Genomic DNA, 71,365 nt, shown 5'->3' with positions numbered 1-71,365 from the left:
GTCCAGCGTTGACTTTCTGTCTAATCACTTTGTCAGTGCGTTGCAGCATGACGCTCTTCATGAAGTTTCCTTGTCTACTTCAGTTTACAGGTTTTATTTCATCAGTATAATTACTTCCAAGACTACAATTTTCAGTTACACCTTTTTACAATTTTTACCTTTAGAAAGTTTTGTGCCTCCTGCAGATACCAGTACGATAAGCTCTGTAGACCGTAGCTAACATGTCTGTGACCTAGCCTCTGCCGTTACCATGAAGTCATAATTTTAGTATTGTCTGTGTTAGTAATGTTTTCATAACAGTTTTATTTTTAGCAAATCTCATTTTGCGTGCATTTTTGTTTTTCATTTAAAGGAAAGAACGTTTGGTGTATGTGGGTATCAGTATTGAAAACATCATTCCTCCACAAGTAAGTTTCTGGGTTATAGTATTTTTGGAGAAGAGACTACCATAATTGTTCTAAAACTTAACCCACTTTATGTAATGTGAATAGTTTTAAATATATAGTATACCTGTTTAATTAAAAGTGGAAATTTAGGACCTTGAAGAAATCACTCATATTTTCACTCATGATTAAAATTAAATATATGCTGGGCTGCTTGTCTGGCTCAGTTGGTAGAGCATGCAACTCTTGATCTCAGGGTCGTAAGTTTGAGCCTACTAAAGAAAATAACAATGATAATAAAATAAAATTGCATATATGCTGATAGCCCTAAAATGTAATATCACATTCAAATCAGATTTATATAGCTCACCCCTAGGGGTTTTATGTTCTGGGGTGTTTTTTTTTTTTAACCTTGTATTATACTGGGTAGTTTTTAGCTTCTTTATGTGCTGTTTATGTAAAGTGACAAAAGAATTGTTCAGGGAGATTGGGTTTTTAATTCTGCGCTTTGGGCATTGGTTATTAGAAACTTCAATATTTGTTCTTAACAGTTGGTTTCTTTGAAGGAATATTGTTTTACATTTATCAGTCTGATTGCTAATTAAGGATTTCTCATGAGTGAAAGTACACGTAACATAGTTTTCATTTGAAATGAAGAAATGTTCCTGGTTTCGTACAGTTTCATTCAGGCTTAATTAAATCACATGCTTAAGTAACCTGTCTTGATTAGTTACTTTCCTTCATCATCATGCTTCTTTCTTTTTCTAAATCCATTATTTCATTGATTCAGCATATCTTCTGAATATCTTCTATATGTTAAATTTAATTATTTGTTAAAAAATTTCTCATTGGAGAAACTTCATCATGATTGTTTTAAAAGAGGTAATTATAAACTCACAGAAACGTAAGAATTTTAATACGGAAGGGCTTCATCCTTTGATCACCAGTATTCTTTTTAAATCTCTCTACTTAGTGTTGCCATATTCATTCAGTTTTAGGGGGTGGGATCACCTCACTTTTTCACATCTTTCACATGTCCTGCCTAGCCAGACATTAGAAAACTATTAATTCCAAGAAGCTTTTTTTTCGTCCTAATAACCTGTATATTCATTATCATATTTTTAAACCAGGAGCCAGATTTTTCTGAAGATCATGAAGAAAAGAAAAAAGATTCGAAAAAATCCAAAGCAAACTTACTTGAAAGGAGATCAACAAGAACACGGAAATGTATAAGTTATAGGTATGAAATAATGTGGAAATGGTTACAATAAAAGAATGTAAAATATTTTTTAAATTATACAATATGACCCAAAAGTATATGCTTTTCCCTTCCTAATGATCATTAGTGGTTATATATTTTTATATATATGTGTGTGAGTGTGTGAGTGTGTGTGTGTGTGTATATATATATATATATATATATGTATGTATGTATATATTTATTTATTTATTTACTATCTTTAGATTCATGCAGTTTTAGAGCAGCCAGCATGATCTTTTTCAAAACGTAATTTGCTCATGTCATCCTCTTCTGCTTAATATACTTTGTCAGATTTCTGTAGCTCTTGGGATAAGGATCGATGCCTCTAACAAGGCCCCTACAGGCAGCACAGTCTGCTCTGTACTCAGCTTTTCAGCTGCGTCTCAACCACATTTTCCCTCACTCTGTCATTATCAGCCATAGTCTTCTTTCAGCTCCTTTGCACATGCTGTTTACTCTACCTAGAATTTCCCTCCTGTTTTCACCTTGTTAACCTTCTCTTGATCAAATCTATTATATGCCCTCATAGCAACCAGTTCTTCTCTTTGAAAGCATTTGTCATGGTTGTAATAATTGTGATTTTAATTATTGAATTAATATTTCTCCCCCCTCAACGGGACTATCAGCATGAAGGTAAGGACCACATCTGTTTTACACATTCTTCTGCCCTTTGCGGCTAGCATAATGCCAGCAAATAGTAAGTGCTCCAAAAATGTCTATTGAAAGAATCTGCCACCAGAAATACGAGAGAGGGAGAGGGAGAGAGAGAGAGAGATTTTTCCAAGGTCACTCTGTTAGTAGCTAAACCTACACTAAAATCTTATCTTCTGAATGTCTGGTGTTCTTTCCACTAAACCACTTGTCTTACTCAAATAATAAGTAAGTTATATTTTAATTATTTTAGATCATTATTTGACCTGTGGTCTTAGACAACACCAAAACAGTCTTTAACTTAAATAATTAGATGAGGGGGTGCCTGGGTGGCTCATTCGTTAAGTGTCTGCCTTTGGCTCAGGTCATGCTCCCAGGGTCCTGGGATTGAGCTCCACATTGGGCTCCCTGCTCGGTGGAAGCCTGCTTTTCCCTTTGCCCTCCCCCCGCTTGTGTTCCCTCTCTCGCTGTCTCTCTCTCTGTCAAATAAATAAATCTTTAAATAAATAAATAAAGGTGAAATACAAAGTTGATTTTATAGAAGTTTGTGCTTGCTTCTTGTTTATGAACTTTCATCAGTAATCATGGAAGGGTTTCCATGTGTAGTTTGCTGCTGTCATTAATGGTTAAAACTGTAAAGTGCAGTAAGATTAGTAAGAGTAATATCCTTAATACGTGCAAGAACGGTATCCATCTTATTCTTTAAAAAAAAAAACAACTGAAAAATAAAGTACCATTTTATATAAAATCATCATAACTAATGAAATCAGAGCCTGCTGATGGAAAGCGCAAGTGTCAAGTCACTTCTGCCGTAATACAACATACGTATTTCTAAAAATTGCCGTGCTGTGTAAAATCACACAATATAAGCCACAGGGATTGTGGGAAATATCGGGGTAGGGCCACACTCAAAAATTTCATTAGTGACTATTTGTTTTTAAAGATATGAATGTAAAAAAAACAGTAACATTTGACACATGTTAAATGGTTAACAACTAATATAAATACTACACTAACTACGACATTGTATGTTGAAAAATCCCTGAAGTTTGTCTGTAGGAGTGGTTGTGAGGTGGGTCGCGATTTGTAAGTCGTTGTGTGGTGGTAGGAGGAGGGTTATTCGAAATCAACCGGGAAGTTGTAGATGCAGGCGGCTCCAGCTTAGAGCACAATGAGGAGCGGAGGTTGCTGGCGGATGTTTGAGGTGTGTATAGTACGCATCGTGTGTATGCCTGTGTTCTGGGCGCCGTTTTCTACATTTACCTAGTGTTTCTCATGAGTAAGATTACTGAAAGCAAGTATAAAATACACATTATGCTTGAATTATTTCCTAATATGTCAGTCCTGTTCTAACAATGTACAGTTTCAGAACCAGCCTTACAGTAGAACCGTATTATCTTTCAACCTTGATGTTAGTTGTGGTTGTTAAAAGAAGGAGAGATTTACTGTCAGCATTTCATCCTGGATGTATACCCAGAAGTGGGATTGCTGGGTCTTATGGTACTTGTCTTTTTGTGTTTTTTTGAGGAACTGCCATGATGTTTTCCATGGCAGTTGCACCATTTTGCTGTCCCCCAGCAGCATATAGTTTCCAGGTTTTCCCCATCCTTGCCAACACTTGTTGGCTTTGGAGGATTTATGGTGACCACCGTAGCGGTGTGACCACCGTGGCGGATGTGAGGCAGTATCTTGTGGGTTCGATTTGCATTTCTCCAATGGCTGTTGATGATGAGCATCTTTTCACGTGCTTGCCGGGTGTTTATATGTCTCTTGTCATTTTTTCTTTATTTCTGCTTCTTAATACTTTTTAAAAGAAATTTAGCTGAGAGACATTAAGAGAGTCCTTCATATGCTTTCCCTAATAAGTTTTACTCCTCATATTTAAGCTCTAAATACACCTAGAATTTAATTTGTACATGGGTGCAATGGGATTATTGTGAGTATAAAGTGTAAAGCACTTAGTAAAGTATTACCACAGAAAGAGGACAAAAAAGAATTTCATCACCATTATCATTTAATAATTATTTATCAAATTCTTATTTCTCCTAACAGAGAGGATGACATCAAAGTTGACTAGAGGGAGCATTGGTTTGCGGTACAGAAAATAAGATTATAGTCCTCACCATACCATGTATTACCCATGTAATTTGGAATGGTCCATTTCCCTAGGTCTTGGTTGATGGCGGATTAATGCAGATGATCCCTTCAGCTCTTAATTTATATAACAGTAATATAGAAATTTATGGTAAGATGTATTGTCTGATTCATTTATTTATACCTCATCTAGTTCCCAAAAAGATTTAAGGAAGGCATGTAATCTTACTATAGGGAGCAACTTTTTAAGCATAGCACCAAACATAGAAACAGTAATGGAGGGGCACCTGGGTGGCTTAGTCGTTAAGCGTCTGCCTTCAGCTCAGGGTGTGATCCCGGCGTTCTGGAATCCAGCCCCACATCAGGCTCCTCTGCTGGGAGCCTGCTTCTTCCTCTCCCACTCCTCCTGCTTGTGTTCCCTCTCTCACTGGCTGTCTCTCTCTGTCAAATAAATAAAATCTTAAAAAAAAAAAAAAAAGAAACAGTAATGGAAAGGAGATTTGATTACATAAAATTTAAGAAAGACTCAGAAGCACTTCTGAAAGAAGATAATTTCTTGTAAAGAAATTTTGCAAAGGAGTTAGAACTCAAAAGGGATGCCTTACAAGTTTTAAAAAATTACAGTGAGTTATTTTAATTAGTTTTAATATAGATCGCCACACGTGGCTAGTAATTGCCATATTTTGCATAGTTTTAGACAAGTCACTTTATCCTTTTGGTCCTCTCAGGCCTAAAGTGAAAGGAGTTTTGTATGTGAAGAAATCTTGGGGCGCCTGGATGGCACAGCGGTTAAGCGTCTGCCTTCGGCTCAGGGCGTGATCCCGGCGTTGTGGGATCGGGCCCCACATCAGGCTCTTCCGCTGGGAGCCTGCTTCTTCCTCTCCCACTCCCCCTGCTTGTGTTCCTCTCTCGCCGGCTGTCTCTATATCTGTCGAATAAATAAAATCTTTAAAAAAAAAAAAAAAGAAATCTTGGGGATCATCTAGACTTGTCTTCTTTAAATTGGGGGCAATGGCCCTTGTGAGAAAAAGTACTTTTACCTAGTTCTAAAATTCTGACCATCTGTATGTGGATTTTGATAATAACAGTAATATAATCTCCGATGACAATAATAGTGTAGTTCTCACACTTCCTGTTATTTCTGGAACATGTATTCAACTTACTTTGCTGCGTGATTTCTGTGTGGTTAGAGGTTGGCAAACTATGGCCTGCAGAGCAAATCCCAGCTCACCTCCAGTTTATGCAGACATAGCCCATGACCTAGGAATGGTTTTTATACTTATAAATGATCGAAAAAAGCATCAAAAGAAGAAAATCTTAGGACGGTTACATGAAATTCAGATCCCAGTGGCCATAGATAAAGCTCTGTTGGAACTTGGTTATCTACGGTGGCTTTTGCGGCACAGCGGCAGGGTGGAGTGGCTGCGACAGTGACGGTACAGCCTACAAAGCCTAAAATAGTTAGTTTAGCCCTTTACAAAAATAGTTGCTGATGCCTGGTATAGATGATCTTTGAAAATGAGTTAGATACTGATTTACAGAAGAAATGGAGATTAACAGGAGTGAAGTGATGTAGTCCAAGTCACACAGTCCCGAAGCGGCCAAGAGCATTTTTATGTTCAGGCCTTTTTCATTTCAGAGGCAACCCCTCCTAACCCATGTACCAGGACAGGCTGTGACGTGATTGTTGCATGTATTTTAGATTTGATGAATTCGATGAAGCAATCGATGAAGCTATAGAAGATGATATCAAAGAAGCTGATGGAGGAGGTATGTGTTTATCATTCCCTCTTCTTCAGTGACTTGGCCAGTAAGTTAGCTTAACATGCCCCGATCGGGGCACCCGGCTGGCTCAGTCAGTACAGCACGTGACTCTCGCTCTTGGGGTCGTGAGTTCGAGCCCCACATTGGGCATAGAGATTATTTTAAAAGCAAAAAAACGATGCTGATTAAAGCAGTAAGCATATATATATATATATATATATATATATATATATATATATATATATATATATATATATATATATATATATATATATATATATATATGCATTTTTTTTAATTCTCTACTGATGTTAAATGTCTGAGATTAAAAATAATTTGTGGACATAGTGTCAGTGTGTAGACTCAGATCTTACTAATTACTTTCCAAGTAGTTTTATGACCTGATAAAAAATGTAAATGTTCCTCTATAGATTAAAAAATTTACTTCTGCTTCCAAATAGAAAACCCACTTAAACTTTCTTGTTGTTTAGATCACTGCTGCTACAAAATCTTAAACATTATGGATCATCCGAATAGCTTTAGATCAGCCTTTTAAAAATCAGTTTATTAATTTCATAGTCTTTAACAGATGCCATAAAAACAGAAGGATTTGAAGGTAATTTAATGCAAGAGCAATGTAGAGAATTACCAGTGCTCTGGTGTGGAACACTGTGGTTTCCATTAGTACTTTGGAGAACTCTGAAGAGGATTAGCAGTAAATAGGCTGTCTGAAGAAGTCACCAGCTTTTCCAGGGCTCTGCACCTTATTTACAGCTTTGCTACGGGATTCTCACCTTTTCTGTCCTGCACACACAGTTAAACGAAAACGGATTGGTCTCTCTCTAAAGCCATGTCCAAAAGACAACTTTGAAGAAGAGTTTCTTGAGTGATTGCTAATAGGTATGAGGTTTCCTTCGAGGTTGATGAAAATGTTCTGGAATTTGTTAGTGGTGATGGTTGCACAACTTTGTGACTACTGAAAACCTCTGAACTATACACTATAAAAGGGTGAATGTTATATAGTGTGCAAATTATATCCAACTTTTTAATCTGTACGTGGTGAACTTCCACTTAGTAGACTAAACACATGCAAAAATTCTCATGATGAGAGCTCTGTCAGCTGAAGTTGTGAGAAAACTTACTTGTAGGAAAAAAATAAATGAGCCGCTAAGCTTGAACAAGGACAGTTCTAGATATTAAAGAGAAGCTTTTAATAAATGTGCCGTCGTTTCTCTTCCTCCCTCCCTCTGTTCCCCTTATTGCCCTCCCTCCCACCCCTGAACTCAGGAGCCGGCCGAGGAAAAGATATCTCCACCATCACAGGCCACCGTGGGAAAGACATCTCTACTATTTTGGATGAAGAAAGAAAAGAAAATAAACGACCCCAGAGGGCAGCTGCTGCACGCCGGAAGAAACGCCGGCGACTGAATGATCTGGACAGTGACAGCAACCTGGATGAAGAAGAGAGTGAGGATGAATTCAAGATCAGCGACGGGTGCGTGGCCTGCCAGCCGATCCCGTTCCCTAGAGACAGGCGTAAATGGGGCTCGCAGAGGAAGCTTGGCCATGCTGTGATGGCGCTTTGGTTCTTTGTGCACAGGGACGATCTCTTTTTGTTTTCAGGCTATTTAAAACATATTCAGGAGTGCTGATCTTGGTTCTTTTTAGATCAAAACAAAGTAGGTTTATGGTTGTTGAATATTTAATACTGTATTTAGATTTTATTAACTGGAATCAAGCATTCATTTGCTGTGCATCTCTGTGCCACCTTCCGCCAACATGTCCATGAGAGGTTCCTAGTCAAATGTGCGAATTGGACAAGCACAGGTAATTAGGTACTATTCGCTGGTGACCCACAGAGGTTTTGGTTGGGGCAGGTAATCCAGTATGGAGGATTGGGAAGGATTTTCCCGCAGAGCAAGTGTTGAAATAATACTGCAGAGTTTCTCCTCTCAGATTGTTAGTGGGAGAAACAAACGTGTGAACCACAAAAAAGTCATTCTGTGTGATTGCTACTAACATGTAGGTAAAGCCTAAGTTAGGGTATAAAGGAAGAGTCTGATAAATTTAGGGAGTTCATGGAAATCCTTAGAGTTTAAATAAAGCTTGATCTGAAATTTGAAGAATGAAAAATGGGGCAAATCAGTGAGTTTGAGATTCAAAGCAGGATGAGAAAGAGGGCATCCTAAGAGCAGTCACATGTCCGAGGCAGCAAGGCATAAGACTTCATGGAATATTTAGGAAACTCCTGGTATGTCAGGGTAGCAAGAATATGGGGAAGAAGTAAAGAGTGCCCTGCTGGAGATGCGGCTAAAAGATGAAAAGGGACCAGATGATGGAGTGATTTGTTTGTCATGCACGGGAATTCGGACTCTTCCTCTGAAGATGATGAAAGCCCATGGATGGGTTTTAAGCGTCACGCTAATGAAGTTTATGTTTCAGAAAAATTCATCCTGGCGTTCCTTTGGAGGCTAGATGGAGGGGAAATGAGTCTAGAGACTAGAGGGACTCCCTGGGCAATTGCTATGGTGGTTTAGGTGGGAGAGGAGTGCCCGACAGAGAAGGGATCAGGTTTGAGATATTAAGAGATTTTAGATTCTATAAGATTTAAGAGATTGACTCAGAGAGGGGCTAATAATTGATTAGATAATGAGAAATGAAAAGGGAGAAATTAGGAAGAATACCAGGTTTCTGGTTTGACTTACTGGATGGGTAAGAGTTCCAAATATAAGGCTCGGAGACAGAAGAGAGGAATAGGTGGGGAAATAATGAGTTCTCTTTGGGACGTGTTAAATTTAAGGCATGTGGGGGACATCCCAAAATGCCAAAATCAGCATCAGTTCATCTTCTTAACTCCTCCTAAGAGAAGAATAGATGGCAAAACCTTTCTCCATTTTCTTAACAGACAAATTGATAAATTATCCAGGTGTTTTATATTAACCATTACTGAATGATTCACTGGACTTGTTAGAATTTGAACTCAGAATCATAATAATTCATCTGATTTCTCTTGGACAGATCTCAAGATGAGTTTGTTGTATCTGATGAAAACCCAGATGAAAGTGAAGAAGACCCACCATCAAACGATGACAGTGACACTGATTTCTGTAGCCGGAGACTGAGGCGACATCCTTCCCGGCCAATGAGGCAAAGCAGGCGTTTGCGGAGAAAGACCCCAAAGAAAAAGTACTCTGACGATGATGAAGAGGAGGAGTCTGAGGAGAACAGTAGAGACTCTGGTAAAAATAACTTATACCCGTATCACACCAACTCAGTTCTTAGAACTTCTGTAGTTTAGAGTTCTTAAGATAAAATTTCATTCATTGGTAATATAAGCTTTCTGATAAAACTTTGAATTCTCTTTTTATGACTCACTAGTAACTTAAGTTTTGCACAGAAAGCACATCTAAGAAAATAAATAGAGATGGATGTGTTAACTGGATAGCAAATTCATTTAGGATTATGATGAAATCTTTTGGTGCAAAGTTTCCATGCCCAGACTTTATGTTCATAGTGTTTCTTTGGAATCGTTCTCAATATGCTGAGAACATTTTTCTCAGGTATCTAGCAGTTGGAAAGAGAAGGTTCACCAGTTATTTCTAACACTTACATCACTATCAGTGAGTGCTTCATTTTTTATAAATTAGCAATAGTTGATGTTCTTATATTTTATGCTGATCCCTATTAACTGAATAAATCGTGACAGGCACAGCATCTAAAGAGCAGATAGGAGTACCTCATAGAATTGGCAGCTAGGTAGCTGTCCTGTCACTGAGGAAACGTCACAGCCAGGAAGGAGTATTACATCCTCCACCTGGCTGGGCTTATGGGTCTTTTGTTTCATGTATCATATAACCATAGTAGAATTATCAGAATTGGGTATTTTAAAACATTGAGGGGCACCTGGATGGCTCAGTTGGTTAAGCGTCTGTCTTCAGCTCAGGTCATGGTCTCGGGGTTCTGGGACCAAGTCCTGCATCGGGCTCCCTGCTCGGCAGGGGAGTCTGCTTCTCTCTCTCCTCCTGCCCCTCCCCCTCCCCCTGTTCATGCTCGCTCTCTCTCAAATAAGTAAAATATTTTTTAGAAAAAATAATAAATAAAACATTGATATACTACTTTATCTAAATAACAGTACAGATTCAGATTTCATCAGGTGTCTCAAAATTGTCCTTTATATCAATTTTTTTCCTAGTCCAGGATCTAATCCAGGAGTACACGTTGCATTTATTCATGTCTCTAGTCTCCTTTAATCTAGAATATTCCTCAAACTTTGTCTTTATTGATTCTGACATTTTTGAAGAATACACAGTGCTTAATTTGTAATATGTCCCTCAGTCAGGGTTTTTTTGTTTCCTGCGATTAGATTCAGGTTATACATTTTCAGCAGGAATATCACAGAGCTAATATTTGTTCTCCAGGTCTCCATTATTTTTACCTTTGTAATTAACAGTAATTTGTAGGCGGGCATTTTGAGACTGTATATATACCATTTCTTTGCAGATGTTTCACCCAGAGTTTTAGCATTCATTGATGATTTCCTGGCCCCATCATTCTTTTTATATTTATTATTTGGTGTTCTTTAAGCAAGCGCTCTCCCTTCTCCCCCATACATTTATTTCTTTGTATCAGTACGTACTTATGGATTCCTATTTTAGTCTGTGGGTATAATACATTATCATCACTCTGTAGGCTCAGTTTTTCCCAGATTTGGCCGGTAGGGACTCCTTCAAACTGTTTGTTGGTCGGCCATTTTGAAGTGTTTGTTTGAAGTATTTGAAATTCATTAGAGAACAAGGCTGGATGTGATAATTCAGTGGAGTTTGTTAGCACTCCTGAAAAACTGCTCTAACATAATGTCATAGTCTCTTGTTTGCTAATCAGAGATGGTAAGGTTAGTGCTATTTAACAACACTTTGAGAGTTGAAGTATGCTATAGTTAGCAGGTTTTACTTCCATTTGGAAAAAAGCCAAAAATACAACTCCAGTTCTGTACTTCTTTGAAACAGGTTTATCGGTTTTCTGAGACTAGAGATTTTAATCTGTGCAGTACATCGTGAAGTTATAACTGTACCGCACATCTGTACACGTGGGAACAGCAGATTATTTTGCAGTAGAATAGTGACTATCCACCAAGAAGAGCGGCCGTGTAGCTGGCTGGGAAGCTCTAGGTTGAATAAGATAAAGATTGTATAAAACATCTTTTACTCTCAAACATTGGCTGCTAATAGGAAACATCAGTGAGCTTTGGCATTAAAGACCCCTACACATTTACTCCTGCTGTTAAGAGGAAAATAAGAGGCTTGTTAGGGGTGCCTGGCTGGCTCAGTCAGTAGAGCATGCGACTCTTGGTCTCAGGGTTTTGAGTTCGAGTCCCATGCTGGCTGTGGAGCCTACTTAAAAAAAGAGGGAGAGACTTATAACCATTATTACTAATTTAAAAATTGTTATTACTGAACCCTACTTAATAGCTTTACGTTTTTATAACCTAAGCTAATTACGTTTCTCTTTAGTAGACTTAAATTTTGTATTTCTTTTTCCTTGAACAGAAAGTGATTTTAGCGATGATTTTAGTGATGATTTTGTAGAAACTCGGCGAAGGCGGTCAAGGAGGAACCAGAAAAGACAAATTAACTACAAAGAAGATTCCGAAAGTGATGGTTCCCAGAAGAGTTTACGACGTGGGAAAGAAATCAGACGAGTTCACAAGCGCAGGCTTTCCAGTTCAGAGAGTGAAGGTAAGGAGCAGATCTCCAGTTTACAGAAGTTTGTACAAGGCAGCTATAAAGTAAACTCAGGATTGTGGTTCTGTACCATTTCATAGAATTTTGTATAAGCAGTGATATCTTTGAGACAAAATCCATTCTTTCCCGCCTGGTCCCTTTTTATAGTTTAAATAAATGATACTTGATAAGATACTAATTTTTAATGTCTCCACTGTAATTAAACTCTTCATTGAAATAGACAAGTCTCAGAAAATTAAGATCTGAGCAAGGATTCTTCTCCCTTATTATTCACGGCCCTCATTTTGAAATAATCTATGCCCTGCATAACTAAAAGGTTTCAAATACAGGTGCCTGCTGTCTCTTCCCACCTTGGCAGTGAGCTTCGGTTGGTAACTGTTTTATTTCTTAGTACTTCTAGCTATGCTCCATACCAGGAGTGTAGGAAAATCTCTAAAATACGAATTTGTGATATCCATTGAGTCTTGTGGTTATTCCAGTTCTTTTAAATGATTCTAACCCTCACCTTTGCCCCTTTCTTTTTTTACTTATTTAATTCTCCATTATTTATTATCTCCTATGAAGATTTGAAAGATCCTTATCAATTAAGTTTGAGCCCAAGCCAGAAAAGAAAGGGAAAAAAAATGTTTGAACGTGGGAGGCTAAAGAAAGGAGATGAACATCTGATTGTGTGTATTTATCTTCATGTGTCATTAAAGACAAACAAATTCAGTAATTCAACTATTAAAAAAAAGGACTTATTGTACTAGTCACTAGTCTAGGCACTGGGACTAAAACAGTGAACAAAACAGCCAGAAGCATGTAACTCCTGTATGTAACTCTTATTTTAATTAGGGGGAGAGATAATAAACAAGATAAGTAGAACTTATGCTGTATTAGGTGGGGGTCAATGCTATGGAGAAGAATAAAGGAGAAGGAAGAGTTGGGTTGGGAGAGTCGCTGGGGTCTCATAGGGCACCACAGGAACACCTCACTAAGAAGACCGCATTTGAGTAAAGACCTGACATAATGTTGGGTGTGTGTGGTGCATTTATCTGAAAGAAGAGTGACACAGGCAGATGGAGCAACTAACGTGAAGGCCCGGAGGCAGGTTTGTGCCTGGCTTGTTCGGGAACAGAGAGGAAGCCAGGGTGGTTGAAGGAGAATGAGTGAAGGGAAGAACTGCACAGATGATGCAGAGACCAACAGGGGTCCCATCACGAAGAGCAGTAGTCCGCAACTACAGCCCACCTGTTTGTGTAAATACTTTGTAAATCAAGTTTTATTGGACCAGCCACGCCCATTTTTTCTTACATATTGTCTGTGGCTTCTTTTACGTAAAGTTGAGTAGTTGTAATAGAGACTTGTAGGGCCTGCCCTTTAAAAAACAAAACAAGCAGATTGCCAAGATTATAGCTGTATTTTGAAGGTAGACTCAGAGGATTTACTGTTTGGTTAGATGGGAGAAAGAAAATACCAAAGAGATGACGAAGCGATTAGACCAGTAGAGTTGTCGGTAACTCAGATGGCGGAGACCAGGGCAGTGCAGGTTTGAGGCAGAAGTGTAGGACCTCGGTTCTGGACACGTGAGGTTTGAAATGCCTGTTTAAAAATCCCAGCATAGATGTCGAGTGGGCAGGTTGTTGATACCTGAGTCTGGAATTTAGGGGTGGCCTAAGACAAGTGTGAGGCATCAGCATACAGAGGCAGAGCCATGAGATGAGGTGAGACCACCTAGATGTAAGTACAGACAAAAAGAAGACATTGAAAGACTACCAAGGAACGGCACTTAAGAACATGGGTTAAGAATTAGCGCAGTGTTTCAGATGCCCGGATTTGGGTGCTCAGTTTAATCTGTCCTTATCAGGAGCTTTACGTGATTCCGTAATTGGAGGGGTAGTGGATAGGAGTTTCTCAGTTTGTGACCACCCTATCTTCATTTAATTTAAGGATCATCGTATTGGTTTTCTAAGAAATCTGATTTTGCTCTTTCCTAAAATCTTAGTTAAAAAAGACACTATGGATCGTTCTGTTGATTATTGCAGGCCTGAGAGGAGAGAGAAATCAGGCCGGTTATTGGAGGGAAATACGAATGCACGGGCAAGTCTGAAAGCAGGACATGGGGTGAAATGTGGGGAGGAATAGGAAAATTACTTACATCTGTTATGGCTAACTGTGTCGATGGCTTAAATGTGCTGTTTATTCTAGAGAGCTATATGTCCAAGAACTCTGAAGATGATGAGCTAGCTAAAGAATCAAAGCGCTCAGTTCGAAAGCGGGGTCGAAGCACAGATGAGTATTCAGAAGCAGATGAGCAGGAAGAAGGCAAACCATCTCGAAAACGGCTACACCGGATCGAGACAGACGAGGAGGAGAGTTGTGACAATGCTCATGGAGATGCAGATCAGCCTGCCCATGACAGCCAGCCCAGGGTCCTGCCCTCCGAACAGGAGAGCACCAAGAAGCCCTATCGGATAGACAGCGATGAGGAAGAGGACTTTGAAAATGTAGGCAAGGTGGGGAGCCCTTTGGACTATAGCTTAGTGGACTTGCCTTCCACCAATGGACAGAGTCCTGGCAAAGCCATTGAGAACTTGATTGGCAAGCCAGCTGAGAAGCCTCAGACCCCCAAGGACAACAGCACAGCCAGTGCGAGCCTGGCCCCCAATGGGACAAATGGCGGGCAGGAGGCAGGGGCACCAGAAGAGGAGGAAGATGAGCTTTTAAGAGTGACTGACCTTGTTGATTATGTCTGTAACAGTGAACAGTTATAAGACTTTTTTTCCATTTTTGTGCTAATTTATTCCACGGTAGCTCTCACACCAGCGGGCCAGTTATTAAAAGCTGTTTTATTTTTCCTAGAAAACTCCACTACAGAATGACTTTTTAGAAGAAAAATTTCAACAAACCCTGAAGTCTTTCTGTGAAGTGACCAGTTTTGAACTTTGACGATAAATAATTGCTGTAAATTCCTTTTGATTTTCTTTTTCCAAGTTCATGGTCCTTGGTAATTTCATTCATGGAAAAAAATCTTATTATAATAACAACAAAGATTTGTATATTTTTGACTTTATATTTCCTGAGCTCTCCTGACTTTGTGAAAAAGGGTGGATAAGAATGCATTCCAAATCTGTGAGGGCCCAAGACAATTAGGGGTGGGAGAAAGCACTTGTGCTTTAGCTTTTTCATATTAAATATATATTATATTTAAACATTCATGGCATAGATGATGATGATGACAGACTGTTTAAAAGTTCCAGTCTGTATTGTTGCAGTTTGAGAACTGTAGATAACATCATACATAAGTCATTCAGTAACAGCATTCATGATATCAACTTGTTTACTATTGGAGATAACCACACTTAATAAAGAAGAGATGGAGAAAGCACCATCATTAAAAACTCGAACCTGAGTTTCTGTTATAGCGGAGTTTCTTGTTTAAAAAAAAAAATCATCTGAAAAACATTTGTACAGTAAAATGTATAATGAAGCTTTGACAACCAGATTGTGCTAGCAGCAAATTTTTTTAAGCAGCTTTATGCAGTGGTGATGAGGTGGCCTCTAATATCCTATCAATGGAGAGTTATTAGTGAAATAAGTGTGGTCTTTCCTTAGGCCCAGGTGGACTGTAAACTTGGCAGATAGTGTAACTCTTGTCTTCTGGCCACTTGATATTTAAATATCTGAAATATCCCATTTTGAGAGAAATACATCTATACATAACATACATGAAGAGATGCTAAGCTGACAGCGGTATTTTAGCACATTTGATGACGGGGAAAGGATTTTCAGGTGAATTTTAACTGGTCTATTCTTGCCCTTAGTATCTACTTCAAATTGAAGTCTACAAACAAAGCAGTTCCTTTGGGAGGTTTTTAGTTTGAGTTTTAGCATGTATGTGTGTGTATATGTGTGTGTGTGTATGTGTGTGCGTTGGAATTTCCTATCTGCCTGGATATATTAGCAGGGTTTGAATGTAGTTTTGGCCTTTGGCCATTAGACTTCTAATAAAATTCATGAATAGTCACACAACCAACCTAGAGTTGATTGAGAACCGCCAATATACTTAATGGGCATGACATCCATTTCAAACATCTCAACACTTTAATGAAAGAGAAGCCCTTTGTTTCAAGAAAAAGGGGTTTATAACTAAATATCTAACATGTAATTGACACTAAAATATGAACTTTGTCTTATTTAGTTACTGTTACAGCTGTAAAATTTCAGGCAGAGCCATAAATAACATTGTATAAAGTGTAGCACTTGTGATTAAACCTTGCCTGTCAAATTCTGAAACCTTCAGCCATTACTTCTGTGAATACTTTTGCCCTGGGATTTGGGTTTTTCTGTTCCGGTGTTGTGTCTGTTGCCGGCAATGGACACACCATATCTGCTGCTGGCCCAAGGAACTTTGTTAATTTTTCTTTCCAAATTAAGCATTATATGTGCTAGTCAGTGTATAGTAAAGCACTTCTCTTTTTTATTATTAAAAAGCTGGCATTAGACTTGCATTATAAATACCTCTCTAGAAACTTTATACTCCTTTTCCTTCCTCAACAGGTGTTGCCCTTAAATCTTATCTTTTGGCCTTGAAAGTTTATAGCTGTTGTTTTTCATTTGTTGGTTCTTTTGTTTGTTTTGTTTTGTTTCACTTTAGTTGTGTAGTACCTGCCCATTAATATTTTTGCTTTGATTCTAGCAATGTATATGTATCTGTATAAAAAATAAAATAATGAAAGCAGCCTAAAAATAGGATGCACCAATAGCATGTGGTTCCAAGCAAGTTGTGATTTTTATTTTGAGACAATGTTCCACTGGAAGGGAGGGAAGGGCTTACACTTATAGACAGTAGAGCAGGGTTACGTAAGGAGCCATATTCACGTACCAGGCCTCCTTTCTAGCCAGGTTCGTTCATTTGTTTGAAAGTCAGGTAAGAACGTTAGTTAGCCTTTTTAACTATCTAACAGGCAGGCAGTAGAAGGATTCCTACTAGTGCAAGGTAAGTGGTTAGAATGTGCGGGCGGCCTCCCCTGCCCCCGTTCTTCCTCTACCATTTTAGTCCCGCAGCTGGGTAAAGCCACTACCGTATAGAAACTCCCACGTACGCTGTCTCTACCTCTGGACACACCAGCTCCTGCTTCCACCACTCTATAGCTAAGCAAGTGATAAGAAGTATCCAGTGGGGTAGATTATTTATTTTACAGGATGCCTAATGTGAAATAAAGGAGTTCTTTTTACCCTTCTCCTACAGAGAGCAAAAGGTCATTGTTATCATAGTAAAGACTGAGTATTCAACTTAGCATAGGTCCCACTGACATGGGTTATGATACCACTTTTGCTGCCTATTAATTTACCGAACTTGAACGAAGTCGTTTGTGAACTTGATAATCAATGTCTGCCTTCTAACCTTACATTCTGATTAAGCCAATTAACCGTTTCATCTACAAAGAGTGCAATCCAAGCAGCTGAACTTACAAATTATTATGCAGACAGGTTAATTATGGGCGATTAAATGTTGAACAGTTCAAAACCAGTTCTGCTGCTTGGTGATTAGATTTAGTCCCTCATAAAGTCTTGTGTTCACTGAAATATTAACTGAACAAGTTTTGAAGAACTTAAAAAAAAATGTAGGAAAAAGTAAATGTCCTGTATCCAAAGGTACAATTCAGTCATTAGGAACTGGACAGAGCATAGGAAAGCAGCAGCTCATCTAGAGTTTAGAACATCTTGGTCCTTAGAGTACTATCCGTGGGCTTAGATCCATCCGGAGCTGCCATATAATGGAGTCCTTTAATACTTTAAACCTTTTTTGCAGTACAGGCGGACTCCCAATGTCATATTCCACAGGCTAGCACATGTATTAAGGGGAGATGTAGTTTAGTGTGCAGAATGTTTAGTTTGCAATTCTGTAAAGGTTTGAAAACTAGCCAAATTAAAATATATGAAAGGAACTCAGACTGAAAATACACATTTTGTTTTTGTAGACTTGTGTCGATGAAATAGGGTGTAGTGTAAAACATTTTCCATTGTTGGCACATTATTAGAGAATGATGGCAGAGAGCTTTTCAAGAGTTTACCTGATACATTGAGGTTGGGTTTCCTTGACACATCTTTTTCCAGTGGGTCAAGGTTGCAGATGCAGAGAATAAAGAGGAGCTTCATTTAGAATAAATTGATGTCTACTGATAGTCTTTTATATATATATATATATGACCTGCCAAAGAACCAAGGACTTTGAATGCTAAAGAAGTTGTTGTGAAAAACATTTTTAAACAAATGCATTGTAAAAGGATATTACAAACTCCAGTTCTCACTTTTTTGGTTGATAGATCCATCCCATAGTATGCATCTGAGCAACATATATATACTAAGAAAAATGTAGGCGTGTACTTGTTTAGAGGTAAAATGGTGGGAAAATGTTACCAGTTTTTAAATGGGATTGATGGAATTTACTTTGTCACAAAGAATGCCTCTTTAGCTTATGTTTGTGGGGATGAGTGACGTTAACCACACGCTAGTTCTACCATATAACTGGAAGGAACCCAATGAACCTGTAAGTTGAATATTCAGAAGAAGTTGGGAACTCTGCCCTGCACCAACACAGTGAAACAGGTCCATGATGGCCTCACAGCTATAGAACCACGTATTCAAAGACCCAGATCTTGTTTTAAAATAGAACATACATATATGTATGTATATATATAAGTTAATATGTGTATACATACTTTAGATGTTAGGAGAAATTAAAAATGAACCCTTTGAAATCATTAATTGACATTGTAAAAAGACATAAGACAAATAATTGTGACTGATGTGAAATTATGAACATTGAATTACAGAAAGTCTAGAGAAAAACAGTGAAATTCCTCTTCTTGGTTTGATATTCTAAAAAAATATTCCTGGTTCACCAAGAAGTAAGAATGCCAAGACTGCTATCTGCTATAATCTACCTAGTCCTCTGCTTAATATTGTTACTAAGCCTTCTTAGAATAAAATCCATTCCTATTTTATCCACCATTCCCAGTGTGTACCTGTAAACCTGCTTTGCAAGTGGCAGTTCAGCTGCTGATTTTCTTATTTTTATACCAATCCCAAAAGACAAGGCCCTTTGCTATCAGTGTATTTAAACTGGGTTACTGTGTTATGTGTACACTTAATAATTTGTTTTCAAGATATTTCACTTCAATTATCACTTACCATTTTTTGAGTGCCAAGAATTGCTAAGTAACTATGTAACATACATTGAAGAGAGAGTCATTCCCCAGTAAGCAAGCAATCTTCATAAGCCAAACTGTAGTGTGCTTGGTATATAACCACTTTATATGTATACTCAATACTTCTTTTATTCATATAAACCCTCTCAGAAATTGATTAGAATAGGACTCCATTAGTGGATTTTTTCCCCTTATTTTGGTCATGTGAGCTCAATTTTTTTTTTCATTTTATATTTATACAGTTTCATTCTGGGAAATGCTGCAAACCCAATTCTGGCACATTGTGATTTCAATTAATGAAAATGTTATTTTTATTTTAATAACTTTTAAGATATATCTATCCTATGCATAAGTTATACGAGAGGGCATAACAAATTATTAGACGAATAGAAATTTATTAATTAAGCTCCTTAGACATTTTGAATGAGAAAAAACATTTAAAGGAACTACATTTGTGTTTTTTGCCAAACCGGTACAAGCTAGTAAATGCACTAAGGACTGAGTGACCTGCCTTGTTCATTTTGCCACTGGATGATGTAAGTTAAGAATGGAATTGTTAACCCTAATTATATATTTTCTTGACTTTCATCACTTTCTAAAGAAATCTAATTTAAGTGTTTGGGGTTTTGTTTGACCTGTATTTATTGAGTTCTGGTCATAGACCAGGAGCTGCATGTCATGCTTATGGATGGCCAGAACACAGTCATTGGGATACTTAATGGCTCAAGACCTTCTGAATCATTTAACTTATTTTGTATGTTGCAAAAAAAAAGTTTATTTTGCTTGAGAGTCACATTTTTTATATAACTGTACAGCTTTTAAGGGTTGGGAGGTGGAAAAATACCCTAAAATAGGATGTAGATTTTTACAATTGTGTTTATGCTAGAACATCTACAGGTGCATTATGTAATTAAACCTAAAACTGTTCAAAAATTTGTGCCATGGTCTTTTTCATTTTCCTGCCCTTTAGCAGAGTTGGTGCATGTCAATACTGCTATGTGGACAAGCCTTGGAATTAGGCTAATAACCCTTATTTCCAAAGCTTTAAGGTCACTGCATGAACACTATGCACAAACACATATAGACACACACATAGACACACATATAGACACATACATGTGCACACATGGATCTAGTTTATATTAGTGTAAATGAATTTTCAATTTCGGAACAGCGATAATAGCCTAAATTTGGCAGTTAACAGCATATTACAGTGTGTGATTTTCGTGATGCCTAACTAGGGTATTCTCAATGTTGGTCTGGTGTTTTGTTCTCTTAGCAAAGTAGCTTCTTGATAAGTATCTGAATTGCAGCTTGCCCAAACCTGCCAGGAGGTTTTGTGTACACTTTGAAAGGGAGTGTCCCCAGCTGGGACAGGCGGGGCGGGTTGGGCAGAGCTTGGTTTCTTTTCAGTCTGTGAAAGAAGGGAAAACTAGCATTGCTTGATTTGGTTCTTGCTATTCAGTAGACTTAATGCCACAGGAATATTTTTCTGCTGGAAGGGATATCAGATTCAAATTCCAATTCTCTCCACATTTGATGAAAAGTGTCTTTAAAGCTTGTACAGTTGCTGAGTCTAGCAGTCTTTTACATGGCACATTTTACCATAACTTCTATTGACACCAGTATGTTTGCCATCTGGTAATTTTACAAGCCTAACTCCTCACCTTTATAGCACAAGTGTATTCTCATAAAGAATTAAATTCATCCAAGTGTGTCAAAATTTCTATCTAAACTACCTTAATCTATTGTCAGCTAATGTGGGATTGCCAGTTTCTTTGCTAGCTTCATCCGTTCCGAGGAGAAGCCTGGGAATCATGAATTTCCAGGTGAGGAATACAAATTCCAGATAAAGAACTTGTAAATGGTATATGTTAAATTTTCATTTGACTTTAAAGTAATAGTAGCTGAGATTCAGGGAGTATTTGATCAAAATGCCTCTTGGATTTTCAGACATGCTTATATGAAATGCTTTATTTTCCTATGCATAAAAAAAAATTATTCCTGGAATAGGTTCTCAGAATGCTTTATTTTGTTTCTAGGAGATGCGAGCTAAAGCAGAAGCTCCAAGATTAGCATAAAACTGTGGAGGTAATCAGGAACGTGCTGTTAGTCAAATAGGGGAAGCTGGAGTGCTCTCTGCCACATATAATGTACTGCATGTGTGTGTGTGTTGGGGGGAGATTTGAAAACTGGAAATGTGATTCCAATAATGCACAAAGTAAATTTTGTGCATAGAAAATATGGGAATTCCTGGTAGCTTAAAGCTTCAGGGGTCAACTGCAGTGTATGAACACCTAGTGTGTTAGAATTGCAGTGCATAGTTGTTTAAATATAATATTCCTTGTAAGTGACAACCAAAATATGTTGTGGCTGGTGCCAATATTTTTTGTTAATGAAATGTTCAATGTCTCACTACAGTCTGATCAGAACTCTTGGTGTTATAAGCCAGGCCTAAAGCTATTTTATAGCTATTGGCCTAATTGTGTAACTTTTTCTTTCAAAATGTTTTATTATAATACTTCTGTCATTTCTTTCACTTAATATATGTCAATTGTCATAATAAAAAATTTAAATAATTTGATGTATTTAGCATGATGTGTTTGCAAACTTAGTTTATTTTAAACTTCATGGCACATAGAAAGCTAAGAATTTTTTTTAATAATATTTATTTTGTTATATTAGTCACCATACAGAATTTTCAATAATAGTTGATGCAGCCTGAAAATTTTGTCATCTAAGGAACAGATGAATTGTTCTCTACTATCTAGAAAGTAAATTTGCAAGTGTATCCATTTCCCCAAAGTAAGTTTTAAGGCTGTACGCCAGCTAGGTGAATTATAGGTATTAGAAGGCTGTCTTCAGAAAGACTTCTCTTTAGCTTCTAGAGAACTGACACATTAAAGAGGCCTTGGACTTGTTGGTTTGGTGTGGTCCTGTGGGAGCACAGAACTAGAGAGAGAACACAAAAACCATAAGGCAACAGCTTTCGTTTATTCTATGGGAAAACTTTTTTACAGAGTTCTGTAATGATAGCTTTGGGAGTGAATTCTCACCAATGGGGGATGTTTGGGTTTAGGCTGAACTGCCACTTGGCAGGAGTGTAACACATCAACACATTCTAGAAGTGGTTAGACGAGATGACTTTAAGTGGCCCTTCCAACAATCCTGAGTATGAGTCTCACCTACAAATGCTTACATATTCTGGGTTATAGTAAGATTGACAGTGAACTCTCTCTCTCTCTCTCTCTTTTTTTTTTTTACCAACAAACTAGTGGAATTCATCACTATTCGCATTCTGATCAAAAATACTGATTAACTGGGACTCCTGGGTGGCTCAGTCAGTTGAGTGACCGACTCTTGATTTTGGCTCAGATCATGATCTTGGGGTGGTGAGATCCAGCCCTGCATGGGGCTCCACGCTCAGTGGGGCATCTGCTTGAGGTTCTCTCTCTCCCTCTCCCTCTGCCCCTCCCCCTGCTCACGCTCTCTGTGTGCTCTCTCTCCTCCTCTCTAAAATAAATAAATTGGATCACCTGGGTGGCTCAGTCAGTTAAGCAGCTGACTCTTGATTTCAGCTCAGGTCATGATCTCAGGGTCGTGAGATGGAGGTGAGATCGAGCCCCACCCACATCGGGCTCTGCACTCACCTGGGAGTCTGCTTCTCTCCTTCTCCTCCCTTTCCCCCCACCCCCCCAATAAATAAATCTTTAAAAATAAATAAAGTCTTTTAAAGAAAATACTGATTAACTGGGGCACCTGGCTGGCTCAGCAGGTGGAGTATTCGATTGTTTGATCTCGGGGTCATGAATTTGAGCCCCACATTGGGCATAGAGATTACTTTTAAAAAATACTGATTAACTATTTAGGTAAAGAACCTTTTATTTTATTTATTTTATTTTTTTAAGATTTTATTTATTTGACAGAGACACAGTGAGAGAGGGAACACAAGCAGGTGGAGTGGGAGAGGGAGAAGCAGGCTTTCCGCTGAACAGGGAGCCCAATGCAGGGCTTGATCCCAAAACCCTGGGATCATGACCTGAGCCGAAGGTAGACGCTTAACGCCGGAGCCACCCAGGCGCCCCCTAGGTAAAGAACTTTTTATCTATTTATTTATTTATTTATTTATTTTTAGATTTTATTTATTTATTTGACAGAGACAGCCAGCGAGAGAGGGAACACAAGCAGGGGGAGTGGGAGAGGAAGAAGCAGGCTCACAGCGGAGGAGCCCGATATGGGGCTCGATCCCATAAGGCCGGGATCACGCCCTGAGCCGAAGGCAGATGCCCAACCGCTGCACCACCCAGGCGCCCCTGTAAAGAACTTTTTAAATTAGAATCTCACCAAATGAGTGAAAGCTGATATATGCTGACAAGAAATGACAGCTACAGTTCCTCAGTGGTTTATTTGAAATTTTCACTTAAACAGAATCAGTTAAATGGAGGTGACAATGCTGTGGCAGCCTTGAGAGTGTTTAAAGGAGTCTTTTCTGGAGCTGAGAGTGAATCCAGAGAATGGCTGTCAGCCCACATCTCTTTCAGATTATGAGACCAGAGGATGTAGAAGAATTCTTTTCTTTCAAAAACTGAGAATTGGTGTACTATACTGGGACCATTTAGTAGAGGCACAATTATAAAATTGGGTGGCTCTGTCAGTTAAGCGTCTGCTTTAGACTCAGGTCATGATCTCAGGGTCCTGGGATGGAGCCCCACATCAGGTTCCCTGCAGCGAGGAGCCTGCTTTTCCCTCTTCCTCTGCCCCTCCTCCCTGTTCGTGTGCTTGCTCTCCCTTTCTCTCAAATAAAATCTTTAAAAAATAATGAAAATATTATAGTGAAACTAAATTAAATGTTGGGTGAAATGAATGCTTGTATCATTTTGACCCTTCAATGACTTTGCATGAATTCCTTAAGGTCCTAAAAGTCTAAATGAAAATCAAAGAAAAAGAATACTCTAAGGGGATGCGACTTAATGTTTGCAGCATTAGTTTAGCACATGAAGGTAACTAGGAATCTACTAGTTCACAGTATAAGCCACCTATAGCTTCCTTACTGTTATTCTTGGACATTTCAGAGCTGCTTCATCCACACTCAGGCGCTCATCCTTCTCTCCAGCCTGTCTCCCAGAAGGAGGTGTCTCCTGTTTTTGTCACATCCCTTCTGTGTCCCTGATCTGACCCCTTCCCTCTTGCCTCCTAATGATCTTCACATCTCAGTGATCTCACCCTGCTCTCCACCCCTCTATACTCTATTCCTTTCTATACGAACCTCGATCCTTGAAAACAAAAGTGTCACCCTGTCTTCCATTCAATCTGCCTCTCAGATATTTCTTTTCTTTTTAGGTTTTATTTTTTTATTCATAAGAGAGGCAGAGGGAGAAACAGGCTCCCCGCTGAGCAGGGAGTCCAATGTGGGACTGGATCCCAGGACCCTGGGATCATGACCTGAGCCAAAGGCAGACGCTTAACCGACTAAGTCACTAAGGCGCCCTCTCAGATATTTCTTATTTGACTGTCAGTCGTTAAGATAATAAATAGATTATAGAAATATTAAACTTTATTTGAAGACACACTGAAATGTCAGAAATTCCTAAGAGAAACTCTGGGAAACCAGCAGGCTTCTCAGCAGCATACACGAACTCCATCATTAGGAACAACTGTTACAGAAAGCTGAAACTTACAGTAGGGGAGATGTTGTTTTCCTTTTCCCTGCAATTGTTGCCTACCTTTCCGTGAAAATGTCGGTTTTCTTTTCTCTTTGGCATTATTGCCTGCTAGCAGGATACCAGTAATTGCACCATGAACACATGCAATCAAATAGCTCTTACTCTATCATTTGGAGCCAAAAAGTTAGAGGAAGGACTTGATTAATGATGACAAAACCTGATTAGAACCTGTGCTGTCTCTAGTCTGAACCATAAAAGTAAATTTTCTCTATTTCAAGTCTAGTGGGTTTGTTTGTTTTTTTTAAATAAGGACAAATTTTGATGGTAAGTAGGGCTTAAGAGACACAAGCTGGCTCAGTTCTTGAAAACTGGAAAGTTGGCTTCAGATTCAGACTGATGCGGAAGGCAGGGCTTTAACTAAGAGATGTTGTAAGCAGGATCAGGACAGTGCCAAAGAGTCAAGGACCCACAACCAGAAAAGGCATATAAGAGGGGAAGAGAGGGCTCGGAAGCAGTCTTTGCGATGACTGTCCTCTCTGAGACACAGCCACTTCTAATAGTCCGGATGTGCTTATGCAGTGATTTCCAAAACAGAAGTTCTTGTAAATTTCATTTAAAAACCTTTCTTCTTGATTTTTTAAAATTGAGATATAATTCACATACCATAAGAGTCACCATTTGAAGATGTACAATTTAAAGGTCCTTAGTATATTCACAAGGTTGTCATCACCCCCAAAAGAAACCCAATATTATTGGCAGTCACTGACCATCCTTCCCTTCCCCTCAGACCCTGGCAACCACTAATCTACTTTCTGTCTATAGTATTTGCCCATTCTAGACATTTTATATAAATGGAATCATACAAAATGTGGCTTTTTGTGTCTGACTTCTTTCATTTAGAATGTTTTCATGACTTCATCCATGTTTTAGCATGAATCAGTACTGCGTTCCTTTTTATGGATGCGTAATAGTCTACCATGTTGTTTATTCATTCATCTCGTTTACCCATTCATCGGTTGGTGGATATTTAGATTATTTCCGCTGTGGGGCTACTATGAATAATAAGCATTCGAGTACAGGTTTTGTGTGGAAATGTTTTCAATTCCCTTACGTACGTACCGAGGAATGGAATTGCTAGATCATATGGTAACTCTTGTTTCACGTTTTCAGGAACTGCTAAACTGTTTTCCACATCATCTACAGTGTTTTACATTCCAACTGGCAGTGTGCGAGGGTTCCAATTTCTCCACATCAGTAACGCTTATGATTGTTAGTCTCCTAGCCATCCTAGTGGGTATGAAGCGGTTTCTCACTGTGGTTTTGATTTGCATTTCCCTGAAGATTAATGATATTGAGCATCTTCTCATGTGCTCATTGGCCCATTGTTTAACTTCTTTTCAGAAACAACTGTTCAAATCCTTTGCCCATTTTTAATTGGGTTATCTGTATTTTTATTGAGTTACGAGCCCTTTATTTATTATGGATACCAATCCTTACCAAATATATGACTTGACTTGTAAATATTTTCTCCAATTCTTCAGATTGTCTTTTTGCTTTCTTGATGGTGTCCTTTGACACAAAAGTTTTTAATTTTGATGAAGTCCAATTTGTTTTTTGTTTGCTCGTGCTTTAGATGTCATACCTAAGAAACTGTTTGTTGCCTAATATAATATCACAAAAATTTATGTTTTATGTTTTTTTCTAAGAGTTTTATAGGTTTAGCTCTTAAGTTTAGGTGTTAGATTCATTCTGAGTTATTTTTGTATATGGTGTCAGGGAGAGAACCAAATTCATTCTTTTGTGTGTGGCTATCCAGTTATACCAGCACCATTTATTGAAAAACTGTTCTTTCCCTCACTGAATTATTTTGGCTTCCTTGCCAAAATTCAGTAGACCAGAAATGCATGGGTTTACTTCTGGACTCTTAATTTAATTTTATTCCACTGATCTATATATCTATCCTTATGCCAGTACTACACAGTCTTGATTACTGTAGCTCTGTATTAAGATTTTTAAATCAGGAAGTGAGTCCTCCAACCTCTTTTTCTTTCTTTATGACATTATTTTGACAATTCTGGGTACCTTGCATTTCATATCAATTTTAGGTTCAGTTTGTCCATTTCTGTAAAAAAGACAATCGGAATTTTGATAGGGATTGCATTTAATCTGTAGGTCTGTTTTTTTTTTTAATTCCCAAGAGATATGAAAATTACTTACCAAAAAATATATATATACATATACATGAAAGGCCAATAAACACATGAAAATGTGCTTAACACTATTAGTTATCAGAAAAATGTGAATTAAAACCTCAATAAGATATACTACACACCCACTAGAATGGTTAAAATGAAAAAGACTGACAACACCAAATGTTGATAAGGCTATGGAGCCCCTGGATCTCCCATACATTTTGCTTGTGGGAATGTAAAATGGTAAATCCACTTTGGAAACTATTGGCAGTTTCTTAAAAAGATAGACAAACCATCTAGCCTATAATATAGCAATTCCACTCCTAGGTACTTATCTTAAAGAAATGAAAACCTATATCCACACAAACCTATGTATAAGAATGTTCACAAAGCTTTATTCATAATGGCCCAAAACCAGAAACAGCCCTGATGTCCATCAACAGAACAGATAAACTGTGGTATATTCACACAATGGAATATGACTCCGCAATAAAAAGGATCAAACCACTGATTAACAACATGAATGAATCTCAAAAATATCATGCTGAGTAAGAGAGGATTTGCACAAAAGTATATAGTTCCATTTATATATAAAATTCTAGAATAGGGGCACCCGGCTGGCTCACTTGGTAGAGCATGCAACTCTTGATCTCAGAGCTGTAAGACTGAGCCCCACGTTGGATGTAGAGAATACTTAAAAATGAAATCTTAAAAAAGAAATAAAGTTCAGGGCGCCTGGGTGGCTCAGTCAGTTAAACGTCTGCCTTCGGCTCAGGTCACGATCTCAGGGTCTGGGGATCAAGCCCTGTGTCAGGCTCCCTGCTCAGTGGGGAGTCTGCTTCTCCCTCTCTCTCTGCCTCTCTCTCTCTGGCTTGTGCTCACTCTCTCAAATAAATAAGTAAATCTTTAAATAAATAAATAAATAAATATCTGTCTAGAATAGACTAAAGTAATCTACAGTGATAAAAATCAGATTAGTGGTTACTTCTGGGAGGGATAATTGCTAGGAAGAAAATGTGTTTTATATATCGACAGGGTTGTATGTGTATTTGTCAAAAGTGTACATTTAAGGACCGTGCATTTCAGCATATAAAATATACTTCTTCAGAAAAAATTTTTTCAATGTGGGGCTTGAATTCTTGACTCTGAGATCAAAACCTGAGCTGAGGGGCGCCTGGGTGGCACAGCGGTTAAGCGTCTGCCTTCGGCTCAGGGCGTGGTCCCGGAGTTCTGGGATCGAGCCCCACGTCAGGCTCTTCCGCTGTGAGCCTGCTTCTTCCTCTCCCACTCCCCCTGCTTGTGTTCCCTCTCTCGCTGGCTGTCTCTATCTCTGTCGAATAAATAAATAAAATCTTTAAAAAAAAAAAAAAAAAACCTGAGCTGAAATCAAGAGTTAGATGCTAAACTGACTGAGCCACCCAAGCACCCCACGTCATCAGAAAATTCTTTAAAAAATCGAATCCTTATACGAATTTATGTTATTAGCATTTCACAGTTCATCATACACAACATACACCCTTTCTTTTCACCTGGCTAATTCTAAATGATAATTCTTTAAGATGCCGCTCAGGCACCACCTCTTCCAGGAAGTCTGTCCTCACCTTTCAGGTTGAGTTAGGTGCTCCCGTATGATGCTGCGTGTTCTATATTATACCGCTTAATGAACTATATTGTAATTGTCTTTTCAGCTACTGTTTGATAGGCAAGGGCTATCTGCTCTCAATCCTCAATGTCTAGCAAAATGCCTTACATTTAAGTCATTTAAAAATAATAACAAATCTCACTTGTTACTCACCTAATCACAAGAAGCAAGCATTCTTGTTCCCATTTTACAGATGAGAAAACTGAGGCTCATAGATTAAGTATTTTTCTTTTCTTTTTTTTTAAAGATTTTATTTATTTATGTGACAGAGAGACAGCCAGCGAGAGAGGGAACACAGCAGGGGGGTGGGAGAGGAAGAAGCAGGCTCCCAGCGGAGGAGCCCGATGTGGGACTCGATTCCGGAACGCCGGGATCACGCCCTGAGCCGAAGGCAGACACTTAACGACTGCGCTACCCAGGCGCCCCAGATTAAGTATTTTTCTAAGACTCCAAGTCAATATTCTTTCTACCACAGCTTCGTTTAATTCAGAGCCATAGATAATAACCCAGCTCAGCTTGCAGGCTAAGTAAGCACTCAGCCTCACTGTTTCTTGGGCCATTCCAATGAGTCATTTCAGGTTTCTATCTGAAAACCGTAACAGCAGAGAAGGCCAATTCTCTAAGTCGTAGCGTTTCTCCCATTATTAGTCTTTTTTTTTTTTTTAAGAGTTATATATTTGAGAGACAGCATGAGCAGGGGGAAGGGCAAAGGGAGAAGCAGACTCCCCGCTGAGCAGGGAGCCCATGCGCTCGATCTCAGGACCCCAGGATCATGACCTGAGCCGAAGGGAGACACTTAACCAAGTGAGCCACCCCGGCACCCCATTATTAGCCTTTTTAAATAACGTTTTTCTTTACTGATAAATTTATATAAGCTTATTATAGTAAACAGACAATAAGAAAAATTAGTCACATCCCCACCACTCAGAAATAACCACTCAATATGTTAGTGCATTTCCCTTTAGTATTTTTTATTTGCAGATTAAAAAACTACATCTTTCCGAATAAAGATCCTTCATAACAAATTTGACAGCCACACAACACACTCCATTATCTGTAAGAGCCAGATGACCCAGACATGCGGGAAGCTTTGAGAGTGAAGAGTACAATCGCTCCTGGGTCAGCAGCAGCCCTGAGGGAACACGGGAGGTCTTCAGTAGAGAAAGACAGTGGCAGCTGAGGAGGCAACAGGAGGCGAGTCACTATTCTCCTGGCCCTAGACCCTAATAGGTTAGGCTTTGAAACTTACCTCCTAAATTGCTACCTCTGGTCCCCGATCTCTGCTGCCGTATGTTGTAACACAAGCTGCTTTCTTCAATTTAGGTCACTTTCTCATTCAGAATCTGGCATCTGAAAGAATGAATGTCTGCTGATGTGATGATGTAATGCCCTGTGTGATTTCTACTAGCTAGACGTTTAAAAGAGGGACCTCAGTGGTTTGTTAAAACAAGGGCATTGCTGTCTGAACTCACCTCCTGGGCCTGTTTCAAGACTCACCATCTTCCCTGATAATCCTTGCCCTGCAATTCAAGGACAAAGGAGGAACCCGAAATGAACCTTACAACCTTAATGTTAACCTTCTCCTGAAAACCCTGTACACAGTGGGGGGACCACGTTGCCTGGCACCTTGGTGCGCAAGCAATAGCAGTTGTGAAACATCATTAAGTGGATTAAACTCTCAAATCCATATCCTCGAAAAATCAATGGGTTAGGAGCAATTCCTTTTAAAGTTAAAACCCTATGATTGGCGTCACATCAAATATAAGTACCTGGGCTAGCACAGAATACAAAATCACTATTCTACTTTCTCACTTCATGATTTTTATTTTTTCTATAGCCTTTTTCCTCCTGGTTCATGTTCTTTCATCTATTTAATTTTACTTGTTTATTCATATGCATCACCCATTAGCTTATAAAAGTTAACTTTTGCTCACACATGACATTGTCCAGGTATGTTAAGAGATTTTCTCAAATCCTTAAATTCAGGAATATCACCATAGCATATACGGTACCCTTTCCTCCAACCACCCATCCCCTCAAGAAAAGAAACTCAACACTGTCTAGTTTTGTGTGTTTGTGTGTGTGTTTTGTTCGTTTTTGAGAGAAAAAGCATACACATGCATGCAAGGGGAGGGGGAGATGGTGGGGAGGGGTAGAGGGAGATGGAAAGAGAGAATCTTAAGGTTCCACGATCAGTGTGGAGGCCAGTGGGGGGGCTGGATCTCACGATCCTGAGATCACGATGTGAGCTGAAATCAAGAGTCAGACGCTTAACCAACTGAGCCACTCAGGCGCCCCCAGTGAACTATAATTTTCTAAAAGTGGAAAGGTACCTTAAGTCATGGTAAGAGGCAGGAAAGCTGCTAAGTTGAGGACAAGTGCAGGGCAGTTGGCTGGGCTCATTCATCATCTCATTACAGATTTGAGGGATAATTTGTGGCAAGTCATTCAGCAAGGACTTGCTATATATATGGCCCCTCCCAGGCCATCTTGGCCTACTTTCCAGCCCCATCATGCCATCATGTGCCACACACAAATTCTTGCAATTCCTCAAACACTGCATACTCCTTCCTATCTCTGTGCAACAAAATGGCATTACCTCTACCCGTGCTTTTCTTTATCTTTGAACTCCTCATCCTCAAGTCCCAGCTCAAATGTCATGTTCTCCTAGTTCTCTAGATTCTCATGCAGAGCAATCCCATGGCACTCAGTGCAGATTTCAATACAGTACTTACCACACGAGATTATAATTCCTGTGCCTCTTCCCCAAAGACTATAAGGTCTCTGGGTTCAGTGAACCAAGACTAGTTTGGAGGCTCTTACAGTGGTTTAATAGAGAGATGACCCGAGTGGGGAACAGTGGAAGAAGAGTGAGGGGTCGGAGTCATAAGATGGGAGTTAAGAAGTGACAGGACTTGGTTGATTGGAGGCAATAGAATATAGTGGTTAAAGGGTGCAGGCTTTGCTGCCCAACAGCACAGATTCTAAATGAAGCTCTGCTACTTAGTAGGTATGGACCTTGGACAAGTTACTTTATCCTGACTTTCTTTTTTTAATCTGTAAAACAGAAATCATGATAGCATATATTTCCTAGGGTTGCTATGAAGGTTAATTGATACACATAAAATGCTTAGAACAGTGAGCACCTAGCATATAGTAAGCCCTCCATAAATGTTAGTTGCTGTTTTTGTTGTTATAATAATTACAATTATTATTATTACTGAATATGAAGAGTGAGGGAGAAGAAGGAAATAACGATAAATTCCAGGTTTCTACCTTGAGCAACTAAACATAAGGTGGTGTTTTTCCATAGAATAGACATAAAAGAAATAGCAGTGGGGCGCCTGGGTGGCACAGCGGTTAAGCGTCTGCCTTCGGCTCAGGGCGTGATCCCGGCGTTGTGGGATCGAGCCCCACATCAGGCTCCTCTGCTGGGAGCCTGCTTCTTCCTGTCCCACTCCCCCTGCTTGTGTTTCCTCTCTCGCTAGCTGTCTCTATCTCTATCGAATAAATAAATAAAATCTTTAAAAATAAATAAATAAATAAATAAATAAAAGAAATAGCAGAATTGAGTGAAAAGATGGCAAATTCAGATTTTTATTAAGACTATATTTTAGAGCAGTTTTAAGTTCACACCTAAACTGAGGGGATACACAGATTTCCCATACAACCCTGCCCCCAGGCATGCACGGCCTCCCTTGTTATCAACATTCCCCACCAGAGTGGTCCATTTGTTGCAACCAATGAACCTACATTGAGACATCATTAACACCCAAAGTCCATAGTTTACAAGTTCAATTTTTGATAAGCTGAATGAGAAATGTCTGTGGAACTGCCAAGTACAGAAGTCTAGCAGCTGTAGGATGTCAAAGTCTGTAGTTCATGTGAGAGTTCTGGGATGGAGATACAGATCTGGGAGTCCCTGCACTGGGTAATTCAAACCATGAGCATGGACAAACTTACCGAATCAAGTGTATAAGGAGAAGCACAGTAACTCAATAATATTCGAGGTTCTCTCTCACTTCCCTTTAGCTAGCCTGTTAGTTATTGCTAGGTTTACCCCAAAACTTGGTGACTTAAAATAACAAATATTATCTCACAGTTTCTGTGGGTCATGAGTCTGGGCCACTTAGTTGGGTGCCTCTGCCTCAAAGTCTCTCCCAAAGCTGTAGTCAAGGTGGTAGCCAGGGCTGCAGGTATTTCATGGCATTTATACTACAAGGTTCATTAAAAAAGAAAAAGAAAACCCCAGCAGATCCTACTCGTGGTTACTCTGTAACTTCCAAGGCTAGGTTAGAAGAGCAGCTTCTATCGGTCTCTCTTTTGGGATGCTCACCCACAAAACCCAGCTGCCATGCTGTGTGGAAGCTCAGGCCACATGGAGAGGCTATGGAAAAGCATTCCAGCTGCTAATTCCCACTGAGATCCCAATTGTCAGCCACAACGTGTCAGATGTCAGTAAGGAAGGCTGGGAATCTCAGGGTGTGTCTAGTCCTGGTACACAGTTTTCACCAGTTCTTTCAACTCTATCACTCATCTTCAAGAGTCTTAAGAGGACTATCAAGAGTATGATCCTAGTAAGAATGGCTGTATAGGAAGCTTAATTCTTACTATCACCAAATGGCAGGAACATCTTTATACCTCTCTGCTAACTAGTTGTAAAAGGTGGTGGTTTGTAGTGAAAACACTGAACTTGACCTGAAAAGGAAGGAATTTAATTTCTAGCTGAGTACTAGTAATGTAGCCTGCAGCAAATCACTTACTTTCTCTGATCTTCAGTTTTCTTATCTGTGCAGTGGGCATAATAACAGCCACCCTGCCTACCTTACGGAATTATTATAAAGATCAAAGGAGATAACAGGTGAGAAAAGCATTCTTTTGAAAAGTAAAACACCATGCATACGTGAGACCTATTATGCCTCCTGCTTCGGTTACTCGTTGGGATTTATACAAGAGGCAAAGGAACAAATCCTGCCCTTCTTTAAATTCTTGGTGATATGCCTGTTTGCTTTGACATAGATTTGCTTAAATGCCTCCTCTGAGCCTGTCACCGTAACAGGTGAAGAGCTCCTCGTCATAGCTAAGATCCCTTTTCTTCAGTTATAAACTTGAATAAAATGTTCTGCCATTAGACAAGCACTTTTTACAAAGACACTATGAAAAACGATGTCAAATTGATATGAAATTCTTATACAGGTTTTAGCCAATTTTCTGTCTGCATGATGTGCGGGATTCCGTTTCTGACCAAAGCATTGGCTGCTTTCCTAAATAGCCAGCCACATGTAGCTGTCCCATGGAACCCTGAAACTCTTCATTTCCCATATTACATTGTTAGCTACTCTCAAAGCTTACTCCTCCTCCTGAATTCTCCATCTTGGAGAAAAGAGCCAGCATCCTCTCAATCACTTAGCCTGGGAATCATCCTTGACTTCTCTTCTTGCATTTTCTCCTTCATTTGGATTTTCACCACCTTCTTTCCCTCAGTCTCTGAGGATTTTACCTTTGTAATCGCTCCAGACTCTGCCTCTCTCTCATCTACACGTGGCAACAACTTCCTAATACTCCCCCGGCTCAGAGTGCCCCTCCTCCAGTCTTGCTACAAACAAACGAATCCAAGTTAAAAAAAAATAAAATAAAATCTAACACCCCTCTATTCAGCAGATAGAAAAACAGCTACTCCACATGTCCAGTCATCCAGCCTCAACAGTGCTACGGCACAGGTATGATCATACTGATTTCACAGGCAAGAAAATCTGGCCTAGAAACTGACTGACTTGAATTCCACTAGGTCTCTCATGGCTAAACTCTCGCTCTTCAGTTTAATGCGGCAGGCTTCCCATCTGTAAAACTGGAGCAATAATAACTTTCTCATACAATTGGCATAAAGAGGAAATGAATAATACCGGTAAAGGGCCTGCAACAGTGCCTGGCCCAGAACACTCGGTTACCTTTACCAATTACTTCCTGATTAAAGCCTTCAGTGCTCTTATTACTTCGCTCTTCATTGCCCAACAAGGAAATGAAGCAAGGATTCCAAATCTGATGGACTAATTCTTTTCCCTTCAGCTATGTCCTCCCTGACATAGCCAACTCTTCACCCAGAGTTCATTCGTTACCTCTTTGGGCTCGTTTGCCCGCCTGAGACGCGGGGACACGCGGCTCCCGCACTGGGGCACGACCTAGACTGATGGCGGAGGCTCGGCCGTGAAGCCGTGATGTGGCCAGGCCGGGCTGAGGCCCGCGCAGGTGAGAAGAGCCGTGAACCCATTAGGAGACCTCCGACCTCTAGATGCCTGCGGTCTTTGATTCCTGTCCAAGGCTAAGGCCTCTGTTTCCTCTTTGTAGAAAAAGGAGTGTGTCATTCCTTGTGCTACTTCTCTCATACGGTTGCTGTGACGACCCCGCGATAGGACGTCGGAGAGAAAGTTCAGTTATTTCAAGACCCAAGTATTAGAAACGGCGAGGGGGAGGGGCCCGGCGGAGTCACGTGACCAGCGCGGCTGGGTCCTCTCAAGTCTCCCGGAGCTCGCGCCCGAACAACTCGTCTCTATGGTGGATGGGGCTCAAATTCCGGTGCGGACTAAGTTGCTCTTCCGGGGTGATTGCCACCGCTTCCGGGGCGGGGCGAGGCTTGCAGCTGGGGTTGCAGTGCTTCGGCTCCCTCCCGGCCTCTGTCTCCGCGCTCACTGCTGCAATGAGCTTCCTCAAAAGTTTCCCGCCGCCGGGCTCGGCTGAGGGGCTCCGGCAGCAGCAGCCGGAGACCGAGGCTGTGCTGAACGGCAAGGGCCTCGGCACCGGCACACTTTACATCGCTGAGAGGTAGGCAGGTCCCTGTACCCCAGTGCCGGCTTCCTGCGCGCTGCCTTCCTCCTGCTGGCGCGGGCTGAGTGGCGGGGCGGGGGCGAGACCGCGACCTCGGGGGCTGCTGCGAGGCCGAGCGCGCGTGCTCCGGGTCGCCTCGGGGAGGCCTCTGCTGGGGCCAAGACTCGATTGTTCCCGTGTCCTTCTCCTCCCGAGTCTTCCTCTTTCTTTTCACACGGAGTTCTCTCATTGATTATGCTTTTTACCTGCCTGTTTTCCCGACGTCTGGTGCGTGCGTCGCTCTTTACTCAAGGCTTCGTTTCAAGGTTTTGAGCTTCCAGCCCCTGAGTGAGAATCATCGATGTGCCTGTCTTTACTGTAAAAAGGTGCGGGAGGTGTTGCCCTGGGCAAAATATGTAAGTTTAGCGCGGATTGTGGAGGATTTTAAAAGTTTGGCCAAGAAGTATGGCTTTTTTTCTGTGGGTGTGGATGAAGAGAGGAACATCCTCAGCCCCACGCAAGCTGAGGTCATATCCAGGGGGACCAGACTCCCATTTCTCCGTTCGCATTTCTGACTCCCATTTTCATTCCTAGAAGGGCTTGCCCTTTTATTTGGCCACCTGGAGCCCTGTACATTTACAGTAAGACAGACGCGTCTCAAATATCGTAGTTGTAGGGCTGAGGTCCCTCTCATCCAGCCAACAATGACACAATGAATCCTTCCCATCCTTGAAATTTGTCTGACTTCTGCTGCTGCATCGCTTTAGTCTACAGCCAGGGAATTTTCTCTCCTTTTAAGAACTCATGTGATTGCATTGGACCCACACAGAATATTCAGGATGATCTCTACATTTTGTTGTTAACTGATTAGTAACCTTCATTAATTATACAGGTTTTCTCTTGCCCTGTAACAATATATTCACAGGCTTGGCACCGGGAGTTGAAGGTTCTGGGGGAAGCAAATTTTTGCCTACCACAGAGGGCACGAAAAAAATGTAGAGAACCCTTGGTTTGAGGGAAATCTAAACATTGAGCAGAGCTTAGGGTTTTGACCAGTCACTGAGATAGGAAATATAGATGGGAGTAAAAGCAAGTTTGGGGTGAGGTGCAGATAATGAGTTTGGTCAGGACATGTGTGATTAGTTGGACACAAGAGTGTATCTTGGGAGAGTAGTATTAAAGATAGAGATTAGGAGATCATTAGTGTAAGGGTTAGCATATACTCACGGGGATGGGTTAGATAATCCCAAAAGCGAAGAGGGCCAAAACATATCTATAGTAAGAGGTAGGTTATGGAAGAAGAGACTTGAGAACAGACAAGAGGGAGAGGCAGTCAAAATATGAACAGCATCTGTTGGGTAATGACAAGGAGATCTTTAATGATCTTGGGAGAGCAATTTCTTCTAAGTGGTGGAGAGTGCAGCACAGATAGTCCCTACACCATCCCTTTTTCTCCATGACTTCTCTGTATATTGACACTGTCTATAATATAACTCCTGTTTGGGGAAGGAAGACAAGGCCCTATGCTTGTCTTTTCATTTTGAAAAACTTCAAACCTAAAGAAAAATTTCAAGTGTTGTTAATTAATACACATAGACAAAGATTCATCAGTTATTAATATTTTACCACATTTATCTTTTTTCTGAGTTTTGAGAGCTGTGGACATGTTGTCACTTCATCCGTAAATACTTTTGCAAACATCTCCTAAGAACAAGGACATTGTCCTGTATAATCACAATACAGTTATCGCACTGAAGAAATACAACTCCTTTTAAGGTTTAAATGTTTAAAAAAATTTCATTTCAGCTTTTCACTAAGAAATCTCTTACCTTCTTCAAGAAAATATTTTTGTAAAATACACATACAAAAAAGAATTTACATTACATATGGATGATTTAAAGAATTATAATTCAACCAACCCCTGTATGTCCACCAGCTAGGTTAAGAATAGAATATTATGAGTACCATGGACACCTATATTCATCACTCTTTACTCTTTGTTAGCATTACCTCCTTTGTCTCTTTCCACTTTTCTTTCCCCCAAGCATTTCCAGGTCTTGATAGAATCAAGGCCTCCACGAACTGTAGGTTTCCTAGAGGATATGACAAATGAGGATTAACGGCCAGGTGAATGAGGTAGGGCTAAGGGGAAACATTCTATTTAGAAGAGACAGGATGCTCAGAGGCAAGGATGAGAAACAATATTGTGTGCCAGGATATATAATATACACGCACCATCTTCATCTGAGAGAATGAGTGGGAAAGAGTGGAAAAATAAAGCTGGAGGAGAGAGCCGTGTTCCATGAGCTTGGGTTATTGCCCAAAGGCTTTGAGAAAATCACTTTAGGATTTTAGGCAAAGAGGGATAGGGTCTGATTTAATTTAAGGTGGTTTCTCAGATGTGTGTTGAGAGATACAGAACTCTTAGGCTTATTTTCAAAGTTGAGTTTTCATTTCATTACCCAGGTAAATGGATCAGAGGCATGAATCATTCAAAATAGATCATTTGAAATGGATAAGGTAGGTAATTAAATTATATTTTATATCTTAAGCCAAAGTTAATTTTAAACCAAATAATTAAGCCAACCCAAATTCAAAACCTCTTCTCTCTATCCTGTTATCCTGTTTTTCACCTCATGCCAGGAATAAGGTACAATGATCATACTTGTTCAGAACCATTAGAAATTAGCAAAACTTACTGTCTAATTGTTTTTCCCTTTTGTGATTCATGGCTTCTTTGGGTTGGGTATAGTTAATTAGATATTTTGGTTTGGGAGGGCTTTTCTTCTAGAATATGTGAAAAATGAATAAGAACATAGCGATTAGAGTAAATGTTGCTTTTGAGTGGAACTTGCTTCTGTTCTGTAGAGTGCATATCCATGTCCATGTATAAGGAACTACAGAGCAATTATTATGTGCATTTTAAAGTAAAGACCATAGGGGCGCCTTGGTGGTTCAGTCGGTTAAATGCTCAACTCTTTTTTTTTTTTTTAAAGATTTTATTTATTTATTTGACAGAGAGAGAGACAGCCAGCGAGAGAGGGAACACAAGCAGGGGGAGTGGGAGAGAAAGAAGCAGGCTCCCAGTGGAGGAGCCTGTTGCAGGGCTCGATCCCATTACGCCGGGATCACGCCCTGAGCCAAAGGCAGACGCTTAACGACTGAGCCACCCAGGCGCCCCAAATGCGCAACTCTTGATTTGATTTCGGCTTAGGTCACGATTTTGGGATTGTGAGATAAAGTCTGATCGAGCTCAGCGGGGAGTCTGCTTGGGATTCTCTTTCTCCCACTCCCCTCCCCTCTAGCTCTCTCAAATAAGTAAATAAAGACCATAATTTGATAGGCACTGAGTCCATTTTATATTTCACTTTTTCCATCTTCTAATTGAGTCATTAAAGTTTTGTGACTCTCGATATTTTAAATCATTTTGGACACCCAAATTTGGACTGTTACTTTCTGAATTGTGATAATGCTGGGACATTTTTGAGGTGAGAAAAAGGAGTTTATTTGCTTAAAATAATAGAGTTTTAGTAAAGGACTGGCAGTACTTCTTTGATATGTGAGCACTATTTCATCTCCACATTAAGAAGAAAGCAGTAGACAGGAAAGGCACATACAGCACACACAATCTAATTGCAATAATAAAATCTATTTCTTTGGAACTAATGGGGTGATTCATTCTGGAAAATCATTTGTAGAGCTTTTACCTCTTTAAGCTTCTTAAGATTTATCACTTTAAGCCTCCCAGGTTTTCTTTTTCTTTTTTTAATAAACATGTTGAATGGAAATCCTTGCAAATGACAGTGCATCTTTTCTTGCTTTTGCTTTTTCAGTGTACAAGTCATTGCATTTTAGCATGTTTACAGAGTTGTGCAATTTTCACCACAATCTAATTCTGCCTTTGCTTTGATAAGTGAGGGTTATATGTTATATACACTTAATTGTATTCTCAGACATGGATTTTCTTTAGGGGGACTGAGATGTCAAGTTCAACCTCCCTTTACATTGAATGTGAATGATCTCAGACTGCTGGGCTATCATTGTTCTTACCCAAGGGAGTCCTAGGTTCATTATTATATTTGTTTTTGCTTGGTTAGAAATAAGAAAACCAGGCTTGTTAAAATTGTATAAAAAGTAGAATGATATGGGGGTGTTATTGCATTAATTTCTTTTTTAAAATAAAAGCTTTATTGAGATAATTCACATAGTATACAATTCACTGGTTGTTAGTCTATTTGCAGAGCTGTGCAACCATCACAATTGATTTTAGAGTATTTTCATGACCCCAAAAGAAACTGGCACTCATTAGCAGTTAATCTCTATTTCTCTCCAGCCCTATGCAGCCACTATATTGCATTAACTTTTATCCCATTAACATTTTTTTTGTGTGGTCTCTTAAGGATCTTACTGCTACTTTTTTTTTTCTTGTTAACTGGTGCAGTTCCAGATGGGTGAAGTATTGCCAAAAAATTAGCCATCCTTTACTCAGAACTCAACATACTGTTTTCGGTGATATGTTTCCTTTATTATACCAATACAATATTTGCATTTGGCCACTTTCAAGGGAAAACTAGATGTTGCTTATTTGTGGCTTTCTTTTAAAGCTGCAGAATAAATGAAAGACTTCATAAAGTCTTTCAGTGGGATAAGTATTGTCTAACTTGTGGTAAGTATGATTACAGCCATTTCATGTGTATGTCATTTAATGTAGGATTTGTGGAGAAATTAGTGACTCCCAAGTGTTTACTGCATACTTACATGCTGAGCACTATGCTAGTGGTTCTGAAGAATGTGAGATAAAAGAACATGACAGGTTCTGTCGAGTAGCTCGTATTCTGTCCGGGTACATATGAGATTCATTACCACAGAGTCAAGTGCTCAATGGCCTGTTACTGTGCATAAGTGCAGTTCAGAGAAAGAAGAGATCATTATGGACTGGAGTAACTGGAGGGAGGGCTCAAGGAGGAGCTGGGACTTACCAGTTGAGGAATTGCAAAAGCAAGGCACCTGAAGACCTTCAAGAACCACCATGAAAGGCTTAGAAACACATGTGACTTAAGAAATTGCATTTCAAACTTTTTTGAATTTTTAGCTAGAGGAGAAGAGAACTTAACAGAATTGGTTTTAAAGAAAGTCANTTCCTGCTGCTGAATTTTAATATTTTTGGAATATTTCTAAACACTAAGCTTGAATTTATTCACATGCATAAAAGTGTCCCAAGCTGAACCTTTATAAACTTTAGAATTGAATTGAGATTTAATTTCTTAAAATAATCTACCTTATATATGTTTTTCAGCCGCCTGTCTTGGTTAGATGGCTCTGGATTAGGATTCTCACTGGAATATCCCACCATTAGCTTGCATGCGGTGTCCAGGGACCTAAATGCGTATCCACGAGAGCATTTGTATGTTATGGTGAATGCCAAATTTGGAGGTATGTATGGTGTAATTTAATCTTGAGCTTCCTTCAGTGGAATATTACATATATTTAAAAAGCAGTCTTCGATCATAAAGTAATATTCAAGCCCTTGACCTATAGAAATATAAACCATTTTGGATAATAGTTTATTTTTTTATTTTTATTTTTTTATAGGTGAAGAGAAGACTTTTTTTTTTTTAAGATTTTATTTATTTGACAGAGAGAGAGAGACAGCCAGGGAGAGAGGGAACACAAGCAGGGGGAGTGGGAGAGGAAGAAACAGGCTCCCAGCAGAGGAGCCCGATGTGGGCCTTGATCCTAGAACTCTGGGATCACACCCTGAGCCGAAGGTAGACAGACACTTAATGACTGAGCCACCCAGGCGCCCCTGGTTAATAGTTTATTAAGCAAAATTTCAACTCAGTAAAATATTTTGGACACTGCTTTTTACTTTCTATATATTTGCACTTAGAATTATTCAGTTATTGTGGATTTATATGTCTACTTTTTCCTCTTGCATTGAACTGTTTATTCTTTCTTTTTGTAAAGGCATTTCTATTTGGCATCCTTAGAAGCTTGGATCAGTATACTTTTGCTTCTAAGAGTTTAGTGTAGAACCCGTTTCTTTGTTTCGTTTTATTAGAGAAGTGGTTCTCAGTGGGGGACAGTGTTGTGTGTCCCCCCCCTTTTAGGCAATGACATTTTGATTGTCATGACTGGGGGTAGAGTGCTACTGGCATCTAGTAGTTAGAGGCCAGAGATACTACTTAACATCCCACAAGGCACAGGACAGCCTCCCACAATCAGGAATTACCCAGTCCAAATGTCAGTAGTTCCAAGGTTGAGGAACCCTGTGGTACAAGATTCCCTGGTCTTTTTCTATTGAAATAATTAGAAAGATTCGTAAAAATCTAGTGAAAGTGATGAAAGAAGGAGTAAGAAAGAAAAAAATCCGTTTTGGGGGTTGTTGACAATGGGTTGTGAGAAACAAGTTAGGCACAAAATTAAAACTTGTGTTTAATTTTTGTAAGTGCAACTAAATGAGAAGTTTTTCCTGTATTGTGTTAGTTTAATATGCTCAACTTTTGTACAAATGCAGAACTTTGTAACTGAAAGGACAATTTGTTACACTTTTACTGAACTTATGTTTTTAAAATAATGGGTTGCCTTTCTCTGAAATAGTGTATAAGAGACAGTCCCATGAGTTTGCCTATTAAGCTATTGCTCCTTCAATTTAGGATTTTAATATGGTTTCAGATATAAGAAGACCACTTATAATTAGTGTGACATTAATTATTTCATAACTTTTAGGGCTTTTGGCAAGCCCTGTCTCATCAGCCTTGCCTGATTCAGTTATCTAAAAATATTTTTGTTATAAGATTTTGAACACTTGCCATTGGAAAAAGTGCAAAGATAGATAAAAATCTAGTGAAGTTTGAAAGAGAAGTTAAGGAAAAGAAAAAGCTGTTGGCCTTGGGTTGTAGTAAGACTTCCAAATGAGGAGGTATTGGGCACAAAGTTCACTTTCCAAGTAAGCGCAACTATGATTTTATAAGCAAGATTATTATATTTCATGTTTAGTTTAAGCCATTCATTCATCCACAGACTAGCAAAAATTTAGAGGTGACCTTGCCAGTCATTCCCAAATCCTGGTGTGAAAGGCCCATAAATAGTGGAGAGCATTAGCTGTGGGCAAAGGTGTATGTCAGAAAATTAGCCTCAGTAAAGCTAGCTAAGTAGAAAAACACACTGAATAAGAAGACTGTCATTAACTTGGTAAGCAAGTTATTTTCATCTCTCTGAGCCTCAGTCTCATCCAGAAAAATGAGGGGATTGTAGCAGTCTTTAGTTTTTAAACCTGGCTGCACAGTAGAAACACCTGGGGAGCTTGTTAAAAATGCAGATACCAGGAGTCCCAACCTAGGCAATAAGGATTCAGTAGGTTTGGGATAGGTATTTTAAATGTTTGCTCTATAAGATTATTTTCTTGAAATTGATGGGACTATGATTAATCCTTCCTTACTAAACTAAGTTGGATTTCAATATCTTACTAAAAAGTAGAATCCTCCTGGGTCACATTTATGTAGTAGTTCTGTTCCATTTATGTGGGATTCAACTCTTCTCATAAGTTACACATGCTTGGATCCTGTTTTCCCAGCCTTTGTTCCTCTCATCCTGATTCTCCAGACTCCAGATGTTTTTTTCTCCTTGGGTTACCTCCATAAACCTCATTAAAGTGGACTTTCAGCTTAAAGTTGAGGATACTAGATTATTTTTGAAATAACTAAAAATGTATTCCCACCGTGAAAATTTAGAAAGGTTTAGTGACTGAAAATACGGCAGATCTAGCATGAGATGATGAGCGTTCATCATGGTTGTGTTTTTTTCTTAATTGCAAAAATACTGTATTGCATTTATATTTCTTGCCTTAGATTCCTGAGGATATAAAACAAATTGTTATAATTGTTATTTCTAGGGAGAACTAGAGTGGGAGGGACTTACTTTTTCCTTGGAATACATCTACACTCCTTCAATTATTTTTGTAGCAGCATGTATTACTTTTATAACATAAAAAGTGGTGTTCATTCAGTTATAGAATAATAGTTACAATGTATCATTTTTTTAAAACACTGAAAAAGTTTGGTAATACCATAATGTATTCAATTCAGCTGTTTAGAGTTATTTAGAATTCTGCAGTATTTTTGTATTATTTCACTTGTTTACAGAGGACAGTATAACAGTGTAACAATATAACAGCAACAGGACAGAAAAAGTCCTATGAAATCTGTGATTTAAAACTGTTAACAGTGGGCATTTAAAATTTTTCCTTTTTTGCTTGTCTGTATTTTTTCATTCTACATTCAGCTTATATGACTTAGACAAATAAAAGTTAAAAAAATAAAGCATTTAGATACCCCCTATAATTGATTCCTATATAGAATTGCTGCTTTAAAGGTAGTATTTTTAAAGCTCTTAACATATATTGTCAAATTGCTTTCCAGAAAGTGTGTATCAATTTACAATTTCAGTAATAGTATAAGAATCTTTCTACCTTATTTTCATTTGCATGTAGAATTAAAGTTTTTAAAAAATGGTAACTTTAATATGCTAAACAACATTTAATTTATATTTTTATGTGTTATTTTTTATTTAAATTCAGTTTAGTTAACATATAGTATATTAGTTTCAGGGTAGAATTTAGTGATTCATCAGTTGCATATAACACCCTTAATTTATATTTTTAAGATTATTAGTTTGAACATGTTTTGAGAGTCTATAAGTATTTGTTGACCTGGTTTTTAAATTTTATATGTTATCTATTTTTTCAAGTTTTTTTTTTCTGTAAGATTTTATTTTTAAGTAATTACTATACCTAAGGGCTTGAACTTAGAATTCTGAGAGCAAGAGTCAGTGTGCTGTACCAACTGAGTCAGCCACATGCCCCTACGTGTTTTTTTAAAATTATGAAATAATTCAAACATTGAAAAGTGTAGATTAATAAAACTTTTCATTATTCATTATCTAGCATAAATTCTAACATTTTTTTCATAATTACTCTAGTCTCTTAAAGAAATAAAACTGGGGGCGCCTGGCTCAGTCCGTTAAGTGTCCGACTCTTGATTTCTGCTCAGGTCATGATCTGAGGGTCCAGAGATCGAGCCGTGTGGTGGGCTCTGCGCTCAGCGGGGAATTTGCTTGAGATTCTTTCTGTCCCTCTCCCTGTGCTCCTTCTCCCCACTCGTGCTCTCTCTCTCTTTCTAAAATAAATGAATCAATCTTTAAAAATAAAGAAAACTGTATCAGTACTGTTGAAATCCTTTTCGTACCTTTCCCATTTTGTTGCATACTCTGTCTCCCAAGTTAAGCATTATCCTAAAGGTGATATGTGCCCTTCCCATCTAAGCTTTTAGATTTTTACTGAATATGTACAAATCCATAAGCAATATAATGGTTTTGTTTTGTGTTTAAACTTTTAATATGTAATTGGTATTATTTATATATATTCAGCAATTAGTTTTTTCACTCACATTTTTTAATACATGAGTTTTGATACATATAAATATTTGTTCCTTTTTAACTGCTGTCTGTAAAACATAATATGACCAGGTTACAATCATGTTTCCTTTTTTTTTTTAAAGATGTTATTCATTTATTTGACAGAGAGAGACACAAGAGAGGGAACACAAGCAAGGGGAGTGGGAGAGGGAGAAGCAGGCTTCCCGCTGAGCAGGGAGCCGGACTTGGGGCTCGATCCCAGCATGCTGGGATCATGACTTAAATCGAAGACAAGATGCTTAATGACTGAGCCACCCAGGCACCCCGCCTTTTTTTAAATTAACATTGGTTTCTAAAATTTTCACAAGCACATATAGTACTTCAGTGAACATTTATGTATAAACTCCTTGTGTAGGTAATGTGTACATAGATGAGGCATTGCTGGGTGGTAGGGTATGCATACCTCCAGAGTCGTTGTAGCAGGTCCTACTTCCACCAGCAGCTGTGCTCCTTCTCTTTATTGAACATTTGTAGTTTTTTCTTGCCTACAGACTTTGGTAATTCATCTGTTGGGTCGGCTAACTTCTTATGGGCCTTAGGTTTCTTATCTGTAAATTACTGGTGATAAATCACATCAGTGGTTTACAAACTGCTACTGAACCCTTTGTTTCATGGTGGAAGGTAAGAGAAGCAGATGACAGTGGAACTAGACTTGTTAGAGGCCTGTTTGGCTTTCCTCACCGCCCCCCTAAGACCTCGAAGGGGGCTGGGAATCCCTAAGGCTCAGTAAAGTACAGTGTGACTAGACCAGGGAGGCTGTCCACAGTCTTTTTTAGCTCTAAAATAACCATGTTCTTATAATTTGAAGTAAAAACTATATTGCAGTATTTAGATACATCAATAAGCATCCTTTATGAAATTATTTTAGGCTTCTTTTTTTCCAAAACGAAAAACAGCATTTAAAAAGTTATTTTTATTCCCTTCCTAGAAGAATCAAAAGAATCTGTTGCTGAAGAAGAAGAAGACAGTGATGATGATGTTGAACCTATTGCTGAATTCAGATTCGTGCCTAGTGATAAATCAGCATGTGAGTATTCTGTAGAATTGATTCTTTTCCCTTTACGTACTAAGCTTTCCATCCCCCCATCCCCCCATACACACACACACACACACACACATTTACCTTTACCCTCATTACCTCTGTTCCGTTCCTTTTTCATCATTTTAACATCTGTCATATTGTCGAGGACCAGATACCTATTAATATCGAAGATCGTCAGTGTGGTGAGAGTAGGGGAGACATCATGTTATTTGGTGTGTTTTGTGAATGGAGAGATCTGGTTATCTTTATTGACCTGATGCTGTTGACTTTGAATCTTACCAGATAGAGGGCAAGGGGTCATGGCAATTCCAAAATGGAAGATGCCAGGATAGCTGGAAAAGAGCTCTATCAACTGAAAGGGGCTTTGTCCTGGGGTGCCTGGGTAGCGCAGTCATGAAGCATCTGCCTTCGGCTCAGGGCGTGATCCCGGCGATCTGGGATCGAGCCCCACATCAGGCTCCTCCACTGGGAGCCTGCTTCTTCCTCTCCCACTCCCCCTGCTTGTGTTCCCTCTCTCACTGGCTGTCTCTCTGAAAGAAAGAAAGAAGGAAAGGGAAGGGGGAGGGGGGAGGGGAAGGGAAAGGGAAGGGAAGAAAGAAGGAAGGAAGGTAGAAAGGAAGAAAGAGGCTTTGTCCTGATACCAGCAGTCTGACCAAGACACTGACTCTTTCTCAGAAAATCTAGCCAGGCATGAAGAGATCTCAACATTATCTTAAAATGAACTATTATTATTTTGTGACTTGTCCAGTGCCATCAAGTATTTTTCAAGATTGATTCTCCTTGGAATTTAGCAGGTTTTGTAAATAGTGTGACTCTGGTATATTTCTTGTCTACCCATTGAATTTCTTTGCACTGCTGGTTATATTTATTAAATTTTTACTCTACACGGGCCAGGAAAGAATGTTCATTACGATTTAATTTCCTCGTTCAGTGGAGGCCATGTTCACTGCAATGTGTGAATGCCAGGCTTTGCATCCTGATCCTGAGGATGAAGATTCAGATGATTACGATGGAGAAGAATATGACGTGGAAGCACATGGTTAGTAAAACAGATTGTTTTAAATGTGTGTGTGTTTCATTTTAAGCACTTATTTGTACTAAGGGTATGGATTATAGTTCTTTATATCTCTATTAAATACCCATGTAGTGTGATTATTAATAAAAGTGAATGGCATAATTCATGTCTAAGCCAAAGTGGAAAAATGGATGGACTTTTCAAGCTTGAGGATAAAAAGTAGATATTACTGGGAGCAGAAAATGGATAGAGATAAATGGAAGGGAAGAAAACGATAGATGAGAAAGTGGGTGGTTGGGAGAATCTTTTAAGTTGATGCAGCTGCTCTCAGAGAATAAGCTTTCCCCTCCCCCACTTGAAACTTTTATCATTTACATCTTTACTTAACATAATCCTTCAAACAACTCACTACCAAAGTCATTTTCTCCCCCCCAGAACCATATGTCATTTATCTGAGATTATTTCTCTTTGTCTCCCCCAGACCAGAATACCGTCACTAGCCTGGTAGAGTCTTGTACCTGGAGGTGCCTGCTCTTCTCTTTTCTTTTTCCCACTGTTCTCATGTCCACCTGTCTGGCTGTCCAAAGTCCTTTCCTCCATGTGTACCTACTTCCTGGCCTGATACAAATTTGGTTCTGGAATTCTCCTTTGTATATCTAAATACATTCTCGTTTCCGCTGAGATTTTTGAATGATTTTATTTTTTTATCCTTTTCATATTTTCCAGAATTTTTTTTTTTTTTAAAGATTTTATTTATTTATTTGACAGAGACAGAGACAGCCGGCGAGAGAGGGAACACAAGCAGGGGGAGTGGGAGAGGAAGAAGCAGGCTCCTAGTGGAGGAGCCTGATGTGGGGCTCGATCCCATAACGCCGGGATCACGCCCTGAGCTGAAGGCAGACGCTTAACCGCTGTGCCACCCGGGCGCCCCAAGAATTTCTGAGTTTTTAAAAGGAGCATGTATTTTAATCCAAAAATGCCATCAGTACAAATTAGTATCAAATTAATTTGCACTCACCTGTAAAATTTCCAGCTTGGGATAACATAAGACTTCATGGCCTTAGGAACACCTTCTTTTCCTTCTAGTCCCTGGACATTGATTTTTTGAGAATTGCTATTTACTGGCTCATTATCTTTTGGAATCCCTTCTCATTCTAGAGGGTAGAGACATTTTTTGTGTGTCTTTATTTTCAACAGATGACCTACATCTGTGTATTAAATGAATATTGAAAAATATTTTCCTGGAAGCCTTTTTAAGCTGTACCTTCAGTAAATGCATTATTGATTATCCATGGTTTTCTAATTGCTTTATAATAGCTTAAAAGCATTTTATTTGTTTAGAACAAGGGCAAGGAGACATCCCTACATTTTATACCTATGAAGAAGGATTATCCCATTTAACAGCAGAAGGCCAAGCCACATTGGAGAGATTAGAAGGAATGCTTTCTCAGTCTGTGAGCAGCCAATATAACATGGCTGGAGTCCGGACAGAAGACTCAATAAGAGATTATGAAGGTGAGTATCCTTTCTTTCAGTGTGAGCAGTCAGATGGTCCTTGGGCAACAAGGGAAGTTACGGAGAGATACGTAGGTTCTTTTCAAAACTCTTAAGACAGAAATCTCGGAATTAACTCTTACAGTGTAGGAAGCAAATGTAGAATTACTAGAATGGGAATCCTCATGAAACTTTTTTTTTTTTTTTACTTTCTTCCCTCAACTACAAAAATAGTCTGTTCACAGTCAAAAAATTTTTTAATTTTTCTGTTGCATATCTTTCCAGTCTTCTTGTTTGTTTGCGTATATATATATATATGTGTGTATATATATATGTGTGTATATATATGTGTATATATATATATGTGTATATATATGTGTATATATGTATATATATATGTATATGTGTGTGTGTATATCTATGCTGCTGTTTTTATTTTTAAAATGAATTCCTACATAATTATATGCAAACTAGGATAGTCAGGTGATTAAACGGGCTAGACAGCAAAAGACCTGGGTCTTGTTTTGTGATAAACTTTTGGGCCTTAAGCAAGTGGCTTTCAAATTTGTTTCAGTTGTCTCCACTTTGTAGGCTTCTTTGTAAATATTTCCCCTGTAAGACTGATTTGCTTTTCTGAGTATCCTCTTTCAATCAGAATGTTGAAGTATGCTTTTGACCCAGCCTTTACTTCTTATTCCTTGTTCCAGTGCAATACTAGGTCCCATAGATTTTTTTCGTTTAAATGACTTTCACATTTCCTTGCTATTACTGCTGCTGTCCTTCAATCCTAGGCCTTTGTTTTCTCACACTGGATTTGCAATAATAATTTTTTGCCTCAGTCGTTCCTGCCTCCAGCTCGCTGTGCCATCTTAATCTTCTGAGAACACTCTGTGGTCACCCCTATATAGGGATGTCCCCTCAGTGATTGCCTGATAATCACCGTATAAAGTTCTAACTCTGAAGAGACAACCTTGTTAACTCTGTTAAGTAAGTTATGATTTAAATTAGATGAGAGATCATGGCCTGCATTTGGTAGTGGCAGTGAATGTCAAAAGACTTAACAGACTTGAGAGATGTTTGAGAGAGAGAAGCAACAGAAGTTAGAGATGTGGTAGGGGTTTCTGAATTGAACAGGCGAGAGGATCATTTAGGAAGAATGTTTGGAAAAAGAAACCTTTTTTTTTTTTTAAGTAGGCTCCGTACCTGATTTGGGGCTTGAACTCGCGACCCTGACATCAAGAGTTGCACGCTCTATCAACTAAACCAGTCAGGTGCCCCAACAGAAGCATTTTTTTTTTTTTTTTTTTAAAGATTTTATTTATTTATTCGACAGAGATAGAGACAGCCAGCGAGAGAGGGAACACAAGCAGGGGGAGCGGGAGAGGAAGAAGCAGGCTCATAGCGGAGGAGCCTGATGTGGGGCTGGATCCCATAGCGCCAGGATCACGCCCTGAGCCGAAAGCAGACACTTAACCGCTGTGCCACCCAGGCGTCCCCCAACAGAAGCATTTCTATGTGGAAAGATGATGAGTTAGTTTTAGATACGTTAAATTTATATGCCCTGCTGCATGTCCAGGTGGAGTACTAAGGGGCTCAGACAGAAGCCTGTTGTGGGCTAAAGAGTTAAAGGTGAGTGGGAGGTGCTGAAGTGGAGAAAGCAGCTCTAACCAACTCTTTCCAGAGGGATTTTTTTCTCGTCTCCCCCTACACACACACACACACACACACACTTTTTTCCCCCTTATGAAATGAGAAAAACAGATAAGCAAGAACCTCACTCTACTTAGTTTTTTCTCCAAATTATGTCATTAGCTTTGTGAAGATAGGATTTTTATACCTTAAAAAATAAAAATAATGGGGCACCGGTGGCTCAGCTGATTAAGCGTCTGCCTTTGGCTCAGGTTGTGATCTCTGGGTTCTGGGATCAATCCCCGCATCAGGCTCCGTGCTCAGCGAGAAGTCTGCTTCTCCCTCTTCCTTTACCCCTCCCCTCCGCTCATGCTCTCTTTCTCTCTCAAATAAATAAATAAAATCTTAATAATAATAGTGTCACACGGTAAATACCCAGCACAGTTCTGTGAAGAGTGAACAGTTGATGCTTACTGCATTCAAACCTTCCTTTAGTGTGAGGCTGAGAACTTCTAAAGTAAGTGTTAATGTACAGGTGGCATTTTTCTTTTTTGGTTTCTTCCTTGTTGCTTTTTCAGAGTAGAAAGAAATAGCAACTGTGACCAACAGAGGGTGCCAGCTTCCTTCTGGTTGATGTGCAGGCTGAACCTTTACCTATCTGAAGAGCTCAGTAGACTGTTGCTCAGCAGTTGATTTTTTTTTTTTTTTAAGACGGGATGGAGGTAGACACCACACCAACGGTTGCTGGACAGTTTGAGGATGCAGATGTTGATCACTGAAGATGATTTATGCTGCTGTGGGGTGAGCAGTTGATTTATTCTTCCTTGTTACTGAACTTGAAAATTATGTGAAATAATTTTTATTTTCAGGAGAACTCTGTGTAATTAGCAGTTTGAAAAAATGTTAGTTATCCATTTCTGAAATTATTGAGACTTACGTGGTTTTTTCCCCCTAAGGAATCAAGGTCTGCAAACAGTGATGTTCAGGTTAACATTTGCTGAGCGCTTACCACACGTTAAGCGCTGTCCTAGACATAAGGCAGTGGTAGGCATTGAGGCGTGAGACAATAAGACACACCCATCTTCAGTGAACTCAGGAGGAGGACATTAGCCCATTATTCAGAAATGGGCTCCCTGGTTGGCTCAGGTGGGAGCAGCAGAGCCTGAGATCATGTCCTGCTCTGCTCTTGAGTCACCTTTTCCCACTAGTGTTTGAAACCTTAATACGTTCATTAGAAAACACAAAGCAGAGATTTGCTGCGGGAGGAAATAGAAGTAATTCCAAACTATATCTAAGCCTTTAATTTAATGATAATCTTTTTTTTAAAGATTTTATTTATTTATTTGAGAGAGAGCAAGAGCAGGAGGGGGGGGGTAAAGGAAGAGGGATAACCAGACTTACCGCTGAGCAGGGAGCCCGATGTGGGGTTCAGTCCCAGGGCCCTGGGATCATGACTTGAGCTGAAGGCAGACCATTAACCGACTGAGCCACCCACGCACCCCTAATTTCATCATAATCTTGTATTGGCTTCCCTCCTTCTGAAAATAATGGAGGGACCAAGGTCCTGGGCGCCTTAGTGTTAAGACCAGTTTGCCAAACCTAAGTCCATGCACACTCGTCCAAAAGCTATCATTTCCCAAGTTGCTTCGTTCCTACTTTCTTGATTGACATAAGAGCTCACAGCCAGTTTTCTCTGACAGGTTCTTGTGAGCTTTGTTTAAAGTTTGTCCCTGACTGCTGCATGTTACCCTGAAAAATGAATTGTCCTTTGCGAGCTTGAGTATCTCAACTGTATGTTTGATAATAACTGAAGGTCATGTGGTTAGTTCATACCAGCCAAAGCTCTAGGACTAGTAATCCTAGTTGGCCTTCCTGTATGAGATGTAAAATTTTTACTTTGTTAAAATTGTTGTCCCTCTTTCCCCTCTACAGTGTCCTCCTACTTCTTACCTGGTAGCATTTTCTTGAATACCAGATGTCTTCCAGTATTTGAGATGTTACTTATGGCCAGGTCCTTTATTTTAAAGCATATAGTAATAGTGTAGCAAGATTTATATATTTTGGCTTGACTCTTATAATATTCTGAGTCATCCAGTTGGGTTGTGAGATCCCTCCTTTTTCCAAGTTCCATTTACCTTCCGAATTTTTGCATTGTGAATGTAATATTTCTTACTCTAACCATGAAAAATGATAATGAGGGGTGCCTGGATGGCTCAGTCGTTAGGTGTCTGCCTTCGGCCCAGGGCGTGATCCCAGGGTCCTGGGATCGAGCCCCGCATCTGCTCCCTGCTCCGCTGGGAGCCTAGTTCTTCCTCTCCCACTCCCCCTGCTTGTGTTACCTCTCTCACTGGCTGTCTCTCTCTCTCTCTCTCTCTCTGTCAAATAAATAAATAAATAAATAAAATCTTTATAAAAAAGAAAATGGTAATGAATCTCTGCTTTCCTCTGAGGTGCTGCCAGTGGAACTATCAGAAAATAATCTCTTAGAGTTCTGTAATTTAAATTTCTTCCTTTAAATACTTTTTATTTCCACAGCATTTTTTCTGTCATTGTAGCCATGTAGTCTAAAATCAGCATTGTCTCTTCTGCAATTAGCTAAAATTATGTGTTCGCATTGCTGCAGCTCTCTTAGCTTTAAATTTCAGATCTCACAGTTCAGGTATCAGTACTTCACTATTATACTGTACGGGAAAGCTTTTGGTGCTGACTTAAGTCTTTCTTCCCTTCTTACCAGGTTCTTTATAGCATGTTGACTTTTTCAGTTCAGTAATACTTAGTAACTTTTATTGAAACTGGAAAACATTTTTTTTTTTAAAGATTTTATTTATTTATTCGACAGAGATAGAGACAGCCAGCGAGAGAGGGAACACGAGCAGGGGGAGTGGGAGAGGAAGAAGCAGGCTCATAGCAGAGGAGCCTGATGCGGGGCTCGATCCCATAACTCCGGGATCACGCCCTGAGCCGAAGGCAGACGCTTAACCGCTGTGCCACCCAGGCGCCCCTGGAAAACATTTTTTGATCTTCTGGCTTTCACATATTTCTTCTTGAAAAATAGACTATTCAGAGAGCAAACTCATTTGCTGTGTCACTAATGGTTACAACAAATGAGATGTTACTGCAATTCACTAGTGAGAATTCTTAGGATTCTTCGTAATGTAATTTTATGGTGAAATAATCATAAGATAACCACAGACTTTCTAATGAGCTGATGATTTGTTTTCTATTCATTTTACGCTACAGCTGGAACAGAGAGCTATTTTATTCATAAAGTTTATACAGGTTCTTCATCTGGATAATTGACCCTAATTCCAAACAATGTCTTTAAATTTTTAATCACTTAAAATTGTTTTTGCCTTTAAGGAATGAAGAAGGAATAATTAGAGTGTTCATGCAACCATTAATGATTTCAAGCTAATGGAACTAGGACCTCTCAGTGCACGAGGGGGTGAAGTCAAGGCACAGGAGAGGTGGAATCACAGCTCTACCACATATCGGCTTCTCTGCCTTTGGACTTGACTTCTCTAATCCTCAGTTTCCTCATTTGAAGATGGGGTTGATAAACTACCTGGCAGGATTGTGGCAAAGACTAAGATATATATCTAATTTCTCTGGCACTCTTGACTTGGCATTCAATAAATAACAGCTATTATTATAAACACTGTAAATCTTCTGTTTTTCAGATTCTGCTCGTACCTAGGAAAGAACTTGGTGCCTCTTCTACTGTGGAGTGGGTGTTGATGAAAGTCTTTTTCCTTCTCCAAAATTTACCTGAACCAGTTCTTTTTTGAGACAGACTATACTGAGACAAAAAGTTGTCACCAGCAGAAGAAACTATGACCTTTATTAACAAAGGTGAATTAACTTAACCAAGAGGTATTTGTAGTTCATCATCTACCCCAAAACTTTGCGTGTATAGACACCCTCTGAGTAGGCCTGTAGTTCCTGCCTTCACATATGCAACTTGTGTAACCTGGTAGGCCTCCCGGTGGGGACCCGCAGGCACTTGAAGACGTAGGTAGACTGGATGGGAAGGAGGGAGGCTGAATCTAAGATAAACCCTTTTAGAGCCTAAAGATTCCCTTACCCCTTAAATAGAAAGACAAAGAGATCTCAGAAAAATATTGGCCTCTGCTCATCCTTCACAGGGGTAAGGGTCTTTTTACTGATTTGGGACCCAGATTAATTCATTCAGGCATCTTTAGGGAGCCTCTTGGGAACTATCCTAGCCACATGAAATACCACTAACACTGATGCTTATGACTAGCTTTTACTCCTTTCACCATGTTTCACCAGTCTGTTTTGTTATAACCTCTTAGGTTATATCCTTTAATTTTTAACCTCTTAGGTCGGTTTCCATAACAAGAAGTGAAATTGGGATGAAGTCCTCAGAGTGCTTCAATGATAATTGTTTTGTCTTTGTAATAGTTAACAAATAAATCTAGGTTTTCTATATTATTGTGCTCTCATTCTTGACTAAAACCATTAATGAGAAGAAAAAATATTTTTTTCATTAAGACTGTCAAACAAGAGTCTTACTAGGTTTATTTTTGTTTGACTTTTGTTGAGAATATGAACATGAAATGAGTAAGAAAATGTTAGGGTTTCCGGCAAATTTTTAGTATGGCAAGGATTTAATACATTTCAAGGCATTTCTGCTTCTTCCACTTGGATCAGGAATAATTTCTTACAACTCTCAATTTTTAGTTTTCACAGACACCAGGGTATTTATAAGGCTGATTTATAATTACAGATTTACACTTGAACTTTCTATACCATTATTTGACTTTAAAAATATGGTTAGAAAAGCTATTCAGAATCAGTTGGCTTATTAATGACTAAATTTTAGTTCATGACCACTAAGTCCAGTGTTCTTTTCAGCACTTACACTTGGTTTCTATCATCCTACATGGTAGACTGAAAAAAAGCTGATAGTCCTTTTTCTGACCAGACTCTCAGAAATACTGAATTTGTTAAAATTGGCAACTAAAAGGGCCACTTGGGAATGGAAACTGAACTTGAGTGAGGCCTTCTCTGTATCAGCCATTGTCTTGGGTTCTTTATATACATTACACATGTAATATTCTTAATTGCCTTATGAGGTATAGGTGCTTTTATTATCCCATTTTAGAGATGAGGAAACTAGAGAGAGAGAGATACATAACACTTAAGGTCATATAGATAGTGAGCTGTGATTTTTAAGCCTGTGCTCCAAAACTCCATACAGCCTTACCGTCTAGCAGCAGTAGAAGGGAAGCAAATCCTCTCTTAACTGCAGGATTTAAAACGTTAAAATTTCAGTGGACAGCACAGGAAGTTCCCAGATTTATCTGCTGTCAATCTCAGCAACACTCATTTTCTATCCTAGACATTTACCTCTTCTTCACTAAGCAGTCGGGGTATTCTCATGGGCTAATCCTAGAAATTCTATTTGGGTCCTTTTTTGAAGTCATACAAACTTGTCATCATGACTTTTGGTGAAGTAAATAAAGTGCTCTGATAATATTGAAGAAATGTTGAGGAGATTCTGTGCACTGTTTCCTACAGGCACTGCTGTGGTCAGCTTGGTATTATGGGTAATAAGATGCAGGAGACCAAGCATCTAGTTCTGGCTTGGCAGACAAGGTCCAAACCTCTCTGGACCTGTTTCCTCATCTGTAAAATGAGGCAACTAGACTAAATGACTTTCAAAGATTCAGCTGTAACATTCTATAATAGTCAGTTGTACCGATAACTGAAAAAGTAGAAGGTGGAAAAAAAAAAGATCGGGTCAGACTTCTTAAAAATTAAATTCATAATGCTCAGCCAAGCCAACATTTCATGATTCTATTTGAGCTTAATGTTAGTGTTACTGTAATTGTTTTGTTTCCTATTTCTTGGTGTAGAGGAAATTTAAAGAAAAGCCATGGACATTTCCCCCCATGATGTGAGCCATCTAAAATATCCATAAAAGCTAGTGTTAGTAGTCCTCTGTTCTAAATTCTGTCATTTAAAAAAATGTATTCTCTGGGGCACCTGGCTGGCTTGGTCGGTAGAGCATGTGACTCTTGATCTTGGGGTTGTAAATTTAAGCCCCATGTTGGATGTAGGGGTTACTTAAAATATTTAAAAAATAAGAAAATAAAAAATGTGTTCATTAAAATGATCCCGGTGAGTTTTCTCCTCCCTCAGATCAGTTTGTCAGTTATTAATACTTTTCAAATAAGCTTGTTTAAATCTTTGTACATTATGTATTTTGAAATCTTGTTAGGATCTTTGTCAGTATTGGTAAAGATGAGAGATGATGGTCATGGTATATAGCCCTTCACTTTTAAAAGAAGAGTGTGATTACTCATTTTTCAGAGAGATACTAGATTTTTAAAGATTTTATTTCTTTCCAGAGAACACGAGAGCATTGGTGGGGTGGGGGGTGGTGGCAGAGGAGAGGGGAGGGAGAGAATCTCAAGCAGACTCCAAGCTGAGCGTGGAGCTGGCCGCCGGCCTCAATCCTGTGATTCCAAGATCGCTACCTGAGCCGAAACCAAGAATCGGACTCTCAACCGACTGAGCCACCCAGGTGCCCCTAGATTTTTTTTTAAAAGATTTATTTATTTATTTGAGAGAGTGCAAAAGTGTGAGGAGGGGGAGGCAGAGGGATAGAGAGAATCTCAAGCAGACTCCCCACTGAGTGTGGAGCCTGATGGGGAGCTTGATTTCACGACCCATGAAATCATGACCTAAGCTGAGATCATGACCTAAGCTGAAATCATGAGTTGGACCCTCAACCGAATGAGCTGCCCAGGTGCCTCGATACTAGATATTTTAGAATTATCTGGAGGATTTCAGACAGTATCCTTATTATATAGCTAATTCTTGAGCAAATCCTGTTTGAAAAGTATTTCTAGGATGGATGAATCTGTACCAGGTACCCATCCTCTGTGGCTAATATGAAATAATTCTGAGCAAATCCCTTCTGAGGATTCTAAAAGAATTATTGCCATGCTTCGACAAAGGAGCTGAAACATTTTCACTAGCATCTCACTCTGCTCATATATGCATAAGTAAAACCAGTATGTAATGTGGAGTACTTCATAATTTCAGATGAGAAGTCAGATAAACTTTTGGGAGAGAGTGAACCTAGTCAGAATTTTTGTTATTAACATAAATTTGAGAAGATAAAGGAATATGGGTGCCTGGCTGACTCAGTCAGTGGAGTGCACAACTCTTGATCTTAAGGTTGTGAGTTCAAGCCCCACATTGAATGTAGAGATTACTTAAAAATAAAATCTTAAAAAAAAAAAAGATAAAATAGAGATATATAAACCCAGGAATTAGAAGGCTAAATAACAGTGTATGAAGGCTAATTCTTAGGGCTTTTTAAATTATTACTTTGAAGATTATATGAATCACGAATATACTTAGAACAACAGTGCCTAGGGGCGCCTGGGTGGCACAGCGGTTAAGCCTCTGCCTTCGGCTCAGGGCGTGATCCCGGTGTTATGGGATCGAGCCCCACATCAGGCTCTTCCGCTATGAGCCTGCTTCCTCCTCTCCCACTCCCCCTGCTTGTGTTCCCTCTCTCGCTGGCTGTCTCTATCTCTGTTGAATAAATAAAATCTTAAAAAAAAAAAAAAAAAGAACAACAGTGCCTAAAAAATGGCTCAAAAAAATGTTATTAATAGTTGTAACTAATTGTTTTCATAACAGAAAGCTGCAGATAGTGTTAACTCACACTTAGAATATATCTGAGAAATTAAAATCTGAGCAATTAAAATAGATGTGATGAAATGTATGCATTTTCCTCATGGGACCTTTTGGCCTGCAAGTTTCTATTCCTATTCTACAGACAGGTCCAGTGTACTTGAGTAGCTAGTTTTTAGGCATGCAACGGGTTAGAAAAGGAGAAAGGGGTGGTTGCATCAGCCATATCAATAGCAGCAGTAAATAGTTGACAGGATTGTGAAAAAAAGCAACAGTCTGAGCCTTTATAGTGTGGAGTGCAAATATGAGGATGGTGCAGCAATTTATGTTCTCAAAAGTGTGACTAAAATTATCAGCCCAAACTCTGGTCATAAGTAAATCCAAGTCTGGCTCATTTAAGCAGAAAAATTTGTTAAAATGCTATCTGGTAGCTTACAAAATGGTCAGGAAAGCAGAAATAAGCCAGGCTCATAAAAGGTTAGGAGTGGTCTACATAAAATGCCATGATTCTTCTGTTGCTTTTAGATCGATTTCTTAATTGACCCCATGTCTTTGAGTCACCACAGGGTCTGGTTGGCACTCTTTGTGTTGCCAGGGACAAAAAACAAGAGCGTCTGGCCCCTTCAGCCTCTGTAGTGTGAGGGCACATCCTTTACCCAGATCCTCACAGCAGCAAATTACCCCAAATAGAAAGGATGTTTTGGCTATTGGCTTGCAAAAAACTTACACTGTCTGCTGCAACCCCAAATCTTAAAAAAAAAAAAAAAAAAAAATTGAGATTGTATATCATAAAATTTAAGAAAAAAACCAGGGACGCCTGGGTGGCACAGCGGTTAAGCATCTGCCTTCGGCGCAGGGCGTGATCCCGGTGTTGTGGGATCGAGCCCCACATCAGGCTCCTCTGCTAGGAGCCTGCTTCTTCCTCTCCCACTCCCCCTGCTTGTGTTCCCTCTCTCGCTGGCTGTCTCTATCTCTGTCAAATAAATAAATAAAATCTTTAAAAAAAAAAAAAAGAAAAAACTGAAGGACACATTATTTGCCAAAATTAAAAATGCAAATATTGTGTGACCCAGAAACTCCACTTAAAGGAATTTATTCTATAAATAAATTTGCACATTAGGAAAAGTCATATATGTAAGGATATTAATTGCAAATTTATTTGTAAAAGCAAATGGCCGAGAACAATCTCAATGTCTATAATTAGGCCTGGGTCAATTATTTGCAGTGTATCTGTATAATGGAAAACTGTTCCTCAAAAAGAATTAGGTAGGGTGCTTGGGTGGCTCAGTTGGTGAAGTGGCTGCCTTTGGCTCAGGTCATGAGCTCAGGGTCCTGGGATCGAGCCCCACGTGGGGGCTTTTCCCTCTCCACCCCACTTGTGTTCTCTCTCTCTCAAAAAAAAAAAAAAAATCTAGAAAAAAAGCATTAGGTAGATCCTTATGTACCAATGCTAAATAAGCTCCAAGATACGTTAAATGAAAAAAATTAAGATACTTTATATAGAAGAAAAAGGGCTGGAGGTTACTGTGGGGATTATATATATCATATATAAAATATCCTTGGAATATCATAAGAAAGTGGTAGTAGCTGTGGGGGACCGGGATAGGAGGGAGACTGAGGTTTTTGCCCATGTCCTGTTTGTATTTTTACTCCACATGTATCATCTAAACACTCTGTGGTATTGGGTTGCATGTTTGGGCTTTTGGTTTTGGTTTTGGTTTTTTTTTACTTTTTTTTTTTTAGTGTAAGCTCTACACCCAATGTGGTTGAACTCATGACCCTGAGATCAAGTGTCACATGCTTTGCTGACTGAGCCAGCCAGGAGCCCCAGGGTTGCATGTTTTTAAACATTCATTATTTGAAAACAAAACAAAACACATTCATTATTTGAATCCTTCGGCTGCTTTTCCTACTTAGCACTTTAAAATTTTTATCCAAGTTGACACAGGCAGCTCTATAGCACAGTTCGTCCATTCTCTTGATGGGTATTTAAGGTTCCGGTTATTCATTATTAAGGCATGCTGCAGCAAATATTCTTGTGTATGTTTTATGCACATGTGCGCATTTCTTTATCGCAGTACCTTTCTTTTCATTATGCCCACAATAAGAAATACATTCCAGTTCTAGCATTCTGGTATAGTTTTGCTACAATGTATTTTTAAATAACAGTTCACAGATAATTGCTAAATAGGCAGTGACGTCCGTATAGCTCAGAAGTCACATTGGTTAATATGTAATTTTTCCTAAAACATTAATATTTACACCCCCAGTTACCTATAATTTTGTAATAGAGGATGCCATGCCTTTAGGTCTAAAATAGGAAGCTGTGGTATCATTTATTGTTTTAATAGGATCACTCAAGCATTAGAAACAGGAAGTTACTGCAGTAATCTGGGCAAAAGTAAATAAATGGAGACTTGGACTAAACTGTGCTAGTAGGCCATAATGCAAAGTGTGAAAGCCTACTTACCCTAGAAATACACATATACACAAGAAGCATTGCTTTAATAGTGAATAACTAGAAATACCAATAGACTGGATAAACTATGCGGTTGGAATTAACTAAAGCTGCATATATCAAGTTGAGTTATCAGACAACCAAGTAGAGATGTCAAATATACAGATGGATACAGAGTTCAGGACAGTCGTACAAGCTGAAGATACAAATTTGGCAGTCATTAGGATATAGTTGCTATAAAGCTACAAGACTGGATAAAATTACCAAGAGAGTGAGTATAAATAGGAAAGAACTCAGAGGACTAAGTCCTGGGAAACCATCATTTAGTTTGGGGAAAGGAGGAAGAACTAACAAAAGAAACTGAGAAGGCAGGGATTTTGTGGAAGTGAAATGTTTTCAGTCATTGACGGCCTTGGCAATAATTTGAGTGGAATGGTGGAGCTGAAGCCCTGATTAGAATGCTTCAAGAAGATACAGGAAGAGGTCCTTGGGTGGCTCAGTTGGTTAAGCGTCAGACTCTTGATTTTTGGCTCAGGTCATGATCTCAGGGTTGTGAGATTGAGCCCCATGTCAGGCCTCACGCTGGGTGTAGAGCCTGCTTAAGATTCTCTTTCTTTCTCTCCCTCTGCCCCACCCCCTCTCTAAAGAAATAATAATTTAAAAAAAGAAGAAAAAAGGAAAAGGAAAATAGAACTTCAGACTTCCAGCACATCTGCCCAACTCTTGTTGTGCCCCTAAGTTCTTACCTTTTCTCCTGCTGCTATGAACGATCTAGCTTTGCCTCTAGCTGAGACCAACCCCTGTGCACTTGATTTTGTCTTCACTAACCCAGCATAAAATACAGACCTGGGAAATCTCTTCTCCTACACCATCAGTTGCTTTCTCTCTGCTGTATCATTCCCCTCAGTGTATAAACGTGCCAGGATCCTTCCCATCTTAAAAAAAGATTCTTTCTTGACCGAATTTCCACCTTCAGCAACTGCCCACATTTTCGTCCCTTTACGGCCAAGCTCTGAAAGAACTGTCCTGCTATATCATTTTTTTTCTACTTCATGTTCAGGTGCGGGCAAGGAATAAGCAGACAGTTGGGTTTAATCAAACTGTGGTTAAGCCATGTGAATATGATGGGATAAAAGAACAAGGGAGTTAAGATTCTCTGCCAGTGTGTAATTTAAGCTGCTTACAGAGAAGGAAGTACTTGAGAGGGGTGAGAGATGTGAGAGGTGGTGGTATCGGTGGACGGAAGTTCACAGAGGTTGAAGGATTATTGGAGGTGAGATACTAGAGTGAGTGAGCTAGATGGAGAGGTTAGTGGTTAGAGGTTTGAGATCATAGAAGACTCTGAGTTACTGGTAATAACAAGCCAAAAGTTGCAGCTGAGGCAGAACAGAAGAAAAATAATTGAAAAGCCTTCAAGTTCAGCCAATGAACTGAGAGGCCAAGACACTGGAAGGATCATCTTTGTGGATACTGAAATCCTTAAGAACTGTAAATGAAATGGTGTAGAAGCTGAGAGTGAGACAGAAACTAAGTTCTTAAAGGACCAGGGGGAATTAAGGGCACTATAGGGTAGAAAACTTCGGTAAGAAGTACCCAGGTGGCAGAGGGCATGGTCTGATGACAGGTTTCTAATGGAGGGAGCAGAGGCAAGCAGCCATGAGGAGAGAGGAACCGGTTCCACCTCTAGGCCCAGGGGTATCAGAGTGATGTGGAAAAGACAGCTACCATTTCAGAGGGCTGCAGGGGAAGCACTGTCATCTACAGTCTCAACTTCTGACATGTTTAGAGGGCTGGGTGTTTTCACAAATTAATACTAATTTTTCTTGAACCACAGAGTCTCATGAAATAGTAGTTGAAACACAGCTTCATGTTTGAAGACGTAGAGAGTGGCAGAGGGATCATTTTAAAGGGAATAGCCTTTATTTTGTGTTGCCATGACAGGATTCAGGCCTAGTACTGCCAGATCTTTGGGGTTTTTTTCGAGAATCCAGAACTGGATTTTTGTGTGAAAAAGACTAACACTAGCTTTTTATTTACTTATTTTAAAATATTGTGCAGGCCAAATCAACTGCATTTAGCCACTGTCACAATTTTATGAATTTTGCTTTTTAAAATAGAAACTAATATTTTTAAGTCATGAGTCAAAGTCCACAATTCTCAACCTGGCTGCCTTGTGGGGTAGCCTGCCGTCGTTCAGTCCAGTCTGCAGGTGTAAAGGGAGTGACTCTCACAAGCTGATCACCAAGCAGCACTTAAATTACCTGGCAATTTATCAGTTGTTTAATTGATTATTACTCAAACAGATCTGTTCTCACCCCATATTTTTTTACTTTCACTTCTAACCCTGATAATGGAATTTCCTTGGAAGAGAAACACACTTTACCTTATTTATGGTCAGAACTTTTAATGAAAAGTAGACCTCATACAATAAAAGAAAGCTTCTACTGGAAGAAAACTTAGAGGCTCTTTAAGACCAACAAAACAAAAAACTAGTTAATTTTAAATAAATTTTAACATTATAAAATCTTTAATGTTGCTTCAAAATCTTCAATTTTCCTTTAATCATAATGATGACTGAGAAGATTTTTTGTATTGAAATAGAAGTCTAAAGATGATATTTGGCTCTTTTGACCCCAGGGCAGCAAACCCCTGTGGACTTAGTTTTCTTATCTGTAAAATGGAGATTAAAAATACATGCCCTGCCTACTACATAAGGTAGCTGTTAGGATCAAATGAGAATACGAAAAGCTTACCTCCTGACTTTGTATGGGTGCTTTCTTTTATTCTATTAAGGCATAACAACTTGCCTAAAGCTGGTGAGATTCTCTATTTAGAAAAAATATTTTAGAGTATATTTAAAATTTAGGATATATACATCTACTTCCAGAAGCAACTTTCCTTTTGATAGAAGACACTGCTGATGGTATCATTGTGTGAGGTAGTGGCTGAAATGTATCCTCTTCGGGTCTGTAAGTATGACTGGTCATACTTTGGCTAAAAATCCTGTTCATTCAGGTGGGATTTGATACACACCCTTTCATTGGTCCTATCACCTCCCTTTCCTTCTCACTCTGTGCTCCTTTTTTCACCAAAATTAATAATTATCACTTGAGATTTATATTTAATGTAATGAGTCTTTTTTTTTTTTTTAAAGATTCATTTATTTTTTTTATTTGGAGAGACAGAGAGCTGGGAGAGGGGCAAAGGCAGAGGGAGAGAAAGAATCCCAAGCAGACTCCTCGCTGAGCGTGGAGCCCTATGCGGGGCTCAATCTCATGAGCCTGAGATCATGACCTGAGCCGAAACCAAGAGTCGGACGCTCAACTGACTGAGCCACCCAAGCACCCCTAATGAGTCTTTTCTAGCAGCGTTTAATACACACTCAAAAGAACAAGTCTTAACTGAGAAAGACAGGATATCTCCTTTTCACAGTCATTGGTTTTTTCAAGTTTCAGTGGTGACAACTACAAGGCAGCTTCCTCAGAGGAAGCTAAACATTGATGAGTCCGGTGCAGCCAGTACGTTGAACATGAGGTGATAAAATCTTTAGCACATCCAGCTTGACCGTCCTGTAACTTAGTCTGAGTCTTTTGGAATAGTTATTCCTTTTTATTAGTTGTATGGTTGTTATACAGCCACGGAAGGAAAAAGCTGAACATCAAAATCATCAACAATATACCTGAAAGACAAAATAGAGTAAACTAAAAACAATCTAAGGAAGTTCATAATCACGCAGTGGCTATAATTTTAAGATTACATACCTAGAGATTTGGAAAGCTATGTTTAAAAGAATTAGCTGCATCAATTCTACATGAAACACATGGGTACTTTTTAATATAACATTGTCACATTTTTCCTCAACCATCAATCCTTAAAAACAGTATGAACCTGGTGAAACCAGAAGGATCTAAACAGTGAATTGAAAGGATAAACAGATCTGGAGTTCTAGTTCTGGCTCCATTACTGACTTGCTGAGTGAGAAACGCTGGACTTTGGTCTCCATTTGCTCTTCTCTAAAACATGCCTCAGAGACGTACTGGGAGAGTAAAGCAACTGAAAGCACTCTTGTGCTTTCATTTGGAATCCTCAAACATCGCTTTCTCCCTTCTCTTTTTTTTTTTTTCACCAGTCACAATATTAATAGCTTTTAGAGCTGCATCAAGCAAAATGTCTAAAACAGAACATTTCAGTCAGTGCTGAAATTTTATATCTTAAATAGAAAATATGTGGGGTGCCTGGGTGTCACAGTCGGTCGAGCGTCCAACTGTTGATTTCAGCTCACGTCCAAATCTCATGGTCCTCGGATCTGGGATCAAGCCCCATGTTGGGCTCCATGCTCGGTGCAGAGTCTGCTTGAGATTCTCTCTCCCCCTCTCCCTCTGCTCCCTCTGTCCCTCCCCTGGCGTTTTCCCCTCTCTCTCAAAGCCAACATCAAAGATTTTATAATGTTAAAATTTATTTAAAATTAACTAGCTTTTCATTTTGTTGGTCTTAAAGAGCCTCTAAGTTTTCTTCCAGTAGAAGCTTTCTTTTATTGTATGAGGTCTACTTTTCATTAAAAGTTCTGACCATAAATAAGGTTAAGTATGTTTCTCTTCCAAGGAAATTCCATTATCAGGGTTAGAATTGAAAGTAAAAAAATATGGGGTGAGAACAGATCTGTTTGAGTAATAATCAATAAACAACTGATAAATTGCCAGGTAATTTAAGTGCTGCTTGGTGATCAGCTTGTGAGAGTCACTCCCTTTACACCTGCAGACTGGACTGAACGACGGCAGGCTACCCCACAAGGCAGCCAGGTTGAGAATCATGGACTTTGACTGAGTCAAGCACAGAGCCTGATGTGGGGCTCGATCCCAGGACCCTGGGATCATGACCTGAGCCGAAGGCAGATGCTTAACTGACTGAGCCACTCAGGTGCCCCTAGAGATTTAATTCTATATGCATTATTATAGTCACATTTCTACTATTTTATTTATTTTTATTTTTTATTTCTTTAAGATTTTATTTATTTATTTGACAGAGAGAGACAGCGAGAGAGGGAACATAAGCAGGGGGAGTGGGTGAGGGAGAAGCAGACTTCCCACTGAGCAGGGAGCCTGATGCAGGGCTCGATCCCAGGACTCTGGGATCATGACGTAAGCCGAAGGCGTATGCTTAACGACTGAGCCACTCAAGCGCTCACTTCTACTATTTTAAATTAATTTGGGGGAGCTGACAGGAGCCATTAGAAAAATTATAATTATCTCTGCTATGAAGAGAAACAAAAAAAACAAGGAGTATGGCTTCCAAGAATAGTTTGCTCCCTGCTTGGCCAAGAAGGGAAAGATACCTTGGGATGACTCTCCTCTGTCTCACTCAGTGGCATCACCCAGTGTAGCTTTAACAGGGTTTTGTTTGTTTTGACACTCATCTTTTATTTAGCTGTTTGAAGGACTCTTGTAAAAATATAATTTCTTTTTTTTTTAAGATTTTATTTTGTTTTTAAGTAGGCTCCATGCCCAGTGTGGAGCACAGTGCAGGGCTTGAACTCATGACCCTAAAATCTAGATCTGAGCTGAGATCAAGAGTTGGACACTTAACCAACTGAGCCACCCAGGTGCCCTGTAAGATTTTATTTTTATTTTTGTTTTTTTAAGATTTTTTTTATTTATTTATTTGACAGAGATAGAGACAGCCATCGAGAGAGGGAACACAAGCAGGGGGAATGGGAGAGGAAGAAGCAGGCTCATAGCGGAGGAGCCTGATGTGGGGCTCGATCCCATAACGCTGGGATCACGCCCTGAGCCGAAGGCAGACGCTTAACCGCTGTGCCACCCAGGCGCCCCAAGATTTTATTTTTAAGTAATGTCTACACCCAGCATGGGGCTTGAACTCACAACCGCAAAATCAAGAGTTGCATGCTCTACTGAGCCAGCTGGGTGCCTAAATGTATAATTTCTTCTTTTTCCCATCCTTCTTATAGTTTGTATGTAACCTGGATTCATTTGATGCCATTTTTTTTTGCCAATGGAAATATAACTTCAATGAATGACAAAATCCAATGCCAAGCTGGAATTCAATGTAATATAAAGTGCCATTTATTCACATATGTCTTTTATCCATATCTATTTAAGGATTCCTGTATTGCTTTTCATTTCTAAACCTCTTAAAGAAGTGTAGGAACAAGCTTCTTTAAACCAAGAGCTATAAGAAATTTTAGTTAAGTCTATTTGGAAAAAGCTAGGAATTCCTTAGGCCAACAAAGAATCTTTGTATATTTTCAACAAGTCAGTTAGGGCCATTGCTAAAAAATTTCATCTCAATGCCATTTTTAAAAGATTTCCTCGAATAGGAAGAAAAGAAATATATACTTTTTTTCTTTGGGTGTTTGGATTGTTTGGGGTTAAGTGGTTCCATAAAATGTTTTGGTAATGGCTACAGGTAATGTTAGCTTCCTGTCTGGACTATACTAACATGAACAGAATGTAGTCTGTTTCCCCACCCTACTATGCTCTGGTCTATATACTTTTAAAAGGGGCAGAAGTGATCGTTCCTCTTTTTTCTATCATGAGACTTTTTTCCAGTATGTTCTTCCAGGAAGAAGTTATTAAGTGATTTAGGCTAGAAAACATTTTGTTTTCTAAAGATTTTTTGAAGTAATTTCTACACCCAGCATGGGGCTCGAACTTACAACCCTGAAATCAATAATCGCATGTTCCATTGACTGAGCCAGCCAGGTGCCCTTATGACTTTTTGCTTTAAGCAATGTTTTCTCGGGGTGCCTGCCTGGCTCGGTCCATACAGCATGTGACTCTTGATCTCAGAGTGGTGAGTCTGAACCCTGTATTGTGTGTAGAGATTACTTAAAAAAAGAAAAGAAAAGAAAAAGGTCATGGGCATTTTACAAAAAATATCATTCTGATTTTTTTTTCCTTTGAATAATTCTTTTGGAAGTGCGCCAGGGTGGCTCAGTCGGTTAAGCACTGGACTCTTGATTTCAGCTCAGGTCATGATCTTGGGGTTGTGAGATTAAGCCCTGTATCAAGCTCTCCACTGGGCATGGGTTTCTTAAAGCAGTATCATACCGGAAACTGACTACCCTCAATTTTATTTCTTTGAAGAAAATAGTTTAAAGGATACTGCACAAATAAAGTGTTATTTCAGGTATGTTAACTACCTTTTTCATTTTCTTTTTTGTACCTAGTCTGGCTTTGGAAATTGACATGTTACAGTGACGTTTCCTATCATTTTAGACACCCTAATCTTGTAATAAAAATTAATAAAAATATGCTTACCTAAAGAAGGAGCGATCCAATATACCATAAAAAATTGAAGGAATGCTTCATCAAAACACTTGAAATGTAGTGAAAGTGCCAAAGCTGGATTAAATACAGCTCCTGTTAGACTTCCTCCTGTAATAGCAGAGTGATACCAAACCATATATTTTACATCTTCTTGTAACTAGAAATAAAGGGATTACTGGATTTGACTACTTTGTTTTAGGTATTTAAGTATTCTTATGCTATAATCTTCCTTTGCAGAATCACCTGGCATATTATAGAATGTAAAAATAGATTATAGATTATAAAGTGCTGGGACATTAAGAGCTTTAATCCAGTGCTTTTCCTATATATTATAGAATGCACGTTGAAAGTTAATCTGTTCTATTATTGCTTCTACAAGTTTATGAAACAGGAGATTTGGCTGCCCATCTTAACATTCACCAATTTAAATGAATAAGTAATAATGAAAATACATTTAAAATGGATTCAATACCCCAGGACCCTCTTGGGCATAAGCATACCTTTGTGTTGAAAACAAAAGTGAAATGGACCAAAGTGTTCTCATTGACTCCATTTTTACTTGTCAACAGACAGAGCCCTGAAGAAGGGACTGTGAATGTCATGTGAATTATGTCTCAATAAAAAGGCTACAAAAATTTTTAAATAAAAAAAGTGATCGTGTATAGTTGTGAAAGGTCAGCACAAATTCTAACTGTTGATTGCTTTTCAGGATTCATGGTCCCGCTCTGCACCCAGGTTCTCTCTCTGATGTGGAGCCTAGGAGTTTAGTTCTGGCCACACAAGCAAGTAAGGAAAAGCAGAGGTGGCTGGACTTCCTTTCCAATGGTACCAGACCTGTGGCTCAGCTTTTCAGAACACAGCCTAAGAATATTCCTGAGATAGTGACGTTTCTGTTACTTCTTCCGTATAGAAGCTTGGGCATACACATCTGCCTCTGCCTCAGCCACAGAGATATATCCTGAGATCCTCACAAACTTGACCTTAACAATATGCCACTATAGCATGCTGTCTTCATAAAATGCAGTAAAACTGGAAATTAAGCAATCCTTTCATAAGATTTCATACTTGATAAGCTGAAAACACTGAAGCTGTGTCGAGATGAAGACATTGAGCAGTGAACTAAGCTCACTCCACGGCTAAGAGTTTTTCTAGCACACCGGCCTCACAGCATGATTCATATTCATGTCTCAGCAATTATAAGTGATACCACGTCATGGGCCTTCAGAATCACTCCCGAATAGTCAATCCTGGAATGTTAAACCTGCAACTGCCAGGGACCAACAGAATTGTTTGGCAGGTGGTCATTTCAGTTCAATAAAAAAATTATTGAGCTCCTATATGGTAGACATCACGGGCAAAAGATAAGGACTTCAACAGGTTTTTACAATACAATGTAATATGTGCTATGATAATATAAGTGACCTGTTGTGGTGGTGGTTTTTTTTTTTTTTTTTTAGGCATGTATAAGTAAAAATAGACTGAACCATTGCTCTCATAATTAGTTTACTTTGGTGTTCCCATTAGGCCTTTGCTATTTCCATTAGGTCTAAGAACACTGTCCATCAGTCTTATACCATCCTAAAATTCAAACTACCTCACTTGCCTTACCTTCTAATCCTCTCATCTCCAGTTCTGCTGAGTGTGATATTGGTGGGAAGCTGCTCCTCCCACCTTTCCCTCTTGAATATGGACTGGCTTTGCAACTTGCACTGACAAATGGAATGCAGCAGAAGTGATGCTTCTGAACATGACCAGTGACACTGAGTGAATTCTAGGTTCATGTCTCCGAAAACCCATCAGCTTCCACTTTTTGCTCTCTTGGAACAGTGCCCTGACCATGTAAGTAAGCTGGTCTAGGCTGCTGAAAGATCAAGAGGCCACACGGAGAACTGAGGTATCTTAGATGATAGTTGCCACCAACTTCTGGACACATGAGTGAAGTCACCTTGAATTTTCCAGCCCCACCAACTGTCCAGCTGTATGGTCTTAGAGGAATTTCCCACCTGACCCACAGAATCACGAAAAACTATAAATTATGATTGTAAGCTATAGTTAGCCGATACACGGGGCGCCTGGATGGCTCAGTTGGTTAAGCATCTGCCTTCGGCTCAGGACATGATCTGGGGGGCCTGGGATCAGGCCCTGTGTCAGGCTCTCTGCTCAGCAGGGAGTCTACTTTTCCCTCTGCTCTTCCTCCTGCTCGTGCTCTCTTTCTCTCTTGCTTTCTCTCTAATAAATAGATAAAATCTTTTAAAAAAAAATAGCTGATACAGAAATTCACATCAGGAGTGGGTTCTGTGTCAACACAAGCCCAAGGGGTTCCTGGGTGGTATAGTCGGTTAAGCATCCGACTTTTGGTTTTGGCCTCAGATCATGATCTCAGAGTTTGAGATTGAGTCCCATGTCAGGCTCTGCACTAAGCGTGGAGCCTGCTTGGGATTCTCTCTCCCTCTCCCTCTACCCCTCCTACTCATGCACTCTCTCTCTCAAATAAATAAATCTTAAAAAAAAAAAAAAAAAAAAAAGCCCAAAACATGTGGCTTTGGCTTTGACATTTTAGATTATGCAGCTCTTTGTTGGGGGCTGTCCTAAGCATTGTGGGATGTTTAGCAGCATCCTTGGTCCTTACCCAGCAGATGCCAGCACATCCATCTTCCCCACCATCGTAACAACCAAAAAGTCTCCGCACACTGCTGAATGTCCCCTGGGGTGGGGGTTCTTGTTGAAAACCACTGTTGTAGAGAACTACTGATACTTGTATACAATAGGCATATGCAATGTTGTTTATAGCAGGAAACAACTGGGAAAAGCCTGACTGTCCATAAGAAGCTAAATAAACAAGTTTATTAATTTGGAATAACATTCAGTATTTTGAAATAATGAGAGAAATCTCTTTACTAATTAACATTGGTAGGTCTTCAAGATACCACTGAACTACCAAGAAAAGCAAACTGCAAAAAGTAAGGTATGATACCTTTTATGTTAACATGAATATACTTAACCAATAGTTTCTACAGGGTCTTATCTATATTTATAATAAATCACATAAAAAGTTTGGACGGACACACACACGCATGTACAGAGGACTACCCTGGTGGGAAGACTAGACAGAGAAAGAGAGAGGACAGCATGGGGGATGGCAGTCAAAAGGTGCTTTTGGTCTCACTGGTAGCGTTTCAATTTTTCAAAAAGAATATGTTCATGCATTGTGTAATTAAACGTGAATTATTTAAAAAGTAAGAATCATCCATCAGGCATAGGACTAACAAAATATCTTTGAAAAATATTATTTATTGACATTTGAAGGGGAGAAGACTTAATAATATATGTCCAAGAAGAGATATCAGTGGGAAGACAGAGCTGGTTGATTGTCAAGAGTCTTACAGGATAGCAGGAACTTGGCGAAATTACCACAGTTAAAGACTGTGTCAAAGTCCAAGTCCCAAATATCGCAATTCTGGATGCTCATGTTACTCAATACTCCTAAAGGGCATCGAGTTCTCCAGGACAGAATGACACTAGTTAACATAAGACTCATGTATAAGTCAGAATGTTAACTAGATAATTTAGAGTGGAGGCTAGCCCTTTCCAGTGACTAGAATATTTGTGCCAGGTATTATGCTAAGAATTTGAAATATGTTATTCTATTCCTCATAACGATCTTAGAGAGACAGTATTATTGTCCATTTTAAAGATGAGGAAATGAGGTCTAAATTAAGTATCTCTTCTAAGGATACAGTACAACTCCAAACCTGTGCACTTAACCACTACATTAATAAATAAATGTTTTGGACCTTTGTTTGAAGTGATTTTTCATTTGTAAATGAGTATCTATTTCATATAGTTATTATATTAAAAGCAAACATATGTAAAGGACTTAGTTCCCTTCTTCTTTGACAAATAAT

The 71,365-nt window shown here is 39.2% G+C and overlaps 3 protein-coding genes and 1 long non-coding RNA gene across 8 annotated transcripts in view; 2 read left to right on the top strand and 2 right to left on the bottom strand.

Annotated features, from left to right (window-relative positions):
• RSF1 (remodeling and spacing factor 1) overlaps positions 1-21,662 on the top strand; it is a 144,578-nt gene extending 122,916 nt beyond the window's left edge. For both annotated transcript variants that reach the window (XM_040630901.1, XM_008707444.2), the window contains exons 10-16: positions 353-407; positions 1,514-1,623; positions 6,092-6,159; positions 7,441-7,648; positions 9,172-9,392; positions 11,700-11,888; positions 14,082-21,662. In XM_040630901.1, coding sequence (XP_040486835.1) covers positions 353-407; positions 1,514-1,623; positions 6,092-6,159; positions 7,441-7,648; positions 9,172-9,392; positions 11,700-11,888; positions 14,082-14,647 — 1,417 coding nt within the window. In that variant the 3' untranslated portion in view covers positions 14,648-21,662. The remainder of the gene's footprint in view (positions 1-352; positions 408-1,513; positions 1,624-6,091; positions 6,160-7,440; positions 7,649-9,171; positions 9,393-11,699; positions 11,889-14,081) is intronic.
• Positions 21,663-29,533: 7,871 nt separating this feature from the next.
• Positions 29,534-35,131, bottom strand: LOC121102890. 2 transcript variants are annotated; one of them, XR_005834993.1, is made up of 3 exons: positions 34,701-35,131; positions 29,834-29,934; positions 29,534-29,716 (listed from the first exon to the last, which is right to left on the bottom strand). It is a non-coding gene; the product is annotated as an uncharacterized LOC121102890 (long non-coding RNA). The 2 variants fall into 2 exon arrangements; XR_005834992.1 differs by having other exon boundaries at positions 29,534-29,934.
• A 56-nt stretch (positions 35,132-35,187) lies between these two features.
• CLNS1A (chloride nucleotide-sensitive channel 1A) lies at positions 35,188-54,491 on the top strand. Of its 2 annotated transcripts, XM_008707379.2 has the most exons (7): positions 35,190-35,403; positions 40,682-40,818; positions 45,788-45,886; positions 46,833-46,940; positions 48,258-48,431; positions 50,751-50,840; positions 53,720-54,491. In XM_008707379.2, exons 1-6 carry the CDS (start codon positions 35,279-35,281, stop codon positions 50,816-50,818), a joined length of 711 nt encoding a protein of 236 aa, XP_008705601.2. In that variant the 5' UTR covers positions 35,190-35,278; the 3' UTR covers positions 50,819-50,840; positions 53,720-54,491. The 2 variants fall into 2 exon arrangements, with proteins under 2 accessions (XP_040486834.1, XP_008705601.2); XM_040630900.1 differs by lacking the exon at positions 48,258-48,431 and having other exon boundaries at positions 35,188-35,403.
• A 9,038-nt stretch (positions 54,492-63,529) lies between these two features.
• AQP11 (aquaporin 11) overlaps positions 63,530-71,365 on the bottom strand; it is a 12,662-nt gene continuing 4,826 nt past the window's right edge. Inside the window, exons 2-3 of one of the 2 annotated variants that reach the window (XM_008707376.2) lie at positions 67,452-67,568; positions 63,530-63,853 (exon numbers count right to left, since the gene is read on the bottom strand). In XM_008707376.2, the coding sequence (XP_008705598.1) occupies positions 63,774-63,853; positions 67,452-67,568 (197 nt within the window). In that variant the 3' untranslated portion in view covers positions 63,530-63,773. The remainder of the gene's footprint in view (positions 63,854-67,451; positions 67,569-71,365) is intronic. The other variant, XM_008707377.2, reaches the window with a different exon arrangement.

This window comes from Ursus maritimus, unplaced genomic scaffold (genome assembly GCF_017311325.1).
Source record: "Ursus maritimus isolate PB19 unplaced genomic scaffold, ASM1731132v1 scaffold_16, whole genome shotgun sequence".
NCBI classification, from domain to species: domain Eukaryota; kingdom Metazoa; phylum Chordata; class Mammalia; order Carnivora; family Ursidae; genus Ursus; species Ursus maritimus.
Note: the sequence above shows the minus strand (reverse complement) of the source record. Positions and strands in the feature narration are given on the sequence as shown.

Coding starts and splice junctions, on each gene's coding strand:
- CLNS1A (XM_008707379.2), top strand. CDS start 35,279: ATGAGCTTCCTCAAAAGTTTCCCGCCGCCGGGCTCGGCTGAGGGGCTC. Junction 35,404..40,681: donor ACACTTTACATCGCTGAGAG/GTAGGCAGGTCC, acceptor TATGTTTTTCAG/CCGCCTGTCTTGGTTAGATG. Junction 48,432..50,750: donor CTCAATAAGAGATTATGAAG/GTGAGTATCCTT, acceptor TTTTTTTTTAAG/ACGGGATGGAGGTAGACACC.